Source organism: Astatotilapia calliptera, chromosome 3 (genome assembly GCF_964374335.1).
Source record: "Astatotilapia calliptera chromosome 3, fAstCal68.1, whole genome shotgun sequence".
In the NCBI taxonomy this organism is placed as follows: Eukaryota; Metazoa; Chordata; class Actinopteri; order Cichliformes; family Cichlidae; genus Astatotilapia; species Astatotilapia calliptera.
The window spans coordinates 49,164,002-49,236,090 of NC_137424.1; the positions used below are offsets into that span (position 1 = coordinate 49,164,002).

Here is a 72,089-nt window from a genome sequence, read left to right on the forward strand (position 1 = left end):
CGTCAAACCCTGACATTATAAAAGCAATTGCTTGTGTATTTTTGGGTGGAGATCTATGCTGATTGTGTGCAGTATACATCTTCCCGCGTGTGTGTTCAAAGAAATCATTGTTTGACCAGACCCTTCGGGACCAGTGTTGTTTTGTCTTCCTCCTCAATATCTTCAAGTTCGGGACAACTGCCCTTTTATTGAGGTTACATGGATATACATAGGTTCATTCACATATGACGTATACATACACACAAAGAGTACCTTGCCTGTGCGTTGTGTAAGCGTGTGTGTGTGTGTGTGTGTGTGTGTGTGTGTGTGTGTGTGTGTGTGTGTGTGAGAGAGAGAGAGAGAGAGAGAGAGAGAGAGAGAGAGAGAGAGAGACCCCATAAACAACTTCCCTAAACCTGCTGGTCTGGAAGTCCAGCAGTTCATCTAAACAAAAGGCACTAGGAGTAAAACAGATATAGATGTGTTTGCTATACTATATATCAGCAAGAAAAGATACAACCTCTTCCCATGACCCTAAGATTGTGAGTGTGCATGCCAGAACACTCTGGAATGCACACGAAGTCTTTGCAGACTCCTAAGGATCACACATCCTATCACTACACAATCGATTATACACCTCTAAGCATATATGGTTAAATATTTCTAAGCATAAATGACAATCAACAATATAAACCTGACAGATGCATTATCTGGATAAACTGTGCTTTAAGCAAAGGGAATTAAATGATGGAATAATTTACCAAAGACAGTGGAGAAGCAGCTGATCATGAAAAATACAGTGATCATGTGCATATAGTATGTGGGGCTGCAAATTTACTAACTGATTCAACAAGCTGTATTAAAAATGAAACTGTGTGAATATTTCATTTTCATTTCATTTAGAAATACTATGTATTTTGAAATCATGAAGTTTACAGGGAAACAAAAAAAATGAGTAGCAGGTTGGCGTGGTTTATGGCAACGGTAACCTAATGGATCATAATCTTTATATCTTGTAAGTGATAGAAGATTGATTCATTTATGTTTCTTGGCTCACCAACTCATTGTGAAATTTGACACACCCTGCTCTTGTAGATGTGAATATAACTGTGATATAAAAATTAGAGTATAAAAGTTAATCTCACTTTCAGTTCGTGTGTGTGGTACGTACAGCATACTTCTGCAGGATTGAGTTACCAACTGATTTTATGCAACAGCAGTGGGAGTCATATTTTTTTAATATGTTCAGCTCAGTTCAATTTAATTTAATTTAAAAAGCAAAGAGATTAAAAGATTTACATCGAAACTTGGGGGGTTCAACTAATAGTTTGTTGGCTTTGCTTAGGATAACATTTGACACAAACTTTCCTATATAGCCCATGTTTATTTTTTTATATGTTAATTTGTTTGTTTTTGTGTTTTACATACAAGAGTATGAACGATTATCTGTCCCCCTGCAACCCAGATGAGGATAAGTGTAAGAGGATGGGTGGAGAAGTATATTTTGGCATCAGTTTTTTCTGGTTTCCAAAAGATCCTGTCAGACCACTTCCAGGTGTCTTGAACAGCTTGATCGATACATTGTGGCTGTTGCATTCTTTATAACCTCTTTATTCTCCTCGATAGTTTTAACACTGACAAAGTCTGTGTGATATTGCCTGCAGTGGCTCTAAGAATTATTTCACCATGATGTAGCGTAGGGCTTAGCATACAGGGTTTAGTGTTTTCTCCCATAGTTGTTAATTGGAAGAACATTTTTTTAGATTTTGCATGCGAGTCACATTTTAAGCATGTAAAAGCCTAAAGCTGCTACAAATGTCAGAGTACCAATTCTCAAACCCTTCTTATTCCATCCACACAGTCGCTAACCCCTTGGTTGTTACTGCAGCTGTAAATGGCAATTTCTCCAATGTCCTCATACCACATCCACCAGTCAGTCGTTAATTTCTCTCAGCTATTACCCACATAGCAAAATTCATATCGTCCAGATTTGGCCCACACGATGTGCTTACACATGGCCCACATACCGCAAAGAATGACCTCTTGTTTGCCAGAGGTGCACAAGCACAAGACCAGTTACAAACACACTGGTGGTCCTGTGCTGGCCCATGTGTGGATTACCTCTGAAAACCAATCATCATGTGTTCTAAAATGCACTTATAAGACTTGTCAAAATATTGAAAGATTTTAAAAGTGGTTGAAAATAAAGCAAAAGGTTTACAGTTTTATAATCCATGAATGCAACCGCCAAAGAAAGAGTGGGTAATGTGATATTATTCTGTTATTATATGTTACCTTATAGATGTAATCAAAATGGTTGAATTAGGATATTGTTGTAGATCATATTATACCCTTTAAAATAGAGTGTGTGATCTGTATGTAGTTTAGTTCTCATTATACTTTTGAGTTAACAGAACATATTCACATATTAGTTTATTAGATAAAGGTGCATCACTCTGTATCCTTGATCTGCTGGGAATGTGTTACACTGTTTTCTTGACATGCTTAATTGTTGAATCATGAAGAGAAGGTTGTAAGCAGGAGACTCTGTGTCTAAAGACAGGGGAGATAGACAGACCACATTCCACACCCCCACCTTACAGAAAGCAGAGAAACAACTGCCGAGGTCATAACTTAGGCGCTGTAACAGAGAAAAAATGTGATGTTTTGGCTTTTACGACTAGCTGGGGGCCACTAGAGACTATAAAAAGCTGAGCAACCCGTCACCATTTTGAGACATGTGCCTGACCCTCTGGTAGCATCTCTCCCGTCCGGACGTTGTAATGCTCTAACTGTTGAATTGTATGGAAATAAATGATTGTTGATTGAGCATTTATACACCGAGTAGTGTCCTTCCTTCAGCCCAAAGATTCAAAGAACTGCGTGATTTCAACAGTAAATAGCATCAGCTTCTCTATATAAACACTGAGCAATGTGTTGCACCATAATTATAAAATTAAGTATGTTTTATTGAATTAAAAACAAAAAAAGAGGATAACATTTCAATTATGTGTAAAGATTTTTTTAATATTAAGCAAGTTATTTCAAGTGCCTTATGTTTGGCATGTGGAAGTATCACCATCATCAGGGAAGTCTAAGAAACACTTCTGAGATAAAAAAAATAAATAAATAAATTTAAATAGTGCTATTTCTTTTTAGAAGACAATAGCGAGTGTAGGGGATCAGATAGGGAATCAGAATCAAAAATCAATACCAAATCAAAACAAATGTGAATCACAAGTTGAAAATTCAGAAAAAATACTTTATTGTGGACATACAAGTGGCTGCCTGTAGCATTATAGAGGCCACATGTTTTTGTTTCTCTCCAGTGATAGGAATGGAGAGAGAAAGCTAATTTTCCTGCATTTTTAAAGCTCATCCTTATTCAATATTATGTTGTATAAGTACTATTCCCACCTATAGTTCCCACCTAGATTCAATGAGGTGAGACACGATCTTTAACCTCCTAAGACCTGAACTCTTCCACTGCATGCATTTTTAATTTCTCTTTGATATTTGGGCTGATTGGGACCCGATGAATGTAAAAACAAATAATCACCAGATTTTCTTTGTTTTTTTTACCCAATTTTTGTTTCTAAGAAAAATGAGAGCCACATATGAGGATATTCGTTTAAAATTTTGATAGAACAGTAGCAGTATAATGTCCTCGTAAGTGGATATCAGGCCCTTGTAGAGCAAAATTGAGTATTTTGGTTTAAAGAACCCAAAATGTGATGTCCACATAGAAGGTTAAACAATCCATCCATCAGCACTACAGTAAAACAACATGGGTACTTCTGCAGTCAGCATCCTGGAAAGAGAAAAACATATTTAACTTGTTTTTGCTTTTAAACTATATTTCTTTCCACAAAATGACTTGTATGTTTCAAATGAAAACTAGTTGAATTGATGCATGATATATACAGTCTGCAGTGAGCATCTCATCCCCGTCTTCTCCGTGGTTTGTAGCTAACGCTGAAAGACACTGCCATTTTTATCACTTTGCCAGCTGAGTTTGAAATCAGCTACCCCTTGATCTCTCAGGATGGTCTCCAACTTAAAAATAAAAGACATTATAGAAGAAAATAGCTGTTTGTGTAACAAACAGGTAATAATCACGACTAAATGTTTTTAAATCATGTTAAATGTGAAATTTCTTTTTGTTTTAGAACAAAATAAAGAACTTTTGCTTACTTTTATAATTTTTTTGTACCTAATTCTTAGTAAAGAGACCAGGAACCTTGAATCTACATTTGTACCTTCATTAGGAGTTGACTGGAGGCAGTGGAGTCAATGAGATCCACATCAGACTTCACCTTCATCCTTATGACCATCTTTTTTACTTTGGCATCTGTAGAAGACAAATACAGAACTACATCAGTTATTATTGTGATTTTTATTATTTTTTTAACCCATGGTCTGAAGCTTGAATGAAAACAACAGTTGTATCACATTTCTAGGAACTGATTTATTACTTGTGTATTTCAGGAACTTACCTCCTTGACAGATAAATGTTGCTTTCTTGTTACAGTCAGCTGGTATCCAGCGTCCCGTCTGTGATCCTTCCACAGAAACACAGTTTCCACTATAATTTCCGCCTCTTTGCCAGTACCTGAAGGAGGTCTTTGTTCCATCTGACCAAACCCAGGAGTCTTTAAACAGACCGAACCACACTCTGTTGGTAACTGCAGCAATCGCTGCATTTTCCTGTGCTGTATGCACACATGCCAGATCAGTGTGTTTCTGCCTGCACAGATCTTGACTGTTCTGCCAGGTTTGTTCCTGTGTGTAAACCACATACTTCTTGCTGCCATCTCGCTGAACTAGAGACACACATAGAGAAATGAATAAAAGAGAGTTAGTCTTGTATCTTCAGCCAAGAAAAATAGTCAGGAGATTTAGAGCCAAATTACTAACAGCAGAGCCATGATGTTTCTGGTCATAAACACTTACACAATTTTAAGGTAAACACTTTACCTTAAAATTTAAAGCGGCTTTAAACAGCCAACTGTTTTTATGATATGTCACTATATAAACAAAACTGAATGTAACTGCAGTATGACGTCAGCTTGAACTGTGTTATCTTGGTCACTAAATCACTTGCTCCTTCATTTAGTCTGTTTATGATCCATTATTTGCTCAGCCATCGTTGGATCATGTTGGTCATTACTGTAATGACCAACATCATGCAACAATGCTTTATCTTTGGTACTTTAAAAAAAAGTTCTCAACCTCATTGTATCATTAAAAATACCAGAAATGTGGTCAGGGAGCTAATAACTGGATCTTTAGAAATGTCAACATTTTTAAATAACCAACATTTTATTTATTTTTATTTTTTCTACTGGAATTCATCCTAAAGTTCAGTGAAAGGAGCTGTGATGAGCCTGAGGAGAAAATACAAACCTACCCAGAGAATAACCAAAGTTGGTGGCATATATTACATCCTTTTGGTAACATAGTTGTTGTACAAATGTTTATTCAAGCCAAAATATTGAGTTCTCATAATCTCATCACTAAAATGACTATAAATGATCATTGTGTGTGCTACTCACCTGATTACTGTTTGTTTTTGTTTTTAGATAGAACTAATAATAATAATTACTAATAAAACTAATATAGATTAAATTTATCATCATCAATAAATATTTCATATTAAAATTATTAGACAGATCAAAAGTAGCAAAAGTAGCATGCACTCTTAAGTCCAGAAAGTTAATTTTAATCACTCTCAAAAGTGTGATTGCAATTTACTCACTTTCATAACACACATAAGCTTTGGTTTCGTCACATGAATCATCATTCCAGAAGCTGTTATCATACATCTCTGCACACGACTCTATGCCGCCATAGTTGTCTGGCTGACCAGAGCTCCATTTGGTGAAGCTCGCCATGCCGCTCCCATCAGACCACAGCCACCTGTTGTTCTTTCCGTTGTAAAGTCCGATCCATGTGGCGGTCGCTTGACTGTCCAGTGTACTGACCAGCTGATTTTCTTCATCCATGTTGTTTATGGTTGCCAGGTCAGTGTATTTTATTTTGCAGAACCTCTGAGCCTCATACCAAGTCAGGGTTTCATTGATGAAGTGATACTGCACTAAAACACAAGATTATCCAGTCTTACACACAGACGCCAAGAAATAATTCTCAGTTTGTTCCAATGTTGTTTAAAAATTTTAGAGAGACAATGGTGTGCCAATGCAGCTTTAAGAGATGACGATAATTATTGAGTAAATGTTTGCCACGATCATAACTAAAGTCTGTGTGTGTGTGTGTGTGTGTGTGTGTGTGTGTGTGTGTGTGTGTGTGTGTGTGTGTGTGTATGCATACTGACCAGTGTGCTTATTTACCTGTTTTACTGGACCCTGTCGAAACCAGTGCCATCCTGGTGGTAGTCATGAAAAGCATTACAAAAATTCCTGCAGCCAAAACATGCAGAATAATAACAAGCAGTCATCCATTGAATGTTGTGATCATTTATAGTATGTTGTACTATAACGTTACAGAAGCAGTAGAAGCTGGCTAAATTATTTTAAAAGAAAAATCTGTAAACTTTCATCCCAATTTTAATGACACCAATTAAATGGAAAACTTTAACATTTCCATAGAAATTATAGAAGCAGAGATTATATTTATCTATTTCTATAGTTATGGTGTTAAGGCTTTAAAAACCTTGGTATTATCCTTATTGTCCTATTATTCTGTTGTCTACTCATGTCTGTTTGTTTGTTTCCCAGGTTGTTTCTCAAGATCATATTTTGACAGGATACTTTTATCAGTCAAAAAATATATACAAATGGCAATTGATTCATTTATTGATTCTTGAATATTGCAGTGTACTTTTTGCTTGCATCAGAAAACAAAGCTTAATCATTCTTATTCAGTTTCTTTGACACGTTGGGCCCACTTTGCAAATTAGCCAGTGCTAAAAGAACAGCTTTTTTAAATACACCCATTGACAATTTGAAATAAAGATATAGATTTTGCCTTTACTAATTTATATTTAAAAGAATTATACACAGAGTTAAACAAGTGTCTGATATTGTCCACTACATCTGATATATTTTATCTATGCACCTTCTGTAGATCTGAAGGTGCATTTACTTGTACAGTGTGCAAAGCAGTTTTGGAGAAATTGAAATGTATTTGGTTAAAGATGCATCACAAAAGATTTAAAGAACCACTGACAGTCATCAGGTAAGTGGAGTATAAGAAATTAAGAAAATAAATTAAGATTAAATGTTACTATTTGGCTGAGGGTAATTATACACTAAAATCACACTAACAAAAATTTGTTAAGTCATTCAGAAAGAAAAGCAAATCAGTGTCATATAATCACAGGATTCCTAAAACTGCTATAAAAAGTTTACAGAAACGATGCTTAGACTACCTATAATGCAACAAAAGTCAGCTCATGTAAAATGCTTTTAAAATGTATATATGTGTATATATACACATTCATAACTTGTATGTAAGTCCTTTGACAAACTAAGTACACCCCATGATTTAATAACATTGTCTGGCACTAATACAGCATCGTTCTAATTGATTTACATCTTTTCTACAAAACAACAAAAAAAAAAACCAAGAATATTTAAAGAGAAAATGTTTGTGCACTCTGCCGTGGGAATCTGTAGCTCCCTAAATTCAGCTATTTTGCACTCAGCTGTTGTTGATGTGCTGATTGTCTCAAGGGCACATCTGCCCATACACACCTGCTGTACTCTGCCGGGTGTGATAGACCAAAGTATCCATCTATCTATCATGTGCTTAGAGCTCATTTTAAGCACTATTTTTAGGATTTTTCAATATCAGCCACTTATTTCCATCAGCGGTACATGCCGTGTCAGGGCTTGTCCTTTCATGACAGTTCTTCTGCTTGTGCCTCTTCCTCTGTGGTCAGTTGTGATCATAACATTTCCTCCTGGATAGTGGTTCTGACACTCACTAGTCCTAGGCCTCCTTCCTTCAGCTTAGCATAAAGTCTCAGGATGACAGATTTAGAATAAAACCATTCAAGGACTTTTCTTGCCTTGATGGACTCTAATGTTTTGTTGTTGTTGTTTTTTTTACCACATTCCCATGGAATTCCTGATGAAGTCTCAAAGGCTCAGGTCTTAATGCTCAATTCCAATTTTTTGATCAAATCCGATTTTTTTTTTTTTGTCTGGTTGTTCACACTACAAATAAAATGTGACAGCAAACGCGCTCTAGTGGGAATGGTTCATGGCCCTCAAAGCAGCCCACATGTGCAAAAGAAGACGTCACACACAACGTGCTCTGTTTATCGAAGTAAAAATGGCGGCTAAGATGGTACATTGCTCCCATCCTGGGTTTGTTTTTGCGCTTGTTGACCGTTATAGCGCTGGTGGAGCTGGTTAGTTGTACTGAACATGTGTCGTGCGTGTGCGTGAATGATAAGTGCCTTGTATTTGTTCTATGGTTATAACTCATCCTATACTCGCCCATGTATGCCGTGTGATACTTATATAGAGTTTGCCAGTGGTTTGTGTCGCCACGAGACACTGTGGTTACTCATGTTGATTTGACCAAAATGGCGCCACCCTTGTGGACTGAGCTGCTCAAAGTAAAGATGGAGTCCATCCCTGTGCAGCAGCCCATTTGTGTCCACCAGGGGTGGTGTTTAGTCATTTCTGAATTAGATTTTTCTGTTCAACCCTTTCTGTATTATTTAGACCAGTTTGGTTGACTTTAATTGTTTGCTAATTGTAATTTCCGTTATTTTACAGAACCACACATGCATATACTCACACAAATTCACTTCTGAAGATGTTTTGGATTAAAGGAACCCAAATTATCATTGCTGTGAACCCTCTCTTTCATCATATAAGTCACCTGTGCCTTCTGACCGAGGATAGGAATATCCTGCTGTAATTTGCCAGTTTATTAAGCACACACATGTCCAGTTCACTGCTCTTTAGGAAAACTTTTGCACATACTTGCATAGATACTTTGAATAAAAACTCATATTTTATTGATTATGTATAAAACATTATAATTCTTTTTAATTATAAAATATGATATATAAATCTTTATAAGGTGTTTGTTTTGTTAAGTGTGGACACACACTGAAAGGTTATGAGGAGGACGTGGCTTATCAGCAGCTGGGTATGATAAGGGCTGTCAATTGCTAATTAAAAGGGCTTCTTTTTTGCTGCTGGTAGAAGCTGGTAGAGTGCTCTTGAGCTGGCATTTTATATCAATAAAATAAAATTTTGATCAATAAAAAATAACAAACTTGGGCTGTACAGAATCCAGTCACTAGCTGTAGTTATTGGATCCTTGGTACTCAAATGGCGATTCGTTCCACTCCCTCAGAAACCTGTCATTCTTAATTTGCCCAGCTTGGTTTCATTAAACTTGAGTGTCTGCTGCCGTGTGATATCCAGTAGAGTCATCAACACATTATACTTTTGAAAGACTCAGTCTTAGAGGCCCATCGGGGTGTCCTCAGTTACCTGTTGAATGTGACACAGTCATCACCTCTGCAGTCCTCGTCTTAGTCGTCAAAAGCACAAAGAACATTCCTGCAATTCACAGAAAGAATTTGAATGAAGTCAACTGTGGGAATTTGTTTGAATGGAAAATTATCCTTATTTGTTTAGTCTCAAAGCCTACCAGGCAGAGAAATGTTGTGTCATATATTGCACCTAATATATTTACAAAAAATATTAACTATGAATGAATTCACAAAATACATGGTAATTTATTATTTGGTAATCAAATGTTTACAAAAGCACCATAAAAATAATGAAGCCATTGAGCTTCAGTAAATTTCATTTTACGCCAACAGTTTACTATATACAAAGACAGAATATCTAAACTCAGCTATAGTATCTTTGTGTTACTTAAATGTTGCGTGAAACTACTCGGTAGTTTGCACAGCTAAAAGAAAGAGTGGTGCGCTCGGCCATGCAGCATTCGCTCTGAACTTCCCGACCTGCTGTCTGTCTACACTAAGTGGTACAAGACTAAAGCCAGAAAGATTATGATGGACCTCTCCCATCTCAACAATGGACTCTACTCACTGTTGAGGTCTGGGATGCACTTCTGCTCTCTTAAGGCCAAAACAGGAAGAATGAGGAGGAGTTTCTGCCCTCAGGCTAATCAGGCCCTGAACCAGGTGTAGTCTCGACTCTCATACATCACATCAACGAATGCACACTGTTTATTTTCACATTCTCTTTTTATCTTATAATTTACCTTTAATCCTTAGTTTAGTCTTTACGTCTTAGGTTAAATTCTTAATTTATTGTTTATCTGTTAGACCTTTTTTTTTTAATGTATTATGCAACTCTTATTACCTCTTTCTCTGTAATTTTTTCTAACTGTAAATTTATCTATTTAATTTTTCTGTAAACTTTTTAAATGTTAAATTTGTAAATTATGTAAATTTCTTTACTGTAGTTTAATGGTCGGGCATTGCACAGCAATAAGAATTTCACTACATGTTGTACTGTGTATGATTGTGTGTGTGATGAATAAAATTTGAATTTGAATTTGATTTGAATATGTAATCAGTTCATGTCAATTCAATTTTATTTATACAGCGCTAAATCACAACAATAGTTGCCTCAAATAGCTTTATATTGTAAGGTAGAGACGACAATAACACATACAGAGAAGAATCCAACAATCAAAATGATGACAAAACTTATAAGCTTTAAATTTGCATTTTATCATGTGTCACTGAGCTGTCCTTTCTACAACCTTTTTAAATAACCTTTATTAATAAATGTAACCTCTCTTCTTGCTTTCCTTTCCTGTCTTTTCTTAAATCTCCCAGTGCACAGCAGCTTGACCTGAAGCTATCAACACACTGTGCAACACAACTGCACACAAACAGTTTGTGTGTTTGCTGATGAATTTTTTTGGAAATGTTGATTACCTGACACTTATAGTGTATAAGTGTCACTCCATTTATAGATTTTAAATTTACAGATACCAGCACTCCTTCCAGCCTACTTTGAGTCGCAAGTATAAACGTTATAAAAGAACCTAAAGTAACGACTTGAAAACACAGGAAGTAAAAAATACAGATATTTGTTTAAAAATGTAGCGAGTAAAAGTAAAAAGTTGTCAGAAAAATGAATACTCAAATAAAGTATAGGTACCTGAAAATTCTACAGTTTTAAATAATAACAATAATAATGGATTGGATTTATATAGCGCTTTTCAAGGCACCCAAAGCGCTTTACAATGCCACTATTCATTCACTTTCGCATTCACACACCGGTGGAGGCAAGCTACGGTTGTAGCCACAGCTGCCCTGCGGCAGACTGACAGAAGCGAGGCTGCCATATCGCGCAATCGGCCCCTCTGGCCAACACCAGAGGGGCCGATTGCGCGGCCCCTCTGTACAAAGTACTTGTACTTCTGAGTATAATTATAATTGCAGGTTTATATTCTAAAAATCCTATAAGGATACTATCAAATTTTGAAAGCGAAAAATCAAAGCAAAAGTTTTTTTACCTCCACAATTTAAGAGTTTACGATTGCAAAAAGAGCAGAAAGTACATCAAATTATGTAACACAAAATCAAACTTTATAAGTTACAAGGAATTCAGACATTAGAACTAAAAACAACTGTTGTAACTACCAGTAAAGCAACTAATAGAAATAAATAAATGTTTGTACATGTAAATAATTATTTAGAATCAAAGTTTAGAAAGTACCTGATCTGATGCACTGTGTATCCTGTGGCTTCCTTGTAATGTCTGTGGTTGTTTTAAGTGTGCAACGTGCCAAGACATTCACACTGTATGGAAATCCATCACAGTGAGATGGATTTGCATGTTCTGATGAGGTGATGTTGTTGGTAGGTGCACTGACAGGTAATCTCTAAACTAAAGGTTAACACACGTCATTTTACTGTAGGCAGTAATTTCAATGTTAAATTTATACATGCAGTCACAGTATCTATCAATTTTAAATACATTTACAAATAGAACTTAATGTATAGAAATAGACTTGGGAGTTCTGCAAGAGCAGACAGTAAGAGTCTCAGAGACAAGTTTGAACAAGGTTTTGGTCATTAATAACAGGCGGTCCGGCCCAGGACTAATGGAAGTTAATCTTCAAGTTGCTGTTTTAAGAAATGTGTGTAAGGGACAAAAACGCTCTTTTATTCTTAGTGCTTCTGACATGCATGCATGCCATGTCAGTGTGCTTCTGTCTGCACAGAGCTTGACCTCTCTCCCAGCTTTGTTCCGGAGAGTAATGCATATACTGATGTTCACTACAAATCTGCATTAGGTTTGTGTGCTAGCAAGCTTCAGATCTTTCTCACTTTTTTTTTGTTTTGCTTTTAAATATGACTAATATATTCATTTATAAACATTTGTCTTCTTCGTTGGTTGGTGGGAGGGAAGGAAGCATGAAATACTAAGATTTGAAAGTTGCTGTTTATTGTAATTACGGTTTTTAAAGTGTATTGGCATTGGTGCATTTGGTGCAAAAATCACATAGTCATTTACTCACCTTCACAACATACAGGGAGTGCAGAATTATTAGGCAAGTTGTATTTTTGAGGAATAATTTTATTATTGAACAACAACCATGTTCTCAATGAACCCAAAAAACTCATTAATATCAAAGCTGAATGTTTTTGGAAGTAGTTTTTAGTTTGTTTTTAGTTTTAGCTATTTTAGGGGGATATCTGTGTGTGCAGGTGACTATTACTGTGCATAATTATTAGGCAACTTAACAAAAAACAAATATATACCCATTTCAATTATTTATTTTTACCAGTGACACCAATATAACATCTCCACATTCACAAATATACATTTCTGACATTCAAAAACAAAACAAAAACAAATCAGCGACCAATATAGCCACCTTTCTTTGCAAGGACACTCAAAAGCCTGCCATCCATGGATTCTGTCAGTGTTTTGATCTGTTCACCATCAACATTGCGTGCAGCAGCAACCACAGCCTCCCAGACACTGTTCAGAGAGGTGTACTGTTTTCCCTCCTTGTAAATCTCACATTTGATGATGGACCACAGGTTCTCAATGGGGTTCAGATCAGGTGAACAAGGTGGCCATGTCATTAGTTTTTCTTCTTTTATACCCTTTCTTGCCAGCCACGCTGTGGAGTACTTGGACGCGTGTGATGGAGCATTGTCCTGCATGAAAATCATGTTTTTCTTGAAGGATGCAGACTTCTTCCTGTACCACTGCTTGAAGAAGGTGTCTTCCAGAAACTGCCAGTAGGACTGGGAGTTGAGCTTGACTCCATCCTCAACCCGAAAAGGCCCCACAAGCTCATCTTTGATGATACCAGCCCAAACCAGTACTCCACCTCCACCTTGCTGGCGTCTGAGTCGGACTGGAGCTCTCTGCCCTTTACCAATCCAGCCACGGGCCCATCCATCTGGCCCATCAAGACTCACTCTCATTGCATCAGTCCATAAAACCTTAGAAAAATCCATCTTGAGATATTTCTTGGCCCAGTCTTGACGTTTCAGCTTGTGTGTCTTGTTCAGTGGTGGTCGTCTTTCAGCCTTTCTTACCTTGGCCATGTCTCTGAGTATTGCACACCTTGTGCTTTTGGGCACTCCAGTGATGTTGCAGCTCTGAAATATGGCCAAACTGGTGGCAAGTGGCATCTTGGCAGCTGCACGCTTGACTTTTCTCAGTTCATGGGCAGTTATTTTGCGCCTTGGTTTTTCCACACGCTACTTGCGACCCTGTTGATTATTTTGAATGAAACACTTGATTGTTCGATGATCACGCTTCAGAAGCTTTGCAATTTTGAGACTGCTGCATCCCTCTGCAAGATATCTCACTATTTTTTACTTTTCTGAGCCTGTCAAGTCCTTCTTTTGACCCATTTTGCCAAAGGAAAGGACGTTGCCTAATAATTATGCACACCTGATATAGGGTGTTGATGTCATTAGACCACACCCCTTCTTATTACAGAGATGCACATCACCTAATATGCTTAATTGGTAGGAGGCTTTCGAGCCTATACAGCTTGGAGTAAGACAACATGCATGAAGAGGATGATGTGGACAAAATACTCATTTGCCTAATAATTCTGCACTCCCTGTACATCTGTTTTGGTTATTCCACACCACTCATTGCCTGCAGAATTGCTTGGTTTCAACAAGGCTCCATTTGGTGAAGTCCACATTGCCACTGCCATCAGCCCACAGCCATACTGCTCATTGGAAAGTTCAGTGTGTTGCCCAGTTCGTTTTCATTGTCCACGTTTTCTATGGTCCGTATACTTTACTCTGCAGAAGCTCTGGTCCGCACACCCATCAGGAATTCATTGAGGACTAACGGGGGTAGTGAACAGGGGTAGTGAACGTTAGTCCTCAAGAGCCGGTGTCCTGGAGGTTTTAGATCTCACCCTGGGTCACCACTCCTGACTGAAATGATTAGTTCATTAACAGGCCTCTGGAGAACTTCAAGAAATGTTGAGGAGGTAATTAAGCCTTTTAAATCAGTTGGATCAAGGACACATCTAAAACCTGCAGGACGCCGGCTCTCGAGTACTAACATTCCCTACCCCTGGATTAGGTGATACTGCTGAAGCATTCTGACTAAAAATAAATAAATAACAAAACATAATTAGCCTGTCTTCTTTTAATTAGGCATCACAAAGGGGAATGATTGTTGTCATGCATGATTGCGGAGCTGATTATCTTTAAACCACAACGGCTTTATTCTTTCCTGCTAACTTTTTCAGTCAATTTGTTTTTAGTTACTTTCTAAAATTAGTTTTTAATTTAAGTTGTGCTTTTTAAAAAATATTATCTAGTGTCCTGACAACGAAAGTAAAAACACACAGTCTGCAGAAAATAATTATTGAGAGAGAGAGAGATAGCCTTTATTTGTCAGTTGCAGGTCTTTTGCCCACAACCGAGATGACAGACCTTGCCGACCGTACATAAAATACAAAAATCATCACATTGGGGAGACAGGTCAGGCTAGGTAGCGAGGAAAAAAAAAACATCGAAGGATAATACAGGAATCCACAGGTATCAACACACCATAACACAATAAACACAGCATGGGATAGTGTTCCAGTGTGTACATCTGATCTGGGACCGCTGCAATCTTCGACTGCGCCTCCAACTGACCCGATGTCCACATCAGAGGGGAGGTAAGCGTTGGAGGTGGCGTTGGATCCGGGGTAGGGAGGGTGATGCGTCAGTGAGTGCTTATCAGTATATATATGTGTGTGCGTGTCCAAAGTCCCCGCCAGGCTAAGTGAACAGTCTTCCAGCCAACCCAGGTGGCCTTGTAGGGAATGGGAAGGAACAGACTCAACACAGTCGTTATCAGGGAGTTTTTGTTCAGCTCCAGCCTTGAGCCCACAGCTGGCGCTGAAGGGGTAGCCGCATTATGATGGTGATTTTTCTTTTGCAAACAACTCATGAGAAGTTCAAGCTGTTTTTAACACTCCGACACTGGTCTGTCAATCTCCCGTTAATAGCTGGGAGTTTCTCCGTGATGTTATTAGCCGTCTGTGGTGGGGCGTGGTTTGCGGGGCCGTGCGGACGCACCTGCACGGCATCCGCAATCACGCCCGCCGTGTTAAAACACGGGGACTCAGGGGTTGATGTGTGTGTGGTGTGACGTGAATTAAATAAAGTTGGCTCTGAACATTGCTCCGTGGTCCCGCCTCCTGGGGTTCGGCACCAATGTGGCGTGAATAAGGCACGGCGGGACCACGGAGCAACGTTCAGAGCCAACTTTATTTAATTCACGTCACACCACACACACATCAACCCCTGAGTCCCCGTGTTTTAACACGGCGGGCGTGATTGCGGATGCCGTGCAGGTGCGTCCGCACGGCCCCGCAAACCACGCCCCACCACACCGTCGATTCTGTGGTCTTGTCACTCTTTTTGCTCACATAGCAGATTCTGAGACCTCGCGACCGCAGCCAACTGATCCGAGATGTAATCCAGCTTCCGCCCAGAGTTGATTCTTTCCTGATGTAATCCAACATACATACGCTCAGAGGTCTTATTCTGAGCATTCACTGCAGTCGTAAGCGCCTCAAAGCTCTTAACCATGCTGCCTTCAGTGAGCCCTTTCTGAGAAGTCGCACCTGTCGTTCCAATCCCAGCGGGCAGCCTTTGAACAGCTGGTTCCGCTCTCTTAATTCTCCGATAATCCAGGGCCAAGCCAGCTCCGATCAGCAAGAACCCTGTTATCGTGGTTCCGAATAGGTAGCTATCTTCAGCGTCCTCGATCGACAGTCCCGCCAGGCACACGATCCTCTGCCACCCATCCATCATGTATCCGGCAGGGAAAGTCCCTCCAGGGCATTCGGGTTCTCCCGAGCCCAGACTTCTCGTTAAAGGGTGTCAGTAGCATTCAGCATGATTGCCAAGATTAAAATTCAAAGCATGTGAAGGGCACACTAAATTAGCTAATGCTAAATAACCTACTTGGATCAACAAAAATTTTCCAATTTACACTAATAACTGTTATTCCACTAAAATAACTTTCTTTTCCTCGTCCACTTTGCCGGTGGTGGGTTGGAGCCTATCCAAGCTGACAAAGGAACACATGCAGATCTCCAGCTCATCACACTCACGTTCACCCCTGCAGCCTAACGTGCATGTCTATGGCACTGGGGGAACATGCAAACTCAACGCAGGAAAGCCACAGTCAACTGATTCAAACCCAGTGACAGTGCTAACCACTGCACCATCAAGCCATTCAACAGAAAACTAAATATGTTTTGAGAAGAAATAGATTTAGATTTTGATGGCTGTTTCTAAATGCAGTTCTAAGTTCCAAAGACTAAAGTTTATGGTCTTTCCAATTATATTTATGTTAACAGGATTAGGGTTACAATCCCTTGATATAATGACCACAAAAAAATACGTTTCTGACTCCAGCTTGTCGGTTTGGTGAGCCCCCATACAGCCACCCCAGCATCCACCATACAACAGCATGCTATCCCTCATGAAACCACCCAGAGAGGTATACAGGCCAGACCCATAGCTGGGCTGGCCATCGGGCATACCGGGCATTTGCCCAGTGGGCCGATGGTGATTTTTCGTTTTTATGGGCCGATGGGTTTTTTGTTTTTTTTGTTTTTTTCCTTAACGGTATAAACACTGAAAGGTGGTGGATTGGCCAGATGCTGGGAGATATGTAAAAATAACTCAGTTGTTTGGTGGTGGCTATTGCAGAGCTTCCACAGATTCAGTAACATTAGCAAGTGGTGGAGGCCAGCAGATGCAACACGCTGGCGGGTGGATGACGGAAAGGCAGGAGGAGCAGAGACCCGAGGCGGTGAACTGAACTTCAGGTAAGAAGTTATGACCTACAGTCTATCTGGGTCAGATATAAACCAAGTTTGGGTGGAGTTTATTTTCGTTATGCTGACTTCTTATAGTCAGTTACAATAACTCGTACTAGCATACTAGCATGACGGAGTTTATATACTGCTGGGCGGGTGCTATGATATTATTGATGTTGAACTCGTTTTATCTTATTTTTGTCACGGACCCGGTTCCGGGGACTCGGGGTTCGTGAACAGTGTGGACCATTATTGTTATTGTTGTTATTGTTATTATTATTGTTATTAGTGTATTAGATGTATGTTTGCTGCACTGTGCTCTTGTGTTCCATGCTGGTGTGTGGGTGTGGGTGTCTGCGGGTGTGACTGAAGGATGAAGGACAGCCACCTGCAGGCCTGATGGGCGTGGCCCTGCCGGCTGCCAGTCACGTCTAGGTTCTCACACACCTGCTTCTGATCGGGCTCGTCGGGGGAGCTACGTAACAGAGCGATGGAGCTTCCTCCGGCGCAGGATCGTTGAGTTAGACTCCATGTCAGTGTTTATAGTGCTGGTCAGTGTATGCCTGCTGGAGTTGGTGCCATAACGGCTGTGTCTGTCGTTTTTCCTCAGGAGGACCGCGGAACACAGGACTGCAAGACACAAGGCACAGGGCAGAGAGCACGAGATACCAGCACTTAGGGGAAGACACGTCACGGGAGTCGAGGGAGCACTTTGGAGATTTATTGTATGGTGTACATTTACCTCACTGTAAATAAACCCACTGCTCATTCCACTAAGTCCAGCGTTTGGGTCCTTTCTCCAAAATCCCCCCACGGTCTGCCACCCAGACCGTGACAGAACGATCCTGCCAGATGGACCCAGCGGACTTTTCAGAGAGGTTCAGGAGGGAGGTGACAGACAAAGTAAATCGTCTGTGTGACCTGTGGCTGGAAACACATGCGGAGGTTTTACGTTGCGCTGTGGAGAAGCGGTTGCAGGAAACACTGACTTGTTTTCCCTGGGTGTTGGACAATCTTTTTCCGATTGTGGCGGATTTCCTGCTCAACACCCTTCACCTCCAATCTCCGATCCAGGCTGCCCCCCCCCACTCGGCCAGCCTGAAGTTCTTCAGCCTGACACGCCGGCCCCGACGTCTACCCGGAAACGACGTTCGCGCCGCCAGCGTTCCTCACCGCAGCCGACCTCCCGGACATCTCAAGAGCCGGCTGTGGTGAGTAAAAAGGACACTTTTTCATTTCTCACCCCATCTGCTTTTTTGTTTACAGTGGATGGTGACACCGCTGACACTGCTGCAAGCCGGCCAACAGTACAACTAGCGTCGCCTCATTCAGCGGTCTCCACACCACTCGCTGCTTCACCATCTGCGGTTGTAGCGCCGCCGTCATCTCATCCGCCTGCAGTCACCCCTCAGCCGTCTTCTTCACCGGCTGCTACTTCGCCACCCGCACCTGCCCTGCCCGGCGAGCGGGAGGAGCCCGGCGAGCGGGAGGAGCCCGGCGAGCGGGAGGAGCCCGCGCCGCCTGCAGAGGAGCCTGCAGAGGAGCTCGGCGAGCGGGAGGAGCCCGCGCCGCCTGCAGAGGAGCCTGCAGAGGAGCTCGGTGAGCAGGAGCCCAGTGAGCAGGAGCCAGCGGTAACATTGTTCTCCTCGCCACCCTTCATGTTGGACATATCACCCTCTCTGTCTGCCGCCCAGCTAGTCGCTCAACTGTCATCCGTTCCATCGTCCGCATCCACTGCTCTACCTCCACCTCCACCGCCTGCTGCTGCCGTGTCGCTGTCATCACCGCCTGGTGAGGAGCTCAGCAAGCGGGAGGAGCTCGCGCTGCCCGAGCAGGAGCTCAGCGAGCGGGAGGAGCTCGCGCTGCCCGAGCAGGAGCTCAGCGAGCGGGAGGAGCTCGCGCTGCAGCTCAGCGAGCAGGGCCCGGAGCTGGAGCAGCTCGTGCTACAGCTCAGCGAGCAGGGGCTGGAGCTGGAGCTCAGCGAGCCACCAGCTGAGGAGTTCAACGAACCGGAGGGACCGGCGTTGCCAGCGAAAAACCTCGGCAAGCGGGAGGAGCCCGTGCTGCCAGCGGAAGACCTCGGCGAGCCGGAGGGACCCGCTCAGCCGAAGCCGGAGGTCAGCGAGCCGGAGGGAGCTCCACGCCATCCACGCCACCCACGTCTAGCGCGCCCTCCACGCCATCCACGTCCAGTGCGTCCACCTCAGCGACCAGCGCGTCATAGGCCATGTGCCACACCTAGCTGTTGCTCACCGGAGCAGCGACGTTGCCGTCGGACCCTTGGCAGGCCGCCGGAGGAGCAGCGCTGCCACCACCACCGCCACCGGACCCGTGGCAGGCCGCCGGAGGAGCAGCGCCGCCGCCGCCACCGGACCCGTGGCAGGCCACCAGAACTGTTCCGCCGCTGCGGCCGGACCCGTGGCCGCCCGCCGGAGCTGCTGCGTTTCCATCAAGGGGTTAGAGGTAGGCCACCTGAACCGTTTTGCCGCCACTGCCTAACCCACAGCAGGTCCCGCTTGTTTTGCCGTCCTGCGGGTCGGCCGCCAGAACTGTGTTTGCTGCCACTGGACCGGGGGATTGGACTGTTGAACTGTGTTTTTTCTTTTGTTGCTTTGTGGTGGCTGTTTAGCGGAGAGGTTTTGGGGCCCTCCGTCCTGGACCCCCCGCCACCCGCCCTGGGTTGGTTGTACTGTGGTTTTTGTGGTTTTGTTTTAGGGTCGTCGGGAGTCGACCCTTCGAGGGACCCGGTTCCGGGGACTCGGGGTTCGTGAACAGTGTGGACCATTATTGTTATTGTTGTTATTGTTATTATTATTGTTATTAGTGTATTGGATGTATGTTTGCTGCACTGTGCTCTTGTGTTCCATGCTGGTGTGTGGGTGTGGGTGTCTGCGGGTGTGACTGAAGGATGAAGGACAGCCACCTGCAGGCCTGATGGGCGTGGCCCTGCCGGCTGCCAGTCACGCCTAGGTTCTCACACACCTGCTTTTGATCGGGCTCGTCGGGGAAGCTACTTAACAGAGCGATGGAGCTTCCTCCGGCGCAGGATCGTTGAGTTAGACTCCATGTCAGTGTTTATAGTGCTGGTCAGTGTATGCCTGCTGGAGTTGGTGCCATAACGGCTGTGTCTGTCGTTTTTCCTCAGGAGGACCGCGGAACACAGGACTGCAAGACACATGGGGTGTGCGAAGGCACAGGGCAGAGAGCACGAGATACCAACACTTAGGGGAAGACACGTCACGGGAGTCGAGGGAGCACTTTGGAGATTTATTGTATGGTGTACATTTACCTCACTGTAAATAAACCCACTGCTCATTCCACTAAGTCCAGCGTTTGGGTCCTTTCTCCAAAATCCCCCCACGGTCTGCCACCCAGACCGTGACAATTTTATTAATAAGGTTAGTTAGTAGAGTTGCCAACCGTCCCGTAAAAAACGGAATCGTCTCGTATTCAGAGAAAATATTGCGCGTTTCGTGTTGAGGTGAAAAGGAACACAGTTTGTCCCGGACTTCAGCTACAATGAAAAAGACACAAAGCTGGAGTTATTCTGTGTCTTTGCTGCACAGCTGTCTCTTCTTCTCTCATTCTCTCCCCCTCCCTCTCCTGTTTCTACTTCAATCATGAAACTGATCAATGATCAGCTGATCGGCTTTTCTCTCTTGTTTGTTTATCGCCCACTTTGCGCCAGAAAGAGAAAACCAGCGGATGTCGCACTAAACAACAGCAGCACGTTTAAATTTGATCAGCTGTTGTTAGAATTTATTTAATATTAATTTCTAGTATCAGCTGATGTTTGCTGGAGCCACAGCTGTAAAAGCTGCTGGTCATGATATCGGTTTGGTTATCTGGTGAGAGGGAAACATGAAGATGAAACCAGGAGATGTCCTTACTGAATCATCAGAGCTGAACAGGTGATGGAGAAACAGGTTTACCTTTTAGGTCACATGAATGACTTGAAGGGAAGTTATGAACTGTTTCTGAGAGACAAATAACACCAGGATCCTTTTCTAAGCAGCTGACAGCTGGTAACTGTGCAGGGGTGGGTCTAGCAAAGTTTTGCCAGGGGCCCAGGTAGGGTATTAAAAGGGAAAGGGGGGCACAAAGACATACTTTCTTATTTTCATTTAAAATGTCTCGCTTTTAACAAATAATTATCTGAATCTTACAACAAACGTTTTCATCTGATGTAAAATGTATAGAAATCGATTATTGTACATAGTAATTTTTTTTTAGGGTCCCATCATAATTTCTTCAGAAGTAGCTAAGTACTGTCTATGATGCCAGTATTTTCCCACATTTTCTAGATACTGTACCAGTACTGTGTGTAAAATGCCATCAAAAAGTCAGTTTTATTCTTTCTCACCTGTCTTTCTATCTCCTTTCACTTTTTAAAGGTTGCCATGTTAGAAAAAATATTTTGCCCTGCCATGCTGTTTATTGATGTGGCAAATGAATGGTTTATGAAAATATATCTAAATCTGTCATCAGTAATAAGTAATGATCATGTCTCACCTCTAGTCTTCTCTGTCTCAATTTCAGGTTTTCACCATGTGTTGTAGATAGTTCATGAGGTTAACTCGACCAAGCAGTCTACTTTCGGGTACTGTTTAGAATACCAGAATAGGAAGGATGGTGTAGGTTTCAGTTTAAGGCTTTATGGTTTTTCCTATAATACCTGGTGGGCTGGTCTCTAGTCAAAATGCCCGGCCCGATTTTTTGTCCCAGTCCAGCCCTGGCCAGACCCCACTCCTGAGAACCACAGAGGACCAGACCCCATGAGCACCAGGACAAGGAGAAACAGTAAGAGTTAAAGAGAGCATTCCCAGTGTTCTGAGTATTGGTCAGTCCAAAATTGCTGTCAAACTAACCTTTTTTATGGGAAAAATGGCAACAAGAAACTACTGATAGTAGTCAATCATAACAACTAATGAGGAGTTAGACCTTGGTCTTGTCATGTTAAAAGGTATTTACATAGAACACTGAGCAACACTTATTAAAAGATTTTGAGTGAGTGTGTGTATATATTTGCAACTGCATGTATATCCAAAATTGGATTTACCTGCACAACAGTTTTATTATCCATGGCTTCAAAATATAGAATAAACAGTCTGAGCACAGCACAACACAAAACAGCATCATTTAAGTCGTGTAAAATTGGCTACACTACAGTGTAACTATTTAAAACAAAACCAGATACTTCATTTTTATTAATATTCTTTTAATGAGCTGTCAATATTTATGATTTATAATCACAGTTATAAAAGTACCTGATATGGTGCCATACATCTGTGGTGTTTTAATTGTGAATCCTTCTGTGGAACTGAAGGTCAATGTATTTGTGCGCAATGCAAAACAATTACGGAGAAGAGTTAAGGGAATTTGGTTACCACATCCTGGCCGAGTTGTTGTCATTCCTAATTGCTTCCACTTTATTTTAATACTACTAACTACATGGGTTTTACCTTAAAATGTAAAGCAGCTTTAGGTGGCTGTTGGTGGTATATAAATACATACTTTTGAATATTTATCAGGGACTAAATTTGACAAGTACCACACTGGAATCCACTGGGCTCCTGAGAACGAGCCATTCTGAAACAAGGGCTTCATTTTAAACACCTGTGGCTATAGAAGTGACTCGGACACCTAAATAAAAGGATTTGCATGGGTGAGTGAAGCCTTTTGGCGATATAGTGTATCATCAACCCCTCATAGTACCATATCAACCCAGTGGAGCACTTTGCTTTCAGACTGCAGGATTGCTTGTGGTTCTGGGGTATTTAAAGGTAGAATGGGAGACAAAACCAGTTCGCAGTTTAGATTTGGGAAACAGACATCCTCTTCAGTTTTAAGATTTGGTTTAAAACATTTTTTCAATGCATATCGTTTGAGCTGGATCAGATAACCTCACTTAATTAAGCTGCGTTAGACCTTCCCATGATGTGCATGATTGTTTCTTCTTCACTGACCTTTTCTCACTCTATATGTGTTTATACAACACTCTGCATTTAATCATTGTTATTTTCTTGCACTGTGTGCCTTTTGGCCTTACTCCCTCCCCTCACCCCAACCAGTCGCTGCTCCTGCCTGCTTCTGCCTGAGGCTTCTTCCTGTTAAAAGGGACTTTTTGTCATGATCCTGGGTCTTTTGACCCAGCGTTTTAAGTTTGAGTTTATTTTGTTCATTAGGTTATCTAAGTTCATTTGGTTATTAGACTCCTTGTGTTTTCTTCCCCTGTATTTAAGCTTCCCCTCACCCTTCGTGTTTCATGCTGCGTGTCTTATGTTATCAAGTTTGTATTATCATGCCTAAGTGTTTCTAGTTCTTATTATTTCCCCCTCGTGTTTCCAACCATGTTAAATCTCCCCTGCTCTTCATGCGTTTCATGTCTGTGTCTTACGTTGTCAAGTTCTGGTTGTCGTGTCTAAGTCGGCATGTTTCCTGTTTTATTTTGAAAAGGGGTCTTGTGTTCTGTGCTCATGCGGTTGGTTTTACTCTTGCCTGTGCATCATTATGTTTATCCTAGTCAGCTGTTTCCTCATGTGTCTCCACTTCCCCTAATCACCTCCTGTGTATTTAAGTCCTCTGTTTTCAGTGTGTGATTGTCAGGTCGTCTGTTGTCCATGCCATGCCATGCTTCCAAGTTTCTTGTCTAGGTTTTTCTTATTGTTTGTTTAGATTCCCCAGTTGAGGTTTGTGTTAATGTTGCTTCAGTTTGCCTTGCCCTTTGTTTGTACCTTTTCTACCAGCCATATTAAACGGCTCACCTTTTGTTAACATTCAAGTTTTGTTCCCTGTTCCTTGGAGTCTGCATTTTGGGTCCTTTTTTCAATTCATACAGTCTGCCCTCGCCAGACTGTGACAGAACGACCTGACCATGCTGGACCCAGCGGACATTTATTTCAGTGACTTTTTTGAATTCAAGATTCGTGTTACACAGCTTCGTGGACTTTGGATTATCTCCTGTGCAGGGAAGCAGGGGGAGGAGAAGGAGGCTATTTTGGCTCAGTTGACCCGGATAGCCACGGCTAACCCAGGTTTTATGGACTGCCTGCCTGCAGATTTAAAGAAGTTTGCTACAGCCACGATCTCCTCTGCCTCACCATCATCGTCTGAGCAGGTGCCCAGTGTGCAGGCTGAATCACACCAGCCCTGCGGTGATGCAGCTCTTCCTTCACCGGCTACAGGAGTAAGAGTCGGCTTATTCAGTCTCTCACCTGTTTCCATGTCCATGTCACCACTGCAGCAGACAAGTGCTGCGTTTCCCTCACCTCAACCGGTGGCTGCTTCCAGTGCTACATTCATCTCAGCTGTAGCGGCGCCAGCCTCCACAACCACTGCTTCCAGGAGGAGGCGGCGTCCAGGTCGTCACCACGGCTCACAGCAACATGAGGTGGGTGATTATATTCTGAATCCACGCGTTTTTTCTAAGGACAATATTGGAACAAACACTGCCTTAAAGGTTCATTTGCATGTTTATGAAACGACTAAGACTGAAAACTCACCAGCCAAGTCTTCCACGGAACATCTTATCCCTCTGCACAATTACCTAGCATCCCTGTGTATTGATCATGCTACGAACTTTGCTTCCAAGAAGCCAAATTATAAGACATTTTGCACTGGAAGTGCTAGCCATGAGGCTCAGCTAAGCCACTGTGGGACCGAGATCCAGGCCAGGTTGGAGCCAGGGGCTGAGTTGGAGTTTGTGCAGCCTTTTCCTGTGTCTGCTGGAGGGCCCGAGGAGCCCGTTCAGCCTCACGCCACGTCAGCTGGAGGGCCCGAGGAGCCCGTTCAGCCTCACGCCACGTCAGCTGGAGGGCCCGAGGAGCCCGTTCAGCCTCACGCCACGTCAGCTGGAGGGCCCGAGGAGCCCGTTCAGCCTCACGCCACATCAGCTGGAGGGCCTGAGGAGCCCGTCTGGCCACCTTCTGCTTCACCACCTGTGGCTGCAGCACCACCTCCTGCGGCTCCCGTGCCGCCGCCTGCAGGACCACCACCTGCTGCGCTACTGCTTGCTGCTTCTACACCTAAGTCTGAGAACTCATACAAACTCATTTCACCCACTATAGACTGTGTGTTGCTGCAACTTGAAAAGCAACCTGCCTCGTCAGCTGGAGGGCCCGAGGAGCCCGTCCAGCCTCCTGCCACGTCAGCTGGGGGGCCCGAGGAGCCCATCCAGTCCCACGCCACGTCAGCTGGAGGGCCCGAGGAGCCCGTCCAACCACCATCAGCCTCTGCCTCTGCTTCTGCCTCGCCTGGTCCTGTTGCGCCAGCTGGAGGTGCAGCCAAGCCCATCCAGCATCCTTCCACGCCGTCGCCTGCAGCGCCATTATCTGGTCCTGCCTCGCCTGGTCCTGCCACGACCCAGCCAGTGGTCGACGCCACGCCTCTGCTCGTCTCGCCTCCCACGACCCAGCCAGCATGGCTGTTTCCAGGGCCTGTCAAAACAGCCTGTTCACGGAAACCCACCAAACCACCCGAGGGGTCACGTCCACATCCACACTACCGTCGACCGCCAGCCAAGCCACCCGACAGGTCTTGTCCACGTCGCCGCCGGCCGCCAGCCAAGCCACCCGACAGGTCTTGTCCACGTCGCCGCCGGCCACGAGCCAAACCGCCCGAGTGTGGCCAGCCATACCTGCTTCGCCACTGCCACCTTCCTCATGGCCGGCCCCCTGAACCTTTGAACTATGAACTGCTATGCTGTCGACCTCCTGGACGGCCCGCTGATCTGCCTGACTTTAGATTCTTGTGCCATCGGCCTCCGGGTCGGCCACCTGAACTACTTCGCCATGGACTCCTTTTCTGCCGAGATCATGGTCGCCCTCCTGAAACAGGGTCTCGGACTCTTAAGCCCTTGTGTTTGGACTGAGTGCTTCGGATTCTTTGTTTTTTGTGGTTTTGTTTCGGGTATTGTTGCTTCAGTTTGCCTTGCCCTTTGTTTGTACCTTTTCTACCAGCCATATTAAACGGCTCACCTTTTGTTAACATTCAAGTTTTGTTCCCTGTTCCTTGGAGTCTGCATTTTGGGTCCTTTTTTCAATTCATACAGTCTGCCCTCGCCAGACTGTGACACTTTTTCCTTCCTACTGTCGTGAAGTGCTTGCTCATAGGAGGTTGTTTGTTTGTTGGGGTTTTCTCTCTATTATTGAAGGGTCCATTAGATGCATTGAGGCCAATACTGCAGTGCTGGTGTGATTTGACACTATAGAAATAAAATGGAATGTAGTTGAATTTACTTTAATCTCCTGTTTTAACTTTAAATAAGAGAATGATCAAGCATAAGAAAATGCACTTATTTACATGTAAGTCCTTATTTGCAAATGCAAATTTGAAAATGCTTATTACATGGCTCTCAAAAGTGTTTCTATTGTGTTGTTAAAGACCACACTGAGTTTATGAACCCTTCTTAAACTAGAGGCTCATGCTGAATTTTAACTTCATCTCCTGATTTAACATTCACCAAGAGGCTGGTCAAGCTTAAGAAAATGGTTTTATTTACATCCAGGTCTTTATTTGCAAATGCAAACATTTCATATTTAGATTTATTGCAAGATTACTTGATTGTCAGAAGTGTTTTGTTATTTTGTCTTTCTTTCCCATGTTGTTACCCTGCAAAGTCAAGTTGAGATCTTGAAACCAGTATAAAGTAGAAGCTCGTGTTTAACCACACCTGTTTAACCACGCACACCATTTTCATACATGTAAAAAGGACTGCGCACGCGCGCGCACGCACACACACACACACACACACACACACACACACACACACACACACACACACACACACACACACACACACGACTGTCTCCATCTAGTGGTGAAGAATGTAATGCTGGTGTAGAAAATCTTAATAGTCTGTTTTTCACTTCTGTACAACGATTATTACTGTCACAAAAACCTACAAGTTAATTATATTTCAGTATGACACAATATTAATTTATTTCCAAGCCAAAATCATGCAACAGCCCAGATCAGGCTCCATAATATTTTCTACTTCATTTTTGTTGTTAGGTTCATCAACACATGCATCACAGACTGTGAGAAGAATTCAGGTTTCAGTCAGATGTGAGAAAAGCCAACAATCCATGAGATTAATAAGTACAGTGATGAGTTTAATGTTAAGTGGAAGCGAGTTGACAAATGTACAAATGAATCCCTTTCAGTCTATTGTAGACTGAATTCATTATAACCCCATAGAACAGAATCTGTAGTATGTATCAGTTTAAATGCAGAATGAAAATTTTGCATCCATTTTTCTTTCCTGTGAAAGGTTTTTACCCCTCAGCTGTAAAAGGCCATGCAGGTGGATGGGGTGGCTGGTAGCGTGGACACCCAGGTTTCTGAACATGATAACTTGAAAATGATGCCGCATCCGATTTTCAAACTGATATCATAGGTGCATGTACGAAACGTTTCTGACGAGTTTGAAACCTAGTGAGCTTGAAGTAAAAGTCAAGCACAAAGTTTTCGGAAAATTATGTAAACACGATAACTTGAGAATGAGTATTTTTAAATTCACGACATAGGTGCAGCTACTAAAAATCAGGAATTAAATCAAATCAAATCAAATCACTTTTTATTGTCACATCACATGTGCAGGCACACTGGCACAGCACATGCGAGTGAAATTCTTGTGTGCGAGCCCCACAAGCAACAGAGATGTGCAAACACAACAACACAAACGAGCAAAATACAAGAATGGCCAACCTGAAACTAATAAATATATGTACAATATATAATAGTGTATGCATTTCTGGATGTGTATACTAAATATTTTCCTACGTGTGTGTGTGTGTGTGTGTGTGTGTGTGTGTGTGTATACACATTTTTACAAATTAAATAGTAAAAAAATAAAATAATAATAATAATAATAATAATAATAATAATAATAATAAAATATATAAAATATACAGAGTTGAATATGTGCAAAACAAGTGGCATTTATATACAGTGTGGAGTGCATAATGTTGAAGTTCCAGTAGTGAAGCTGAGGTGTCTATGACGTGTTCAGCAGTCTGATGGCCTGATGGAAAAAGCTGTCTCTCAGTCTGCTGGTACGGGACCGGATGCTGCAGAACCTCCTTCCTGATGGAAGCAGTCTGAACAGTTTATGGCTGGGGTGACTGGAGTCCTTGATGATCCTCCCCGCTTTCCTCAGGCACCGCTTCCTGTAGATGTCTTGGAGGGAGGGAAGCTCACCTCCAATTATCCGTTCAGAGCACCGCACTACTCGCTGGAGAGCTTTGCAGTTGTAGGCGGTGCTGTTGCCATACCAGGTGGTGATGCATCCAGTGAGGATGCTCTCAATGGCACAGCGATAGAAGGTCCTGAGGATGCGGGGGCTCATGCCGAATCTTTTCAGTCTCCTGAGAAAGAAGAGGCGCTGCTGCGCCTTCTTCACTGTTTTGTTTGTGTGTACTGACCACGTAAGATCCTCAGCCAGGTGTACGCCAAGGAACCGGAAGCTGCTCACTCTCTCCACAGCAGCGCCGTTGATGGTGATGGGGGTGTGTACTTCTCTGCACCTCCGGAAGTCCACTATCAACTCCTTTGTCTTTGCGACGTTGAGGGTGAGATGGTTGTCTTGACACCAGTGGGTCAGGGCAACCTGACCTCCTCCCTGTAAGCCGTCTCATCACCGTTGGTGATAAGACCCACCACTGTAGTGTCGTCCGCAAACTTCACAATGATGTTGGAGCTGTTAGTGGCTGTGCAGTCGTAGGTGTAGAGTGAGTACAGGAGAGGGCTCAGTACACACCCCTGTGGAGCACCAGTGTTCAGTGTGATGGGGGATGAGGTGATGCTGCCCAGTCTGACCACCTGGCGTCTGTCAGACAGGAAGCTAAGGATCCAGCTGCAGAGGGAGCTGCTCAGTCCTAGATCTTGCAGTTTCCTGTCCAGCTTCGAGGGAACGATGGTATTGAATGCTGAGCTGTCATCTACAAACAGCATCCTCACATACGTGTCTCTCTTCTCCAGGTGTGACAGGGCATTGTGTAGTGTCAGGGCTATGGCATCATCAGTGGACCTGTTGTGGCGGTATGCAAACTGTAGAGGGTCCAGTGAGTCGGGTAGTGCAGAGCAGATGAAGTCCCTGACCAGCTTCTCGAAGCATTTGCTTACGATGGGGGTCAGGGCTACAGGTCGCCAGTCGTTCAATGAGGAGATGGTGGAGGATTTGGGTACAGGGACGATGGTGGCCATTTTGAAGCAGGCTGGGACTACAGACAGAGAGAGGGAAAGGTTGAAGATGTGCGTGAACACTCCAGCCAGCTGAGCCGCGCATGACCTGAGGACGCCGCCGGGAATCCCGTCCGGACCAGTAGCTTTGCGTGCGTTCACCTTCCTGAAGCACTTCCGCACATCCTCCTCAGACACAGTATGCGCACTGACGTCATCATCAGAATTAGTTCAAATCCCAGTGACATTGAACTTATCATCTAACTGTCAAAGAAGGTGGTGAAAGCTTACTGATTTGGGCTTGTTTTTTTCAGTTATTGAGTCATCTATACACCCCTCAAGGCCAGGTTGTATAAGGGTAAAGTTGCACACAAGTAATACATCATAAAGGAATTATGTCTCAACTTGATCCTTAAACTTCATCCTTGAAATGTACTTTTTCCTACTCAGTTTGAAATTCTGGACATGTGAAAGCATGCAGGTGTAAAACACGTCATTTGCTTTGCTTTTCATTTATATTCATGCTGATGCAATGTTCTTATTTAAATTCAGTCTATGGTTCTTGCACAAGTCTTTTAAGTCACAACTCATCTGCATCTCATATCACTGAACTGCAGGTTTGTTGTGCTGGTGTGGTGACTGGTTCCTGTGGGAAAGTCTGTGAAAGTCAAATGAAGTGATATATAACTTTCATAAACATAAATATCAACACTAAAATCTTCCAAAACAACTTTTCATTTCTGGTTATAGTATTGCATTAACAGTTTAGAGAAACAGCAAATCAATCAAAGTAAAACATAAAATATAGCCACTGTAGTAATTAAACATTTGTATCTAAATCCACTCAAAATAATTAAGAATGCAAGCTAAAGGTTTGCAAACATCATCATAGCTTTCCTGCTCCTGATGTCATATCTTCTCTGCAGTCCTCTTTTAGAGTAAATCGATGTCCTCCACACACGTATCTGCCGCTGGAAAACAAGATTGGTGAACCTGATATTATGAAATTATTTATGTTTTTTCTCTGAAAACAGGTGATGTAAAACCTAAAAAAGTCCCTCATCCTGGCCTCAAGGATTATCCACCACTTGTTAATATCAGATAGGACATTAGTGAATTCTAAACAGATCTGTAGCTCAATTTAGATTAGACGCTGAATTAATCAAAACATAAAACAAGCCATGAAATTTTGCTTCTTCTACTTACAGAAAACTTCTTTATTTAGCATATGGATAAAATAAAACATAACCATATATGGGTCACTTATGACATGGTGTAAATATGTTATTTAGGATCCGTACCTTCCTTTTGTTGCTTTTAACAGCTGATGTGCCTCCAACGCAGACTAACAACACCAGAGACCTGACTTTGAAGAGAGGCCTCCAGCTGAATACACAACATATAAAAAAGAGAAAATGGCGTCATTTGTTGCTTGAGTTGCTGAGAGCTGATAAGAAAATGGAGTAGAGGTGTTTAAAAGCAGAGCAAACACATCTGTTTCCTGTACCTGCTGCAGCCCTTGATCCCTGATGTTTGGATCTGTCAGATCAGCACTGCTTTTCATTCTCAGCCTCACTACAGTCCTCTTCTGCACATCTGGAAATGGCAAATGAAATAATAATAATTATTTTCATCTTAAAAAAAATTCTTTAGTTTTGTATCAAACAGAAATGAAATGTATTGATGGACTTGATAAGAATAAGACTTATATAAGACCAGAAGCTGCTTCTGGCCTGCTACCGCTCCTCAGTGGAGAGTGTACTCTCCTGCTGCCCAGGTGTTTGGGAAGCAGGCGCCACAACTGAGAACAGGAAAGCTACGCAGAGGGTATTAACACTGCCCAAGAAAATCATTGGCTGCCTTCTGCCGCCCCTGGAAGCGATGACGATAAAGGCTACTCTGTTCTAATTTCTTTCATTGTATCAAGCTATGTAAATTACAACAGATTGTACCTTTCATAGGAAGTCTGATGTCAGTTGGTGGAGTTGTAGTAAGAGGAGTAGCAATGGTATTATCTGTTATAGTTGTAGTTGTAGCAATAGGAGTAGCAATGGTAGTATCTGTTGTAGTTGTAGCAACAGGAGTAGCAATGGTAGTATCTGTTGTAGTTGTAGCAACAGGAGTAGCAATGGTGGTATCTGTTGGAGTTGTAGCAACAGGAGTAGCAATGGTGGTATCTGTTGGAGCTGTAGTTGTAGATATAGGAGTAGCAATGGTGGTATCTGTTGGAGTTGTAGTTGTAGCAATAGGAGTAGCAATGGTAGTATCTGTTGTAGTAGTAGTAACAGGAGTAGCAATGGTAGTATCTGTTTGAGTTGTAGCAACAGGAGTAGCAATGGTAGTATCTGTTGTAGTTGTAGCAACAGGAGTAACAATGGTGGTATCTGTTGGAGTTGTAGTTGGAGCAACAGGAGTAGCAATGGTAGTATCTGTTGTAGTTGTAGCAATAGGAGTAGCAATGGTGGTATCTGTTGTAGTTGTAGTTGTAGCAACAGGAGTAACAATGGTGGTATCTGTTGGAGTTGTAGTTGGAGCAACAGGAGTAGCAATTGTAGTATCTGTTGTAGTTGTAGCAACAGGAGTAGCAATGGTAGTATCTGTTGTAGTTGTAGCAATAGGAGTAGCAATGGTGGTATCTGTTGGAATTGTAGTTGTAACAATAGGAGTAGCAATGGTGGTATATGCTGGAGTTGTAGTTGTAGTAATAGGAGTAGCAATGGTAGTATCTGTTGTAGTAGTAGTAACAGGAGTAGCAATGGTAGTATCTGTTTGAGTTGTAGCAACAGGAGTAGCAATGGTGGTATCTGTTGGAGTTGTAGTTGTAGCAATAGGAGTAGCAATTGTAGTATCTGTTGTAGTTGTAGCAACAGGAGTAGCAATGGTGGTATCTGTTGGAATTGTAGTTGTAGCAATAGGAGTAGCAATGGTGGTATGTGTTGTAGTTGTAGTTGTAGCAACAGGAGTAACAATGGTGGTATCTGTTGGAGTTGTATTTGGAGCAACAGGAGTAGCAATGGTAGTATCTGTTGTAGTTGTAGCAACAGGAGTAGCAATGGTAGTATCTGTTGTAGTTGTAGCAATAGGAGTAGCAATGGTGGTATCTGTTGGAATTGTAGTTGTAGCAACAGGAGTAGCAATGGTGGTATCTGTTGGAGTTGTAGTTGTAGCAATAGGAGTAGCAATGGTAGTATCTGTTGTCGTAGTAGTAACAGGAGTAGCAATGGTAGTATCTGTTTGAGTTGTAGCAACAGGAGTAGCAATGGTGGTATCTGTTGTAGTTGTAGCAACAGGAGTAACAATGGTGGTATCTGTTGGAGTTGTAGTTGGAGCAACAGGAGTAGCAATGGTAGTATCTGTTGTAGTTGTAGCAATAGGAGTAGCAATGGTGGTATCTGTTGGAATTGTAGTTGTAGCAGTAGGAGTAGCAATGGTGGTATCTGTTGTAGTTCTAGTTGTAGCAACAGGAGTAACAATGGTGGTATCTGTTGGAGTTGTAGTTGGAGCAACAGGAGTAGCAATGGTAGTATCTGTTGGAGTTGTAGCAACAGGAGTAGCAATGGTAGTATCTGTTGTAGTTGTAGCAATAGGAGTAGCAATGGTGGTATCTGTTGGAATTGTAGTTGTAGCAATAGGAGTAGCAATGGTGGTATCTGTTGTAGTTGTAGTTGTAGCAATAGGAGTAGCAATGGTGGTATCTGTTGGAGTTGTAGTTGTAGCAATAGGAGTAGCAATGGTAGTATCTGTTGGAGTTGTAATAAGAGGAGTAGCAATGGTAGTATCTGTTGTAGTTGTAGCAATAGGAGTAGCAATGGTGGTATCTGTTGTAGTTGTAGCAACAGGAGTAGCTATGGTAGTATCTGTTGTAGTTGTAGCAACAGGAGTGGCAATGGTAGTATCTATTGTAGTTGTAGTTGTAGCAATAGGAGTAGCAATAGTAGTATCTGTTGTAGTTGTAGCAATAGGAGTAGCAATGGTGGTATCTGTTGTAGTTGTAGTTGTAGCAACAGGAGTAGCAATAGTAGTATCTGTTGTAGTTGTAGCAACAGGAGTAGCTATGGTAGTATCTGTTGTAGTTGGAGCAACAGGAGTAGCAATGGTAGTATCTGTTGTAGTTGTAGCAATAGGAGTAGCAATGGTGGTATCTGTTGGAGTTGTAGTTGTAGCAATAGGAGTAGCAATGGTAGTATCTGTTGTAGTTGTAGCAACAGGAGTAGCTATGGTAGTATCTGTTGTAGTTGTAGCAATAGGAGTAGCAATGGTAGTATCTGTTGTAATTGTAGCAACAGGAGTAGCAATGGTAGTATCTATTGTAGTTGTAGCAATAGGAGTAGCAATGGTGGTATCTGTTGGAGTTGTAATAAGAGGAGTAGCAATGGTAGTATCTGTTGTAGTTGTAGCAATAGGAGTAGCAATGGTAGTATCTGTTGTAATTGTAGCAACAGGAGTGGCAATGGTAGTATCTATTGTAGTTGTAGCAATAGGAGTAGCAATGGTGGTATCTGTTGTAGTTGTAGTCGTAGCAACAGGAGTAGCAATGGTAGTATCTGTTGGAGTTGTAGCAACAGGAGTAGCAATGGTAGTATCTGTTGGAGTTGTAGTTGTAGCAACAGGAGTAGCAATGGTAGTATCTGTTGGAGTTGTAGTTGTAGCAACAGGAGTAGCAATGGTAGTATCTGTTGGAGTTGTAATAAGAGGAGTAGCAATGGTAGTATCTGTTGTAGTTGTAGCAATAGGAGTAGCAATGGTGGTATCTGTTGTAGTTGTAGCAACAGGAGTAGCTATGGTAGTATCTGTTGTAATTGTAGCAACAGGAGTAGCAATGGTAGTATCTGTTGGAGTTGTAATAAGAGGAGTAGCAATGGTAGTATCTGTTGTAGTTGTAGTTGTAGCAACAGGAGTAGCAATGGTAGTATCTGTTGGAGTTCTAGTTGTAGCAATAGGAGTAGCAATGGTGGTATCTGTTGGAGTTGTAGTTGTAGCAATAGGAGTAGCAATGGTAGTATCTGTTGGAGTTGTAATAAGAGGAGTAGCAATGGTAGTATCTGTTGTAGTTGTAGCAATAGGAGTAGCAATGGTGGTATCTGTTGTAGTTGTAGCAACAGGAGTAGCTATGGTAGTATCTGTTGTAATTGTAGCAATAGGAGTAGCAATGGTGGTATCTGTTGTAGTTTTAGTTGTAGCAATAGGAGTAGCAATAGTAGTAGCTGTTGTAGTTGTAGCTATATTAAAGAAGTTTGGCCATGAAGAGTCTGAAAAACAGGATGACAGATTTAAGGAGAAAATTAGAAAGAAATTAGAAAAAAATATAAGTATAAAACTATATATATAAAAAAATAGGTTGTATGATAAAACATGAAAAATGGTCACAGTAATTTCCATTAAAGACATCTTTTAGGCACATGGATGATTTCGTGTTGAGTTATTTAGTTGCTGTCATCATTACTATTGTTATTATTAGTTATTGCAGTACACCCCTGCTGCTATCACCATGTTCTTATTTCGGACAGTCAGTTATACTAGAGAGATATAAATTCACATTTTCTTACCTGTCAGCTGTGTTATCTGCACATTGAAGAAAGAAAAAAGAAAAACTCCTGTAAAAACAAAAGAAATCAAAATTCATCCCAAACAATTCAGTTCAGTTTTATTTATAAAGCACCAAATCACAAGATCAGTCACCTAAGGGCACTTTATATTGTAAGGTAGAACCTACAATAAAACATAAGCAAACCAAAACATATATACTGTATATATGTACTATTTCTCAACTAGAAATATAAGAAAAGAGTACAAACCAAAGATGAGCAGTTTCATTAATCTTCCCTCCATGATCTGCAATTCAACGCCCTGAATAAAATGGTTTTGTTTTTTTTTTTAAAATCTCCATTTATAAATACATAATGTATAATGTATTTCTATGAGTGTAGTCTTACCTCTTGGCTTTGTTTCCTCACTATGACAAAATTGTACCAGTGTATCTCCTTCCCCTTCTCCATTAACTTTTTATAATAAATAGTCCATAGCTTGGAGTTGTGTTTTTTGATTGTGCACTGAGCCAAAACATCACGTCTATGAACCGTGGCAAAGTGAGCAAATTCCTAGAGATGAATGTTAGCAGGGCACTTTGTCACGCTTGAAAACACATGTACGTCTGCATGTGTGAGTAAAAGAGACGTCTCAGATATTCAGATATATTTGGTTTGCAACTCACCGCAATTTGAATGATCTATGGTCAAGGCATTTGCTTAGTCTAGATTAAGTTTTCTTAGTATTGCAGGATCATTCAAAACTTTGTTTGTTTAAAAACGAATCCATACCAGGTCAGCTTCTTGTTTGTTTGCAATTTTCATTAAGAAAATTTTTTATATCATCCTGACCACCATATGTACTGTATATTTGACAAGAGTAGAAAGAAGTAAAGCAACAATAAATATATTACATTTATCATTCCTTCTGGCACAGATTATGGCTTTTTAGTGTTACACTCACAGAGCACTAAGAGAAGCTAAAGGGAAGAGAGCCACACAGAAACAAAGGTCAAAGATGTTTTAGTTGTTGTAATGGTTTGCTTTTATTGATGGGAGAGGCGTGAGTTTCTCGAAATGGGCTCATTGAGTGCAGCACGGATAAGATCTTGGAAAGGCTACGGCTGCTGTGAATACTCAGAATAAGATCTCTGACTGCAGGCTGGATACATCTCGGAAGGGCTAGCCCGGAATAACATCTCTGGGCGCAAATTGGATGACATCTCGGGGAGGCACACTGCCGTGAGTTCTCAGAATCGGCTCCTTGAGCACAAGAAATGACAACATCACAGAACGCAAGTATGGCGAAGCTTGCGGCTCTCCAACAGGAGATTGAGAGACCAGTGTTGGACTGTAGAACTGCTTTGAAATTCATATGAGCTGTTCGCACTAAAGTAAAAAGCACCATCACTTCATGCGGATACCCCTTCGGCGCCAGCTACAGTCGAAAGGCTGGAGCTGAACAAAACACCCTGATAATGACTGTGTTTAGACTGTTCCTTCCCATTCCATGCAAGGCCACCTGGGTTGGCTGGAAGACTGTTTATTTAGCCTAGCAGGGCGAAGGACACTGTCTCAGCTGAACTCTGGACACGCACACACATACATATACACTGATATGCACACACTCATCCCCCCTCCCTTTCCAAACACCTTCGACGCTTATTCCCTTCCGATGCTGACGGGGATCAAGGAGACCAGCGCACAGGCTGCAGGCCCGGATGTACTGTCTAAATTGGCGGTCTCTCACCCTTTACCCACCCCTGTTGCTTGTCATGTGTTTCTTTGGTGTATTAAGAGTTTTTTTTCATGTGCTATGTGCAGAGATGTTTTTTTCTGTTCTCAAACTGATCTCCCTGTTGGAGCTCAGTCTGGGGGGAGTTATTTTTTTCTCCTTATCTTTCTTCGTGTGGTGCATTTTCCATTGTTACTGTATACCTCTCTGACCTGTCTTCCCCATGTGATGTTTTGTGTAATGTATGTATGGTCGGAGGGTAAGATGGTGCCACCATTGCGTGCAATAGGTCGGCAGCCTTATGAAATTTCCCCTTGTGGGACTAATAAAGGTATATCAATTATTAATGAAAGTTTATTGGCTGTTTGAAATGATTGGCAGTAGTTATTGCACTGATGTAATATTGGCTCTCATTCCAGATTTTATTGTTTGTATGGGAACAAAAAGAAATCATACACATTCAGTAGCTGTCATGCAAATTGGAGGAATAAATGAAAGGGAAACTAATGAGTCCAGTCGGCTCTTGTATCTTGGAAACTGAAAAATAAATGTTGCAGAACCTCTTAGTCAGTTAGTTCAGTGCAATATAAAAATGCCATATAGTGCTGAGTGCAAGGGAGGCGGCTCCCAAGACTTAAAGGTTAAACGGGCCTTATCCATGTTTCGTTTATGGTAGGGAACGGAACTAGGAGACATATTAACTGCATGTGTAGGTTATATGTGATGTTTTCACATATAACTTCTTTCATTCTGGAAGGACAAACGCAAATGCAATACTTTGCTCTGGACTCATCAATGCAGGAACTGAAATATCTGGTCACATGTTGATCTGAAGAATCTACATTATAATGAAAATAATTTTTGTAATTATTTTTAATTATTTTTCGAAATCATGGATACTGCATCCTTCAGAATAGAAGAAGAGGGAACTGACTTGCTATCAGCACAGTTCAAAAGTCTGTATCTGTAATGGTACATTAGTGCCTATGATTTGCACTTTGCATATCTGGAAAGGCAGCACCAATGCTGATAGGTATATACAGGTTTTAGAGCACCCTATGCTTCCATTCAGATGACTTCTCTCAGGAAAACATTGTATATTTCAACAAATAAGGATCTAGTACAGCAGCATGGCTTCATAGTATTGTGCTGAACTGGTATTTCACACCCTTCCCCATCAAATTCAAATAAAAAATTTGACTGGTGGTTTCTCTCATTTTAAACATTCAATATTTTTTCTGTGTTTATGCAATTTGCAAACCATTTCACATGGGTTGGACTTGTATATGGGTTAGTAAAAGGGACATTTCTGTATATTTGGTTTGCAGCTCACCACAGCACTGCACAATCAGGACATTTGCTTACTGCGTGCTTTCTGTGGCAGGTCTATTCAAAACCGTGTGCTTGTTTTGAAAAGGCCAGGCAAGCAGCTTGTCACATGTACCTCCCCTACCACTGCGTATCCCTGTTTTCTTGATACATAAAAAAGAGCAGATTCATTTAATGTTCATTAAATAAATGTGTATATCACTTTAATTTATTCAAATCAAATCACTTTTATTGTCACATCACATGTGCAGGTACATTGGTACAGCACATGTGAGTGAAATTCTTGTGTGCGAGCTTCACAAGCAACAGAGTTGTGCAAAATACAATAATGTAAACAAGCAAAATACAAGAATGGCTACATCTGAAACTAATAAATATATATACAATATATAATAGTATATGCATTTCTGGATGTGTATACTAAATATTTTCCTACGTGTGTGTGTGTGTGTACACATATTTTACAAATTAAATAGAGTAAACAATAATAAATATATAAAAATAAAAATATACGGAGTTGATACATACATTGTATGTAAAAAGAGTAAAAGTAAAACTGAAGAAGTTATATTAACCCTCTCGAGGCAGGCATTGCCAATTTGCAACAGTTAAAAACTAACAACCTGGTCAAAGGAGCTTGCAAAGAAAAGCGTCTGGACTTCTTTAAGTTGCTTGAAGACGTTTCACCTCTCATCCGAGAAGCTTCTTCAGTTCTAAGGTCAAATGGTGGAGAGTCCCAGATATAAACCTAGTGGGAGTGACCCCCCACAGAGGGACAAAAGGACCCCCTGATGATCCTCTAATCACCTGAGCCAAGGTGTGAAATTGGGTGTGGGACCCAATCAGCCAGAGTTTCGGGTGTGTTCATTGTGAAACCTGGCCGCACCTTGTCATGCGAATTCCTGAGGTCAGATGGCCCAGGATGTGAGTGGGCGTTAAGGCGTCTGGGAAGGGATCTCAAAACTGGATTATAGATGGCAGAGAGTTGGTGTCGTAAACCCCCGCCTCTGTTCAAAGATGGTCGCTCACAGTGGACATAGATGGCTTCTTTCACTCCTCTTTCAAACCATCTGTCCTCTCTGTCCAAAATGTGAACATTGGCATCCTCGAAAGAGTGTCCTTTATCCTTAAGATGCAGATGGACTGCTGAGTCTTGTCCTGTGGAGGTGGCTCTTCTGTGTTGTGCCATGCGCTTGTGAAGTGGCTGTTTGGTCTCTCCAATGTAGAGGTCTGAGCATTCCTCGCTGCACTGTACAGCATACACCACGTTGTTAAGTTTGTGTTTTGGCGTTTTGTCTTTCGGGTGAACCAGTTTCTGTCTGAGCGTGTTGCTGGGTCTGAAATGCACCGGGATGTCATGCTTGGAGAAAACTCTCCTGAGTTTTTCTGATACACCGGCTACATAGGGGATGACAATGTTGTTGCGTCTGTCCTTCTTATCCTCCCTCGCTGGTGTCTGGTCTTCTTTTCTGTGCCTCTTTGCTGACTTTAAAAACGCCCATTTAGGATAGCCGCACGTTTTGAGTGCTTCCTTTACATGTGTGTGTTCCTTCTTTTTTCCTTCAGGTTGAGAGGGAACATGTTCTGCCCGGTGGTGTAGGGTCCTAATTACTCCAAGTTTGTGTTCCAGAGGGTGATAGGAGTCAAAGAGGAGGTACTGGTCCGTGTGTGTGGGCTTCCGGTAAATTTCGATGTTGAGTTTGCCGTTCTCTTCAATGTGCACGGCGCAGTCCAGGAAAGGCAAACAGTTGTCCTTTGTGTCTTCCCTGGTGAACTTGATGTTTTTATCCACAGCGTTAATGTGCGCAGTGAAGGATTCCACTTCTTGTGTCTTGATTTTGACCCAGGTGTCGTCTACATATCTGTACCAGTGGCTGGGTACTCTTCCTTTGAAAGAGCCAAGAGCCTTCCTTCCCACTTCCTCCATGTAAAGGTTGGCTACAATAGGTGACACGGATCATCTGGATCCAGGGTAAGTTTCTGAACCTTTTCGGTGAAGTCGGTGGAGTTCTTGATGTGGTGTGGGGTGTTCCCCACGAGAGGCGCAAGGATGGTAGCAAGGTGTTTTGCAATGTTATACGTGGCTGAGTTTATGCTACTGACTATGGGTCTGAGTGGGACAGCTTCCTTGTGGATCTTCGGAAGTCCATAGATGCAGGGTATGGCATCCCCTGGGTAAAGGCGGTGATATGTAAGGCGGTCAATAATTTTGTCCTTTTCAAAGTCTTGAAGGCAAGCTATAACTTTCTTTTTGTAGCTGCTTGTGGGGTCTCGCTTTAGGGCTTCGTAGGTATTGTTGTCACTGAGGAGAGTAGTGATCTTTGTATGGTAATCTGTAGTGTTTAGGACCATGGTGCATCTTCCCTTATCAGCTGGTAAAACAGTGATGTTGTGAAACATGGAGGAAGTGGAAAGGAAGGCTCTTGGCTCTTTCAAAGGAAGAGTACCCAGCCACTGGTACAGATATGTGGACGACACCTGGGTCAAAATCAAGACACAAGAAGTGGAATCCTTCACTGCGCACATTAACGCTGTGGATAAAAACATCAAGTTCACCAGGGAAGACACAAAGGACAACTGTTTGCCTTTCCTGGACTGCGCCGTGCACATTGAAGAGAACGGCAAACTCAACATCGAAATTTACCGGAAGCCCACACACACGGACCAGTACCTCCTCTTTGACTCCCATCACCCTCTGGAACACAAACTTGGAGTAATTAGGACCCTACACCACCGGGCAGAACATGTTCCCTCTCAACCTGAAGGAAAAAAGAAGGAACACACACATGTAAAGGAAGCACTCAAAACGTGCGGCTATCCTAAATGGGCGTTTTTAAAGTCAGCAAAGAGGCACAGAAAAGAAGACCAGACACCAGCGAGGGAGGATAAGAAGGACAGACGCAACAACATTGTCATCCCCTATGTAGCTGGTGTATCAGAGAAACTCAGGAGAGTTTTCTCCAAGCATGACATCCCGGTGCATTTCAGACCCAGCAACACACTCAGACAGAAACTGGTTCACCCGAAAGACAAAACGCCAAAACACAAACTTAACAACGTGGTGTATGCTGTACAGTGCAGCGAGGAATGCTCAGACCTCTACATTGGAGAGACCAAACAGCCACTTCACAAGCGCATGGCACAACACAGAAGAGCCACCTCCACAGGACAAGACTCAGCAGTCCATCTGCATCTTAAGGATAAAGGACACTCTTTCGAGGATGCCAATGTTCACATTTTGGACAGAGAGGACAGATGGTTTGAAAGAGGAGTGAAAGAAGCCATCTATGTCCACTGTGAGCGACCATCTTTGAACAGAGGCGGGGTTTACGACACCAACTCTCTGCCATCTATAATCCAGTTTTGAGATCCCTTCCCAGACGCCTTAACGCCCACTCACATCCTGGGCCATCTGACCTCAGGAATTCGCATGACAAGGTGCGGCCAGGTTTCACAATGAACACACCCGAAACTCTGGCTGATTGGGTCCCACACCCAATTTCACACCTTGGCTCAGGTGATTAGAGGATCATCAGGGGGTCCTTTTGTCCCTCTGTGGGGGGTTACTCCCACTAGGTTTATATCTGGGACTCCACCATTTGACCTTAGAACTGAAGAAGCTTCTCGGATGAGAGGTGAAACGTCTTCAAGCAACTTAAAGAAGTCCAGACGCTTTTCTTTGCAAGCTCCTTTGACTACGATGACCTGGATGACTGAGAACCTTCACAGATAACTAACAACCTGATTACCCCACATACATATTTTATGAGTTTTTTTTATTCAGAAGTACCATTGCAGGACTTGGTTGTGCATTAGCAACAAAAAGTTTAATTTGAGCCTGAGAGGGTTAATCAGAATCACATTAAATTCAAGGACATCAACATGACAATAGCCATTTGAGCAGCAAAGTCCAGCCAAAGGTGTGTCCTTCCATGAAGCACATACTTCAATTTATATGGCTAGTGATTGTGGTTATTGCTCTGAGGTAGTATTAGTTTTCATTCAAGGTTTGTTGTACTGTATGCATAAAGAAATAGAAACAAAGATGTGTAACCATAGCTGATTTCTTAAGTAGTGAAACTTAACTCATGATTGTCCTGTCTTGTGCTTTGAAGGAAACAAAAACACTTTTAATTATTTCAATTATTAATTATGTAAATCAGTCTTTTTCTTTCTCTTGTAATTTCATTCTGGCCAAGTGAAACAGAGTTCACATAAATAACAAAAATGTTTGCAAAAAAAGACAAATCTATTTATTTATTTATGTATGTATTTATTTATTTATTCATTCATTTATTTATTTATTTATAGGGAACCTGAATGGCTGTGCATGACAAGTCACCTGGAGATAAGTTATCTGAAGTTTTAGAGCTGGGTCACACCCAAAACACTCCCTTGTCAGTCATACATCTATAAATGCCTACGTGCACCACACATTTAGCCCATCCGTACCCTTTTACTCTGGTGCAGTGGCGGGCGGGGGGGGGGGGTGGCTTACTGGGCTTAAGCCTGGGTTGTTTTGTCAGAAGTCCGGGTTCTTTGGAGTGTAATTTTTTCATAGTTAGATGCCTGGCTGACAACTGTATAAAACAAAAACTACACACAATATTCGAAGCACATAGTGCACACTGTGGGAATTTACGACTGTGCGTAAATCCCCCCTAATATTGGTATGATATGAGCTCAGGCACTAAGCGGGGCGGGGCAGCTGCTGTCTGCCAGTGCGCTGTTGGAGAAACGGAGCCAGGCAAACAGAGGAGAACTGAAGTTTGACCAGGTACCAAAGCAAATCATTCGTACTGTACAAATAATGTAAATATGACGGTGTATCATGAAAGATTGATGTCAAACTGATCACTTGACCCATATTACGTTACTTGCTCTTCGAGTGAATCAACAAATGGCGAAATGAAAAGCCGAGAAAATCAAAGAGACATCAACCAAAACACGTGGAAAAGAATTGTGGAGCTCCATAAGTGTGGCTCAGTTTGAATACTTGGTGCCATTTGCAATTAAGAAATACAGATAGTTTCTCTCTTTACTCTTAAAGTTAACAAATATGTTTTTTATATTTATTAATCTAAAAAAAATAAACATTTAGTTTGATTTGATGTGTAGAATAAGGAGGGGATGTTTTTCTCATTATCATTCATTATTTTAATATGGCATTATTAGTTCATCAGAAGTATATAACCAGCTTTGCATTAAACATAAATTGAAGTTTTTGACCTTATATTATCCTTTGTATTACAGTGATGGTTATAACTTTAGTTTGATCTTTTCCTTACAGGTACCAGAATAATAACATGATTTTTCATTGCCGATGTAACCATGATCATTTATACACATTGCAGTTTGTTGCTTATTCTAGAGTTGTGCTCAAGTTAATTAAAGGTTAAAAGCTACAGCCAGCGTGATGTCTGGCTGATCTATGGAGGGCAAAGGCTTTGAGCTTGGAAGGCCACACGCGCTTACACAGCACTTATACGATGTTATTCTTGGTGATTTTGTGCTTAGTCATGTTTTAATATGTTTTAAATAGAAGTAGCTGATCCAGCAATATTCATTTAATATTATATACTTGATTTAGAGCAATACACACTGATGGTCTTAATAAATGAAAGAGTCCTTGTAGCTGCCATGTTGTGTCTTAGCAGGGGTACAGACGGTTCCAGGAGACGGGGGCAGTCAGCGTCTGCCCTCGGGAAGGAGACAATGTTATTATTTGTGTTAAATAAAATTGTCAACATTGATTGTATTACAACTGTCACTACGCATGAGGGGGCGTTCTAATACCCTGATTTCATAAAACTATGGTGATGTGTTTTTTGAGCTGAGATCTGAGGCTGTCTGCATACAGTGTCCATCTCCCACGTGTGACCATTAAAATCATCGTTTGACTCAACCCGACCGGACCAGTGTTGTTATTGTGGGTTTTTCCTCTGGTGTCCATCCCCAATATTTTGAACTCGTAACAGATGTTACAATTAAAAAAGTGTTTGTGTTTTCTGAAGAGTACATAAATATCTGGTTTCAACTGTATATTTGATGATAGTCAGCACAAAGAGGGAGAGAGAGGAGAACGAGGACAGAACAGAGATGAACAAGAGCAGGTGAGACACACATGTTAGTCAAATGGTTGTTTACCAAAAGTATCACCGTATCATAGGTCCTCATGTATCTCGTACCTAGTGTTTCTTTTTAGGTTTGCTATTTTTCAAGTTATATATTTATTAAGTTATGCAGGCTTGTTTGCACAACAAGGCTAAATAATTATATAAACTTTTCTCAATCTAAATATTGTACTTTGGTAGAATTAAAAAATAATTGTAGTGCAGGTCTATGATGATTTTTAGTGCTACTATCATCTAGTTCTGATTCTGGTTCTGTCTTGGTTACTGTTGTAGTCCTGTTTTAATTCTGGATCAGTTCTGGGTCTGGTTGAATTGGGGTTTAGTCCCTGTGTCTTGATACAGCCCTGATTTTGTTCTGCCTTGCTGCTTAATTAAAAACCTAGTTTAAGGTGTCCTGCATATGTGATATATTTTTTTTTTCATATATGAAGTCATTCTTTTTTGAAGAAAACTCAAAACAGAGCCTATTAATCTTTCAGTCTGCAAACTAATCTGACACTGTGTATGTTTGCAATGTTATACACAGCGCAAAGGGCTGTGTATTCCAGCAGCATTCAAAACATGGTGTGATTAATGAGGAAGGTGATTAATGGAGTCATAGTTCCTAAAGTAGAGTGGTCCCTCATTATAACGCAGATCACCTTTCGCAGCCTTGCTGTTTCGCAGGTTTTTTAAATGCAATTTTTCATGGTTTCTTTTTTACAGCGCATTGTGTTCTGCATCCTGACTGGCTGTAGACCATCAATCAATCTCCTCCTTGCTGTGTCTCCTGTACAGTACAGAATGTGTTCAGCTTGTCAAATTTACATAAATCTTCGATCGCTGGCTGTGTGACTCTGAAGTGCTGCACTTGTAAGTTTTCCCCCCAACAAACACAACAATGTCGACAAAACGTTTTGTTTGCACCATCAAAGACACCTGCGGTAGCACGCAAAAGGCAGAGGAAGATGCTAACTATCGCACAAAAAGTTGGACTTCTGGACATGCTAAAGGAAGGTAGAAGTTACCGTGTTCTTCGGACCATAAAGCTCACCGAAACAAAACAGTCAGAGAAGTCAAACGTTACTCAAGTCATTCTTCTTGCTTTCTCTACTGTCATACGATTGATTTATTAATGTTGAATTCTCTTGCAGCTGCTCTACTCCCATGTTCTGGATCTAAAAACAGGGTTTGGTCTTTGGTTTCATTCTATAATACTGGACTTATTTTTCTAGGAAGGTTTGGACTTTGAGAGAGTTTAAACAAGAGAGAAAAGTGTGAAATGTTCATGCTTGTATGAGAAAAGTGTATAAAGTGTGTAGTGAGTGGTTTTACAGTCTTAAAACATTTATAATAATTGTAAAAAATAAAGCTGGCTACTTGCTTCACCTATCGCGGGTTATTTTTAGAACATAACTCCCGCGATAAAGGAGGGACCACTGTACACACAAAAGCGTGGCCAGTGTTTATCTTCTTCCATTTTCTTCCATTATTCTGTCAGCACAGAAGGACACGCTAGAACTTCACTCATTTTCAGAGAGGCCTGTTAATATCTGCACTTCACTATTAATGAATGGTAGAATATTCTGGAAGTAAAAGGAACATCTCTTATAAAGTCCAAGATTTATCATGACCAAAAGTTTTCTTCATCTTGAATGCATAATTGACCTGTGAAACAAGAGTACTGTATAAGTTTAATGATTACAATATTGTTCTATAAATTGCATCCCTTCTATAGCATCCACAAACATAAAATGTCCCAAACAGGCATTTAAATCAAGTGTCTTTTTGCAGTTCTCACTCCTGGACACTAAATTTAGCAAGTGAGCACAGTAAACAATACACCTGCAAACCAAGAGCAAATTTACACCACAGCAGAATTGTTAGTGCTAGCATTAAGGTGAAAGGGCTGCTTGTTCTCACAAAGCTACGGTCTAAAGTCTAAAGATAACTATAGTTTAATGCTATCTTGTCTTGTTGTATATCATAAATGACTCTGTATACAATCACAATCATATCATACAATAAAGATTAAGCACTTGTCAAATTTCTAATGATGTTACGTGAGTAGTAAATGATCCCCAGGTGCTGCCTGCATGTGTCCTTGTCCCAGAATGCAGTAAAAAGCTTCCAGACCATTGCTGTAAACTGCATGACAAGCTATCTCAAGCTATCTCCTGAGATGTTCTCAAAACTGTTTACAGCCTGTGCTGAAGGAAGCAGAAATGATACTGAAAAAGCTTCTGACAAAAGTAGTTTTGGTTATTGTTTACTTAATAAATACTAAATAAAACATAAGATATTTAAAAGCAATAAGTTATTGTAAAGGGTAAAGGGTAAAATTCCAAAGTTTAGATGAACCAGTTGAAAGAGCTTTGGCTTGTTCACTCTGGCTACAGAGGCTTATTCGTACGTTTTTTTCTCACTTCCAGGGTGAAATAAACGGGAAAATGGTTAAACATCCAAGGACAAGAGCACGTGTCAGATAAAAGTATTTCTATGTAACTGTAATGCTACCGAACTCGTGATTTACTATTCTCTATGAAGGAGTCAAATGCTTGAGGTGTCAGCTTTGTGTGGATAATCAAAAACGGTCTAAAATCAATCAGGGCAGAAAAGAACATTATTTATTAAAGTTGAGTTAAAATCTGTTGCGCAGATTTGTATAATAGTTTTAAAATATAATTTAAAATGAAGTGAAATGAAAAAAAAGTTTAAAAATTGTCATTAAATAGTTTCATGTGATATTATTTACAATATTATTTATATTACAATGTGTACATAATCACTGATATTTCTCACAAAATCCATTTAATTTATAGACCACTATGTGAATATAGAGATGTTTACATATTTCTTCTTGCTCTTTTTATACTCAATGTTTTATACTGGTTATGATTTATATCACAGTGACAATGTGATGCTGATCTTCATCTTTGATTTCATCCTAATTACATGCAGTTTTAGGAAGTACAACCATCTACTAAAAACTGTTACAAATCAACCTGTAGCAAATCCCATTTTCATTCATCAAAATCAAATCATTTTTAAAAAAAATGTCCACAGTTCTAAACGACTGAAAGACAAATATCAAAGGTCAGAACTGTGATCAGGTCATGCTTATTATTGATGATAAATCACATCAACCTTCATGATGCAGAGACTTAATTCCAGCTTTGCCTGTTATAAGGGTTAACTGCATTTGTATTAACATGAACCCTTGGATAGTCTAAACCATGTTGAAGTGGCCGTGGCTGCTGCTGCCGCCATGGTGGTTGTAGTTCCAGTTGCTGTAGTTCATCTTCTTTTTCTCCATCAGAAAATTTCAGGATTAAGCAACACAGGAGTCCATCGAGAAAGACGTTAAAATTTGTGAAATAATAAACATTTACAAAAATTGTATTATAGTCAGCTCCTGGCTGCCCAGAGGTGGGCCTGCTGTATGCTAGGTACTTAAGAACAAAACTGGGGAAGTAGACAGCAAAGAACGTGACCATTGAGATAACTGTGATGCCTATCTTTACTATTTTTCCCCCTGTGGCAGCAAAGCTTAAAATAGCTGTTGAAACAATGGCCACAGCCAATCCACAAATGAGGATTTCTAGTAGGTAATCTGCCTCAATGGTGTAGAGCACAGAACTGTAGTGTAAAACACAAATCAGTAAAGACACCACAGAGAAAACACAGCGTAGTGTGGCTCCCAGGTGTGGGCGATACAGGTATAGGAGTGATATGAGGGCAGTCAGGAGATGTATCATCACTAAATACCGTCTTGAAAACATCCACAGGTATTCGGTGTACACACATGGGTTTCCAGGACAGGTAGTTGCAGCCAGTTGACTTCCGAAGGTCATTGCTCCGATGACATTTAGAACATCGATGAAAATCAGAACGAAAAGAGAGATGTGGGTGTTCTGAGCACCTCTGAGGTTCATGTGCTCACATGAAAAGGACATGATGAAGCTATTTTTAAGGAGGCTTAGGGCACCTCGTTGGAACCAGAAGGCACCGATGTAGGTAACCAGGCCCAGCAGAGAGGTGGACAGGAGAATTCCTGCAGCCAAGTTAGTGTTTACCACAACACCCCAATTTTTTGGGCCAATTGCCAATTTTGGGCCATAGGGCGATTTGCTGATCACATCTGTGATGTTCTCCATGACGTGGTGATCTTACCCAGCTTTGTGAACCTGCTGGAGGAGAGAGAAGACCAATATCTGTATTAGTATTTTGCCCTGCAAATTACATTACTATACATTATATATTTTCATGTATAATTGTTGTAAAATTTATAGTGTAATGAGAAACATGTTGCTGCCTGTTCACATAAAGGGCACAGGGGCTTAAAATGTGCTAACTGACTGAAGTCTTTCTTGTTTCTCTTAAACTGTCACGGTTCTGGGTCAGTTTGACCCAGTATTTTGAGTTATGTTTTGATTTATTTTTGAATGATGGATTGTTCTTTATGTTTCTCTGGTGCTTTGTTGGGTTTTATGATGAATCTGCATTTCAAGTTACTTTGGTGTGTTGGATTGTTTTCTTATTCTCTTAGTGCTTGTGATGATGATGATGATGTTCTATGTTCCAGCTTATTCTGGTTTATTTTTAGTTCTGCCCGTGTTTCTTAGTCTGTGTCTTTGTGTCTTATTTCCTGTTTTATTGTGAAAGTCTTTGTCTTATGTTAGTGTGTGCAGCTTGGTTCCCCCCATCTCGTTAAGCCTGATCTCTCCCAGCTGTGTCTCCCTCCTGTTGCCCATTCCCTGATTACCACCCTGTGTATATTAGCCCTGTGTTTTCCTGTGCTCAGTGTTGCGTCGTACCCTCAGAATTATGCCTGTGTGTTCAGTTCTCAGTGTCATTGTTCAGTTCATGTTTTCATTCATCACCAGCAATAAAGCTAAGGTTCTAAGTTTCAATTCAGTCTCAGAGTCTTGCATTTGGATCCTCCTCTCCATCCGCCTGCACACAGAGCCCTGACATAAGCTCTCATTGTGAAGGCAGACATTTGAAAATTAAAGGCTGGAATTTACACTTTTCTACAATAATCAACAGGAAGAAATATATACCCTCTGCTCAACAAACAGGAAAAACAACAACAAAAAACATTTAAAACATTTTGTTCTGTCAGAGAATCAGAGAACATGTAAAAATCATTTAGTCTTTTAATTTTTACATATACAACATGAGAATTTGAGAATAGAAAGGCATAATTTAATCTTACCTTATTTACGAAGTGATCTCCTGTCTCTGGGGTAAAATTCACCAACTGACAAACACTGCCACACTGAGCTGCATATATATGGATGTAATTATGTCGTAAAAACAATTAGTCAAGCACATGTCTTATTGGGGTGTGTTCTTCTATTGCTTATAAACCATTTATTTACAGCGTGTGAAACAGACTGCTGCAAGAGTATTCACAGTATGTTTTTGTCAAAACATGCCACGTAATTCAAAATAAAAAGGATTTTTGCTGTTAAGAAAAAAGTCATGAAAAAGATTATAGGACATCTTTAGTGCATAGACTGAGGTGTTTTCATAGATATAATTCCATGTGAAGCAACCCCCCTCCAGTAACAGAAAATATAATGATGTTTATAATTTATACTTAACATTTTATAAAACATTAAAAGCTTTATTAGAATGTTTTAGTAACATCAAAACCTGGATAGTAATTTTTTAAAACTTTTATTTTTATTAAGAACAAAACTGAAGACATTCCTTGGCTTCCTATGTGTTTTAGTCAAGATATTATTGTTTTTAAATCCCTTAATGGGTTGAACACCTGTCCAGATCACAAAGGGCATCAATGCGCTTTATGCAGTATGTTGCTTCAATGTCACTGGTCTGCTGACCAGCTGCTCCATATTCTAGAGACCGAACATAATAACAAGGGGTCAACCTTTCTCTGCCATAGGAACTGTGGAATGAGGTAAAACATGAGGTTCTTTTTCAACCTGAAAGCTTGTGTGTGTGTGTGTGTGTGTGTGTGTGTGTGTGTGTGTGTGTGTGTGTGTGTGTGTGTGTGTGTGTGTGTGTGTGTGTGTGTGTGTGTGTGTGTGGTATTAGGGTATTGGATGCGTAGGATCTTTGGGCCCTCAGGCGGCACTGGATTAAAAACAGGAACAATTCTATCATGGAAATCATTTCATGGATTCAGGAAGACTTTTCAAAAACAGTTAACTGTCATTGTAAACATGGCTTACTGTACCATTCACAGCTGAAGCTTATATGTTTTGAAACTGTGTTTGTAACATGTAACTTAAGTGCACAGATTCATAATTTGTATTAGTTTTTACACATTAAAATCTGTTGTGGAGATTTGGATGATGTTTTACAAAAAAGAGAAAATGTGTTTGTAATGTGTCTCCAGGCTGTCTGTTTTCTTCCCTCTCATTTTACTTGCCATTTCCCTGGGTACGAAGACTGCAGCCTGTTGCCCATTTGTGAATCTAAAGCTAACTGGAGGAAGGAGGCTTTGAATGGACCAACCAGGAATAAGGAGAGGCTCATAAAAGGAAACTCGCCTATGGTTAGAGGCGGCTTTCTCGTCCTCCTCGCTAAGGATCGTTTGGCACATGTGTTGAGCTGCCCTGCAGCATTCAATTTGTTTGTGAGAGGTTTGTGGTGGTAGTAAGAGGGCTGGGTAACTCTGGGGGAACCTGTACATTTTCACACATGTTTTCTGTTAAAAAACACTAGGTAAGTAGGTTGGTGCCACCCATAATGTTTTGAGCTTATTTTGTGAGATGAGGATTAGGATCGTCTTTCTTTGCTGTTTCCCTCTTAGAGTAAATCTCAGCTAGGTTCTGGTTTTGTCTCTTTGGCACAACCTAGCGCTCCCTTTCTCCCCCACATTGTTGTATAAGCTGTTGTTATGTGTGGTTGGGGTTTACTTTTGTTGTTTGTTTGTTTTTGTTTTTTTGAGAAGTTGATCTGTCAAAACCAGGCATAACAGTGTTAAAAAAAGAAACAACTTTAATTAAAAAGGATATTTTTTTATTACAGTATTTGTGTAGTTGCTGTAATTTGTCACATAATCACATTTATAGTGCATTCTGCGTGTACTTATTCTTCTGTGTTATACATTGGCTTTAAAATCACAGTAGGGGTACAATAATCATCTTAATCTCTGATTTAAAATTCCTTTCATCCAATTTTAAATTAAATTAATAGAACATAAAGTACAGCCATCTGAATAATAGTGCTATCAACTTTTAACTTGGCCCTCATCCATCTAGTCAGTTTTTTAAGTGATTTTAGTGTCCACAGTTGCAAATACTTGGGGAATAAATACTACATGTAGCTGATTTCAGAGTTATGATCGAGTCAAACTTCATAGCACAGAGACTTAATTCCAGTTTTGCCTGTTATATGCAGTAATTGCATTTGTATTAACATGAACCCTTGGACAAATTAAGCCCTGTTGTTGCTGCTGCTGCCATTGCTGTGGTGGTGGTTGTTGCTGCCATGGTTGTGGTGGTTGTGGTGATTGTTGCTGCGATTGTTGTAGTGGTGGTTGTTGCTGCCATGGTCGTGGTGGTTGTGGTAATTGTTGCTGTGATTGTTGTGGCAGTTGCTGCAGCCCTTGTTCTTGTAGCTCCCATTGTTGTGGTTGTTGTTCTTCTTCTGCTGCAGACATCTTCAAAATTGAATAGCACAAGAGTCCATCGAGAAAGACTTGAAAGTTTGTGAAATAATACACATTTACATAAATTATAAAATAGTCTTCTATTGGCAGCCCAGAGATGGTCCGACTATAGATCAGGTAATCAAGAACAAAAACCGGAAGGTAGACAACTAAGAAGGTGCACAATGCAACAGTTACAATTCGTAGCTTGTCTTTTTTCCTCCCTGTGAGTTTAGATTTTGCAGTTATTGCCAAAGCCAGTCCGCAGGTGAGAACTTCTTGCATGTATAGTACTTCAATGGTGTAGAGCACAGAACTATAGTATAAAACACAAATCAATAAAGACACCACAGAGAAAACACAACGTAGTTTGGAACCCAGGTGTGGGTGGCAGAGGTAAAGGATTGAAATGAGGGCAGTCAGGAGATGTATCATCACTAAATACCGTCTTGAAAACATCCACAGGTTTTCGGTGTACAAACATGTGTTTCCAGGACAGGTAGCTGCAACCAGGTGACTTCCTAAGGTCATTGCTCCGATGACATTTAGAACATCGATGAAAATCAGAGCAAAAAGAGAGACATGGGTGTTCTGAACACCTTTGAGGTTCCCATGGTCACATGAGAAGGACGTGATGAAGCTTCTCTTAAAAAGACTGAGTGCACCTCTTTGGTCCCAGAAGGCACCAATATAGGTAGCCAGGCCCAGCAGAGAGGTGGACAGGAGAATTCCTCCAGCCAAGTTGGTGTTTACCACAACACCCCAGTTGAATTCCATTTTTGGGCCATAGGGCGATTTGCTCATCACATGTGTGATGTTCTCCATGATGTGGTGGTCTTAACCAGCTTTGTGAACCTGCTGGAGGAGAGAGAAAAACAACATATTTTCAATTGAATATTTTGTTGTTCTGACCTTATTTGTTTCAAGGAAGACACTGTTTACAATGCGATAAGTCATATATGTTTTTTAAATCAGAACTGTGCAGTAGCTCTTTGCAAGACTTTCCTATGGCTTATTTTTGTGAAAAGGTAACCGAACATTGAAGTATAATAAAATTGAATGAATACACAGGCAAACACAGCTTTATTTCAAGCCAAATTCAAATTTTTAATGAATTCATGTTTATTATGTAGAACACAAGGAGAAAAAAAAGAGATTTGCTTTAAAGGTTATAACCTATGTTGTAGCTGTGTGACTTTTACTCGACTGAAAAAAACTGAAAAATGTATTGAGCATAGGGAACAGAATCACTCGGAAATAAGTTTAGACTCCAATTTCTCAAGATGTAATACTGTGAAGCATCACAGTCGTCATCATCAACTTAAAATAAAATGCTCTGCAACAGTCCAACACTTCACCACAGTATTGCAAATTAACTACTGTAGTATTTTCATGGAACATAGTTAGTAACAAGACTGTTTTGAAAATGTAAGTGATACAAAGTACAGATATTTGCCTTAAAATACAGAGAGTAAAAGTTAAATGTTGTCAGAAAAATAAAAATTCAACCATAACTCAAGACCAGATTTAACTATACAATTTTTTTGGTTTCAATCTAAATGTTTAGATTTTTTGCCAGGAAATGAAGATTTAATAGAATTTCCTAGAAACCCACATTTGTTCATATTTAAAAAATAATCAGTTAGAGTAGAGCAGTCCTAAAGTGCTGATCACCTCAGAAACAAATATTAAATACATAGAGAACAACAAAGTTTTACACGATGGTTGTGCAGTGCAGACAGGTTTGCTTCCCTTTAAGTTTTTCTTTAAATACAGAAACTTTGAACATGTTTTTAAAAAATAAACATATAAAAAAATAGACACTGAACCAACCCCTTTTCAGAAAGAATACAATACTACAAAACTATTAGTATCAGATAGATCATATATAACAAGACTTCGGGGGTGAAATGAAAAAATATCCAATCTTACCTGACAGACAGTCTATGCTGATGAGTTGTGCCCAGGAGAAAACTACAAACTGCTGTGAGTTGCATATTTATAGTAGTAAAGTATGTTGTAAAACTCATTATTCAAGCCCATGACTCGTTATCTTTACTTTTATTATCAGAAACACTCAAAACAGGATTCTTTGCCCTCATAAACTTGACACAATCATTTAGAGAGAAATGCAACCGAAGCATGAAACCAAAGGTTTAGTTGTTCAAATAATCAGGAACATTAAGGAAAATGTGTTTTGTATAATCTAAAAGTATACAAATCAAGTCAATTTAATGTGATTACATTAAAAGGCAGCTTTTGGGAGCATGAATATTCTGATGAGTGCATGGCAGAGCCCACCCTGGTATTTTCTGATATTGAGGATGAGTCGGATAAAATAGAGATTAAAATTGTGATGTGGATGATTTAAATTTATCAGGGGAAAAGGGGGAATATCTGTGAATGTTTTACCCTTTAAAACCTGAACCATGAAATAACTGCCAGAAACGTTTTTGATTATGGAGTGTCTGTTGAACATTCAGACAAAATATATAAAAAATATATCAAATTTTAATCTGCATCTGAGTTTTAATTTGTATCACATTTGCTACATTAGCCACATTTTTCCAATGTAGTCATTAAACATGTGCTTGCAATAAATTGCAATTAAACATGCAATTTATATCATTTTTTGAGGTCACACTGATCATGTAGAAGTGTCAAAAACTCACAGAAACACACATCAAGTATGATACGCTTGGCTTTAAAGGGTTAAGAGAAAAAAACTAGAGAAAGATTTTATGGAATGCTGACCTGTTAACGCTGTAGGGTCAAACCACCAGAGTACTTCAACACTTTATTTTTCCTCTATCAAACAAAAAAAAGTACTTAGTAACTAGTTTTTGTTGTTGGGTTTTCTTTGTACTTTTCCATGCATCAATAAAACAAAAACACTCAGACACTCAATCAGTCACTGAATATTTTGGGGAAAGTGTTCACACGTCAATAATTTAAAGGTATTTGCAACAATTTGTTTTTCAAAGTACTGCTTTTGCATTTCTATATTTATTTAAAACATAGTCTTTAAAAGATTTAAAAATCACTGCACTCTGTTTTAATGACATTATGGATGTGCAATAAGTTGTCATAAAGCTTATGACCATGTTACTCAAGTTCATGTAGTATGTAAGTATAGTAGCCAAAGCTTATTAGTATAGTATACAGTATATAGTAGTATAGAGATACCTCTGTTTTTTTTTTTATCGGGGCAATCGTGGCTCAAGAGTTGGGAGTTCACCTTGTAATGGGAAGGTTGCCGGTTCGAGCCCCGGCTTGGACAGTCTCGGTCGTTGTGTCCTTGGGCAAGACACTTCACCCGTTGCCTACTGGTGGTGGTCAGAGGGCCCGGTGGCGCAAGCGTCCGGCAGCCTCGCCTCTGTCAGTGCGCCCCAGGGCAGCTGTGGCTACAGTGTAGCTTGCTATCACCAGTGGGTGAATGACTGGATGTGTGAAGCACTTTTGGGGTCCATAGGGATTAGTAAAGCGCTATACAACTACATGCCATTTACCATCTTGTACAAGTGTTCTAAATCTTGCAAAGAGGTTGCACTATGCCTGCATGTATCTGTCACTTAGATGAGCATGAGATGACCTTCTTTTATGGAATTTCCCTGTTCAGCAAAAAGTGAGAAAAACAGACTATTGTGCAACTTTAGTGCACAGACTGAGGTCAAGATGGAGGGTGTGTCTCTGTGTGTGACACAGAGACACACCACCTGTGGTGGTGCTGAAGCCATGCACTTTACCCACTTTATATGCATGTATGTGTTGGAAATTTTAGGGTAGACGCAGGAAACCCTTCATGAAGAATTATGATTTGTTTTATCCAGATATTGTGGCTCAAATGGTGCATTCAGTCTGGCTACTCTTTGTCTTTTCTTTCCTTCCAAGGTGAAATAAAAATGAGTTACATATATAGTCCATTTTATTAGTACTGGGACAGTTACACATTTCTTGTTGTTCATGTTGGAATAGATTTTTTTTTTTTAAATCACAGTAAGAGTGTAATGATTGTCATGTCTTATTTTATCTGTACTCCATCCATATATAAGATATATAACCATCCACTAAAAAAACTGCTAAAAATTAGCTTTTACAAAAGTTTTTCTTCAACAAACAAAATCAAATCAAATGACATGAAGCTGATTTTACTGTTCACAAATATTAATAGTAGATCAGTCCAAAATTGTGAATCAGTCACTGTGACCTTGTGATGATGTCTCATAGCAAACTTCATGGTGCAGAGACTTGATTCCTGTTATGCAGTAACTGCAATTGTGTTACTTGAATAATTTAAGCCTGTTGTTGGTGGTTGCTGCTGCTCTTCTTCTTGTTGTTATTCCCATTGCTGTGGTTCGTCTTCTACTACACCTTCTTCAGCAGACAATTTCAGAATTAAGCAGCACAGGAGTCCATCGAGACAGACTTTATAATTTATAATATTGCTCTGATGTAATATTTACAGTATAATGAGAAAAGTACAGGATTTTTAAAATATATTCAACCACCTTTACCCGTAAACAGCTGCTGGCAGTGGTTTACACAAAGCATAATAGAGTTTTCCTAAGAAGAGTACAGGTTTTCTTTGTTTGTCCACATTTAGTGTCCACTCTCTTTGTCAATATCTGCAGTAGCAGATCATGAGGAGCAGAGGGAGAACCCAAATGCATGGAGACGGGAATTAACAGAAGGTGAGTCATTTACTAAGGCTGTTTGGTGAATAATCCAAGAAGGAGAAAACCAAACTGAAACAAGGACATAAACAGGAAACCTAAACTAGGAAACAAAACACTAGAAACCTGAAACTCTTGGACAAGATGACCTGATGTTAAACCTTACAAGTGAGGAGGGGAGGGTGCACTTTCTTTTAACCACGACTGCAGAATGACTCTCTCTGACAATACAAATAATATCAATCACTGTTTAAGTCAAAGCCTGAGTCTTGTTCTGAATTATGTCAAAGAAAGTCAACATCTTGATTTCTTCTTCTTTTTTCTGTCTATTTATTTTTACAATTTAAATTACTACTTTATATTTTTACAATTAAAATCTACTTTGTAATGGAATAAATATCAGTTACAGCCAATGCCTATCTGAAAGTTGCTTGAGCTGCATACAGTGAAAAACAAAGAAGTAACCAAAGAAAACTCCCTCACAAACTACAGGAGCTAGTTGGTTAGGGACAAGTTTGTTTCCTTTAAACTTTTCATCAGGAAAATAGACCTCAAACAGCTACATTTTTTGACTGAACCCTTTTAACAACGAATGGGAAAGATTATACAACCTCTGGTCAAACAGGAAAAAACAATAAGAGATTTAAATGTTTTCTTCTTCTGTATCCCATAATTTGAGAACACATATTTATATTTTAATGTGCTTGTTACGGTCTGGCTGGCAGACCGTGGGGAGATGGGGAAATAGGACCCAAACGCCGGACTTCTTCAGTGCAACAGTGTTTATTTACAAGGTGGTGAAGTAAACAACAATAAATCCCCAGTTTCCCAGACTCCCGTGTAGTGTCTTCTTCCCAAAAGTCCCCGTGTAGTGCTCTCTGCCCCAGCGTCCCTGCACTCCCGGAGCTCACTGCTCTATCTCGTCCCACACTCCTCCTGAGGGGAAAACAATAGAGGCAGCCGTTACACACTTGTCCCAGCAGGCATACACTCACACTTGACTGTGCTTGAAGACTGCCGTGTAGTCAAACGCAATAATCCCACATCGGTGGAAGCTCCATTGCTCATCTAAATAGCTCCCCTGACGAGACCAGATGAGGAGCAGGTGTGCGGCAAGGACTTCGGGTGTGGCCAGCCCTCAAGTCAGGCCACGCCCCCAGGGTTGAAGGTGCCTGTAACTTGGCCACAGAAGAAAGGCAACACACACACCTGCCTACATACAGATGTGCACAGGGGCAGTGCAGACAACACACCAAATAATAATAACAACAATAATAACAAAAGCAGTCATAGTCCCCACTGCTCACGGACCCCGAGTCCCCAGAGCCGGGTCCGTGACAGTGCTAGTCATGAAATATAGAAAATTAGGGGTGAAAACAAAAGAAAAAGATGAATATTACCTGATCTGTAGAGGGTAGCAATCACTTGTCTCTAGGAGCAAACTACTCAGTGGCAAATCCTCAGTGTTTGAATTGCATATTTAGGGTAATAAAGTACCTTGTAAACTCAAGGATTCAGCATATGACGTGTTTTTTTTCCCTCTTATCATAAAACCCACACAGGTGCTTGTATCTAGTGCATGAAAAGCATTCATTTCCATTATTCCCCATTAAAAGCATAAACCTTAGCTTACCACACAGTTTGTTTGTTTGTTTTTACCGTGTTAATAGTACAGCAGCCTCTGAAAAAGCATCCATTTATAGCATGATTCATTTCCCATAAATTCATCCATTTCTCCATTTCTAAATTCATCCATATCCCATCATCAGTTTGTTACCTGTTGAAATTCAGAGCTTCAGATGGAGCCTGAGCAGTCAGGCTTTATAGCATCATGTTTTTGATGTTTTTTGATGTTTTTAAGGGCTTTGTCTTACTGAAAGCACAGATTTGCCATCATTTAACTGGATACGAACATATTTATTAATATTGTGACTTGAGTGTACTGTTTTTGCTGTATGGCATGAGGCAAAGCTGATGTTATTTTCAGAGCACCTGCATATGGATCTCTGTCAGTGTGTAAGATGGACATAGATTCAAGGTCTGAAGAGAGACAGTAGTTCTCTACACCTGCATTCTTTCCAGTGACTACCAATCAGAAATACTTTCAGACTGTATATAATGTCATTATAATAAAGTCTTTGGGACAACAACCCTTAGTTCCCATCCTCTGATCTTAGTATGCAGTTTCCTGATGTGGATAAACAATTTTTAGGATATGCTTGTTGGTTGATATTTTGTAACACACAAGTCATTAACCAATGGACATTTCCTGTCCTCAGTTCTAGAGTCTCGTACTCCTCTCAGTCTGGTTTCAATAGAACAACTTCACTTCATTAACCAGTGGGTGGCATCATTGTGCTACAGGAATCTTTTACATAGTCTATTGTGTAGTCACTGAGGAGTACGTGCACACACATGAAACAATAGCTGGATAGACTCACTCATAGAGTCAAAGGGCACTGAAGCATCTGGATTTACTTTTTTTATAGTCCATAAAAAGATTACTGCTTCATTGCTGTATGATTGTGGACTTCGTGTTCACTGCTTGAATTGTACGAACCAAAAAGACCTTAAACTGGACTGGAAGTAACAATAATATTGTGTTGGATTACAATACTGCTTGCTACTATGTTCCAACATTATGCTATGTTCTTATTTCGGTCAATTTTGATGGTGCTCTAACTTAAAGGACCGATACAGCCAAAAGAGATTTGGATCCCTTTTACTTACTCATTCAAGATTTAGAGGAAAATTGATGAGTAACTGGGCTGTGTTGTGGACATTACAGCTTTTATCCAGGGCCAAAGAGAAAAAATATATAAATTGCTTTCTTGGTTTTTCAGCTGAACCTCGATATTTTCCTCAAGGTCCTGAAACCATCTTGTTATAGGTCACTTGGAGAGTGCGTCTTTTTTCCCTCCGGGCATAATGCCACAGGAGAGCCCACCAAACACTCTTCGATAAACTAGATTTTGATAAAATCAGAAAATGGGTTACTGTTTCTTGGGCTTTTGTGGAAAATCACAAAGCTGGTCTTGACTGCTCTATTCCTGAATGTGGAAAGCTTAGTAAAAACTCCCTGTTACTTGTGCAGCTTTGCTAGCGCATGTCTGGTCCCATATTTCTCTGCATCTCACGTAATGGAAATTCTGAACTGAAATACAATACACGTTAAATACACCAACCTGCTTTCCACAATCTAAGTGCACACCTTTGCCTCTAACTCCAGTAAATAAATACTTAGAAGTCTATGTTTTCAAAGTTGTATTTTGAATTTCCACAAAACTGAAAAAAAAACTTATAAGTCATTCTCTAATTGGGAGTTTATCAAAGAATATGTTGGTTGAAATAGGAAAAACTGAATGACGTATACTTATTTATGTCTCTATCTTTATTTCCCATTCACTCTATTGGACCAGGTGTCAGTAGCTCACCAGGCTGAGTAGATGACCAGTATATCACCATTCTGCCCCAGTGGTTTGATGTTGTCTTTCTCCTTGCCGGTCTGCCTTACTGTCCTATATAACAATGAAGGTATAAATGCCTAGAAATAAATCTAACAATGCTGCAAATCAAACTTTAGCCAAGCCCTCACCCAAAAGGAAATTGATCTCAACGTCCACAGATACTTGATGAATGGACAGCAAAGGCCAATGAGATGAGAACTGTGAGACAATTTGCCTGCTATAGGCAATATCAAATATCAAAAACATCAACTCTTGGACAGTGTGTCTGTTGCTGAGATTAAGGGAGTTGAGTCCTGGTTTAATATTATCCATTTTACTGGCAACATTGAACTGTTTCTTATGGCTTATATGGCTTAGAGGTGGTTTGCACAATGACTGAAGTTATGTCCTGGGTTAATGATCTTCTTGAAAGCACTGCGTTAGTAACTTATTCAAATGCCTAATATAACAGCACCCTCTGGTGGCTGTGTAGTCCATTAAGTGTAGGGGTTGTAGTGAGACTCAGGAGCGTACTTCTATGTGAAGAAAGGAATGCAGTTAGTTAGTGTGACAGAAGAGGATGCTTTGGATAGAGTGAGATGGAGGCAGCTGATCTGTGTGGCAAATGGAGCAGCTGAAGGAATGAGAAGGCATTATTTACTTTTCCAGAAGCATCAAATCTTGCACATTCAAAACCCTAATGTTGTTGGGGGTGGTGTAGTTGTAAAATGTTTTAAAAAAACATTGCAGTTGTGAGGCCACTACTTTTTTCCAAAATTTTAGTAACAAAAGAAGCTTTGACATCCAGGCCAAGGAGTTTCAGCAAGCACTGTATCAATGCCTGTTTAAAAGTTACAAGAACGTCTACTAAAGTAGCCATATACGATCTGTTTTCCTATTCACAGTGTGAGGATAAACATCTTTTTGCTCACGTAAAGTACATGAGAAACAAAAATACTTGCATTTGGTTTTGTGCATTGTCATCAAGCAAGCATTTTAAATGTTTTAATAGAAGCAGCAGTGGCTGACTTTAACTTTCATGTAAACATTGAGGATTCAATGTCTGGAATTCAGGCATGAAATCAAAAGAAAAACACTGAAAACTTATTTCCAAGGGCTGCTAATGATTTGTCCCCAAGATTAGGGGTGGGTATCATCATTGATTTCTATAACTCATTTGAATCTGGTTCACAAGGTCCAGATTGGATTCAGTTTTGATCACATCATTCAAACTAAAATCTATTAGAAATTGATTTTTTTAAATCCACCCCTACCCAAGGTGATTACAACTGATAATCATTGCCTTTTAGAGCTATTTAGAACTATAAAGTAGATTGTAATACTTGTAAAACTTTAAGCATATGCCCTTTTTTAGTTCCTTCTAGTATTGTAACCTGTTAAGGTGCTTGCATTGACTCCTGAAAGAGCATTCACTTAATTCCCATGAAGTTGAATCAGATTAATGATTCAGCTATTTTGCCACAGTGACAAGAGCTGTGTTTGGAGTAAAGTTGATGCTTTCCAACCTAAGAAAATTGAACCAACTGTTAAGCATGGTGGTGGTAGTATCATGCTCTGTGGTTGTTTTGCTACCATTGCAATTGCTGATACATCAGATGGCATAATGAAAGAGGCCTACCCACAAATTCTTAAGCTTCACCTCAAATTCACAAATAGATGGTTAAAACTTTGAGACAGTTGGGTGTTACAACAGGAAAATGATCCCAAAAACATGGATTTAAATGCTATGTAATGTTATGTTATTTATTTTAAAACAGTATTTAAAATCAAATAATGTCAGAGAGATTACAATGGTGATGACCATTTCTGATTTCATCTTTATTACATTCATGTTAAGATGAATAAGACAGGAAGTACAGCCAACTACAAAATACTGATACAAATCAACCTTTGCTTAAGCCCTTGCCTCCTATTTAACAAATAATGTCAAATACGTTTAAAGAAGAAATGAACAATGTCCACAGACATAGATAGTTAAAGCCTGAATAGCAAAGATACATGAGTTAAGAGTTGCGAGCCAATTACTAATTACATTTGCAAAAACAGCAAACCATTGACCTTCAAAATCCTGGTGTTGCTGCTCCTGCTACACTTGTTACTGTTGTAGTTGTAGCTCCCATTGCTGTTGTTGTTCTTCTTCAGCAGCTGACAACTTCAGGATTAAGCAACACAGAAGTCCATTCATAATCAGGTGACAGTTTGTGAAAAACAAAACATTCACGTAAATTGCATCGTACTCGTCTGTCACCTTCCTGTTGTCAGTGCTGTAAATTAAGCATTCAAGAATAAAACTGGGTAAGAAAACAACTAAGAAAGTGCACATTGCAAGAATCCCAATCAGGTCCTTCACTGTGGCAGCAGAAGGTAATTCAGGTGGCACTCTAAATTTTGCAGCGATACCCAGAACCAATCCAAAAGTAAAAATTGCCATCATGTATGCTGCCCACTGGATGAAGAAAGTATAAAATGGGATCAGAGCACACATGATTAAGTAAATAATTGCAAAGGTACAGCGTATTTTAGTTTCCTGTTGTGGGTTGCAGAGGTAAACAAGCGAAAAATAGGCAGTTAGGAGATGGAAAATCACTCCGAACCATCGCGAAATAAAACATATCAGAACAGTGTAGATACAGGTATATTTCAAGTTGCAGGCAGAAGTAGCCATCTGACTTCCCAAGATTATTGCTGCGATTACGTTTACAATATCCATGGAAATCACAGAGATAAGAGGTCCGTGGATGTTGTGAACACCTCTGGAGCTGAATTGGTGGCATGAGTAGGGCATCCACCAGCTTCTTTTAAGAAGAACAAGTCCATCACGTTGATACCAGAAGGCCCAGATATAGGTGGCAACTCCGAGGAGGGTGTAACCGAGAAGAATTCCTGCACCCAAGTCAGGATTTCTCACAACACCCACAGTATTGTTGGATGATGTGTCTTGTCCATAGGACCAATCACTGATAAGACTTGTGATGTTCTCCATAGCTTTGTAGTCTTAATTAGCTTAATAAGCTTTGTGGGCATGCAGGAGGAGAAAGAAGAAAAAACATCTAGATCAACACTTTATCAAAGACATTAAATATTCACATGTAATACTGATCTGTTTTTCCAGTTACAGTGTGAGGATAAACATCTTTTTACTTGTTCTCATAAAGTGCACAAGAATGAATATTCAACAAACTTTACTTTAAGTAGCTGTTGCTACCAACAGTTTTGGGTGTTAAACCATATAATCACCATTATATAATCATTTTTATTATTTACAGTGTGGCACAAATAACATGCGGTAGAGTGCCAGTACTGTTTATTTTTGGTTCATCAACCACCTGCTTCATAGTCAACATTTGACCTGAAAGTCTAACTTAAGGAAGTGATTTTAATTCCGTTTCTTCAACGCCAGCGAGCAGCTACCTAATCTTTACTCTCACAGAGTTCAATTATCTTTTCTTAACAGTGCTGCAGACTGAAGCAAAAATGTAGTTTTCATTAGCAATATATAATTTGAACAGTGTATCTTTGTATCAAACACTTACATATAACTTTCATGATCGAAGGGAATAATAATGAGAAGGCACAACCTCGAACACAGAAAAGAACAACGTGTTTAAATCATTAAAAGCATTTTGTACTCATTGTGCCCATAAAAAAATAAAACTCGTGAAAAAAAGGTTAAAATCCATCTTACCTGATATACAGAGGTTACTGTCCACAAAGTAAAAGTAACAAGTGAGAAACATTGTCTCTTTCAGCTGCAACTTTAGGGATATAAAGCAGATCATAAAACTAAGAATTCAAGCACATGCCCTCTTTTATTTCATCTAACCATCAGACTAGTCATAATCTATGCAGGTGCTTGTATCTATTGCATAAAAACATTAGGTTAAGTCCCATTAAGTTAAATAGGATCAAACAAAATTTTTAACTGATATGGCTGATGTGATATCAGTAATTTAAAAAGTCAGAAGATTGGGAAATCTTCAGATATAAGAGGAATATTATCATAAGAGAAAAACAAGAGCAGCATTTTATGTAATCTTTTTCTGACCTTTGTCTGCAAGTTATGTATTAATCCACTAGTATGGTGGCAGTGTCCCAGACCGGCCCGCTTCACAATAAAAAGAGTAGTAGGTAGGTTGGTTGCTGAGTTTAAGGATTGCTGTTTGAATCACCTGTGCGAGAGTAAAGACGCAGAGAAATACAAGAACTTCACGGACTCAGTCGGAACGCACATCTGAAGTAATTTCCCACAAAATCCCCCAAAACCTTCAGTTTTCAGTTTAGTTCAGTTCAGTTTAGTCTCCGAAACTAATATGACCTGAGAATGTGCCCCTCTCCAGGTCTTTGTATGTTGTATGTTGGAGTGAGTTTGAAATCACAGAGGAGCTGGACTTTATTACACTTACTGAACATTATTACACTTATTTAACCTAATTTTTATTTCTCACTGAACAAGCATGACCATTCATTCATTTTAGGAATGGTGATCAGATAGTGATTAAATGTTGCTGTTTTTATTATGTCTAATTCCTGTGATACATTATGTCAATCCAGTTCTTCTTGGTCACTTAAAATATCTTGACTGGTGACTTCATTCATGACAAGTATGTTTGCAAACCCATTTACAGTAGTCTATTGAATTTTTTTTTACATGCTGCAACCTAGTGTTGCTTTGGGTGATGACATGGAGATAATTCCTCAACAACAAGAAAATAATTGAAAAAATATTGCACACATAAAAATCCACAGGCCAGTTACTCCTTCTCATTCCTGTGATCATGGTGCAAATGTCGCTCTGTGGAGGTATGTAAAAACGACAGATGTCTCAGTGTCTCACTCCAACTTTATTAGCTGACTCAGCAGAACTTCACATACAGTAAGCGCCAAAATCTCCACCCCAGCACTTCCCTTCAGCTTGGGTGTGAGTGGAGCCACCTTTAAGGAAGCGCGAAAAGCAGCCTTAAGCGACCTGTGGAACCGTTCACGCATCGCATTAGCTTGCGGGTTGTATGCAGTTGCGCGGTGGACCTTGGCCCTCAGTCCATCAGCCATAGCTGATCAAAACTCAGAAACAAACTGGGGGCCTCTGTCTGAGGTAATGTCCACAGGGGGTGCCGAAACGCAAGACCCAGGTTGGCAAAAGCGCCTTGGCCACCACTGCTGCGGTCCGCCAGGGGGACCGCCTCCAGCCATGGGGTGGTGCAGTCAACAATAGTCAAAAGGTGTGTAAAACCTTGTGACTGCGGCAGAGGACCCACCAGATCAACATGGACATGATCGAAACGTTTGCCGGGTATGAAGAACTGCTCCAGGGGTGCCTTGGTGTGTTTATGAACCTTTGCACACTGGCATGGAATGCACGCCACCGCCCATTCCTTCACCGATTTGTGAAGGCCCGGGCAAACAAACTTTAACAGAGGACCAGTTTAAAAGAGGCCCAAAAACTTGACGACGCCATTAAACAGGAACTACTGGACAAGGGCGGCCGATGGAAACGTCACAGACCAGGAGAGGGCCGCCGTCCTGTACGGGTATGTCTTCCAGTATGAGGCCCGTCTGCGTGGATTTAAGCGCGAGGATGTCTGGGTCACCGCTATGGCAGAGTAGTCTATGCCGACAAAGACGGGAGAAACCAGCGCACGGGACAAACAGTCCGCCACATGATTGGACTTACCAGCCACGTGCTGAATGTCCGTGGTAAACTCAAAAATGGCTGCCAACTGGCGCTGCTGGCACACACTCCATGGATCAGAAACCTTGGACAATGCAAACATCAAGGGTTTGTGGTCCACATACGAGGTAAAGTGATGACCCCCAAGAAAAAAACGGAAATGACGAGTCGCCAGGTGGAGAGCTAGTAGCTCCCTGTCAAAAACGCTGTAATTGCGCTCGCTGTCACGTAGTGTACGGCTGAAAAGGTGAGCGGTTGCCAGACACCCGAGATTCGCTGTTCCAGCACTGCACCCACCACTATGTCCGACGCATCGGTGGTCAACGCAATCTGCGCCGACGGGGATGGGTGAGCGAGAAGGGCAGCATTAGCTAACGCCGGCTTAGCATCAGAAAATGCTTGGATGATTTCCGGAAACCAGTCAACGGAGTCATTAGCCTTCTTACCTTTTTAACGCCCCATAAAGGGGCTGCAGCAGATGCACCGCTCTGGGGAGAAAACGGTTGTAAAAATTCACCATCCCCAAAAATTCCTGCAGTGCCTTAACAGACGTGGGACGCGGAAAATCTGAAACAGCTCTAACTTTGTCAGGCAACGGAACCGTGCCCTTGGCAGAAATACAGTGCCCGAGGAAGTCGAGAACTAGCAACCCAAACTGGCATATAGATGGATTAATGATCAGTCCATGTTCCGCCAAACGCCGAAAAACCTGACGCAGATGGAACATGTGTTGCTCCTCCGAACTACTGGCCACCAGTATATCATCAAGATATACAAAAACAAAGGGCAGCCCGTGCAAGACCGAGTCCATCAACCACTGGAAGGTTTGGGTGGAACCTTTCAGGCCAAAAAGCATGTGCAGAAACTCGAAAAGGCTGAAAGGTGTAATGACGGCGGTTTTGGGGACATCCTCAGCGCGCACGGGAACCTGGTGATATCCCCATACCAAATCGATGTTCGAAAAAACAGGTCCCCGCAAGATGGGCGGAAAAATATTTGATGTGGGGAATGGGATAACGATCGTTCTCTGTGACATTATTGAGACGGCGGGAATCCCCACAAGGTCGCCACTGACCATCAGATTTGGACACCATGTGTAACGGGGAAGCCCAGGCACTATTCGAACGCTGCACGATGCCCAGGCGCTCCATGGTGGCAAACTCCTCCCGAGCAACAGCCAGTTCGGCAGGGTCGAGGCGGCGCGCACGCGTGAATACCGGGGGCCCTACTGTGCTTCATCACAGTGCTCGAGAAAGTGGGGACAGTGAGTGAGGGAAACTCAGAAAGCAAACACTGAAAAGCGTCACCCGAAGCTACTGAGTTAGCATGCACCACGGGCTGAGCACCCCTAGTCAAACAGGTTAATGTGTCATGTGTCAATTAAACGTCTGTTTGTCTGCAACATCAACCAGCAGTCCGTGAGCACAAAGAAAATCAACGCCTATTATAGGCACAGAGCTAGCAGCAACAACAAAGTTCCACTGAAAGTCACCGTCATCTAAGCAAACAGTCACCAACCTTTCACCGAAGGTTTTGATGGGGGAGCCATTAGCCGCAGCTAGCAGTGGCCCGCAGCCCTCAGCTAGCCTGTCCGAGCCAGCCGGGGTAAGAAGGCTCTTCTGTGAGCCGGAGTCCACCAGGAAACGCCTTCCTGAGCGTGAATCCTCTGTGAAAAGCAGCCTCTCCTTGTTGCCAGCGGTCGCAGCTGCTACAGAGCGCTGGCAGGCCTGTTTCCCTGGGTCTGGAAACTGCAAGGCGACAGACAGTGCCGTGCCTTCGCTCCAAAACGCTGGTGATAAAAACAAAGCCCTTTTCCGCGGTGCCGCCGTGCACCGATTCTAGCCACCGTGGACGAGTCGGAGGGCCCCTGGAGCATCGGTGAACGGGCGGGGGAAACCGCTGGTGAGTCCGGGACAATCATCTGGACGCCGAAACTCCTGGTAGCCAGGAGGATCCGCCTCTTCCACAAGGGAGCGGTAATCCTTTGTGGCCAATAGCGGGGAGTTGGCAAGGCCAGTGCGCACCCGAGCCGGCAGCTGTCGGAGGAAGAGGTGGGTGAAGAGGAATTCTCCGTTATCTGCGCCCAGTAAGGACAGCATGCTCTCCATGAGCTCGGGAGTGGTAACATCGCCCAGGCCCGCGAGGGAAAGGAGTTTCTTGGTCCGCTCAGCATCAGAGAGGGAGTAACGCCGCAGCAGCAGCACCTTGAGGGCGGTGTATTTGCCTTGGGCTGGGGGGTCCCGGAGGAGAGTCATCACATGGCGGGTGGACAGCGGATCAAGTGAGGCCACCACATGGTGGTATTTGGTATCGTCGGCTGAAACTCCACGAAGAGAAAACTGAGCTTCTACATGCACGAACCAGGAAGGAGGGTCATGAAGCCAAATATCCGTCAATTTAACTGCCACAGCAAACACAGCCATCGGCGGAGGTGGAAGTCCGGTGCCAGCCGATGCTTCCAGGCCAGAGCTGGCTTCGTCTTCAAACCTTAGCATGTGTGCTACAGGGGTCACCAATGTGGAGGTATGTAAAAACGACAGGAGATGTCTCAGTGTCTCACTCCAACTTTATTAGCTGACTCAGCAGAACTTCACATACAGAAAGCGCCAAAATCTCCACCCCCAGCACTTCCCTTCAACTTGGGTGTGAGTGGAGCCACCTGGTGGTCCGCCACAGCTCATTGTTTTCTGTGCAACATTATTAGAGATGGAGAAAGATTTAAAAAAAAAAAAAAAAAAAAAGATAAGATAAGATAAGACAGGAGAGGAGAGGAGAGGAAGAAGAGAGGTCATTTTCAAGAAGTAGGAATTACTCAGCATGTGAAATTTAAACCTTTCATGTAATGTCTTCATTCATTTTAGAGCTTGAAAAACAATGCATTTCTCATGGGTTGCAGTAAAAGACCAGGCAGGTTAGTGCAGGCTAAGCTTGTTAACTCATTGCTTGTTGACACTTATTCATAGACACATTCAGGATTTGAATTTGTTTAACCCTTTAAAGCCGGTCGGAGCGGACACGCTCCATTTTGCTTAACTATTTTTAAATCCCGGTAGCACTGCAACCACGTGAGCTAGCGCAATCATTTTTTTTGCATATGAAACCGGAGGAGTTGTACTTACATCTTATGCCATCAGCTTGTCCTAGGTCACAGTTTCCTTCCACATATAGCTTTGCAAAAACTGCATAAAAAGCACTTGCAGCAACAAAAACATAATATTCTAGAAACACGCTTTGCCGATCCGATCAGCTGTTTGTAACACTTCCTACGTCCATCAGCGTGAACTATCACATGTCCGGCATGACCTGCCCGAAACCGGAAGTGATGTCATTTTGCAGAAATGTAGTTTTTTTACCATTGTGGCCTTATGAGCCTATACTTGTGTTTTTAAAAGTTATGTTTGACTTTTTGACTTTCTGTGTCGTTTCTGGGATGCTGAGGACTCATATTGCACTGCTGGAAATATTTTATTTTGATGCATATGCTATTTTTTTTTGCAAATTTGCACTATAATATATTTTTTCGTTTTTCCTGCAGTATATGAAAATTGGTGTATCTCAAAAATAAAACTATGAAGACACTTAAAATAAATTTCCTTTGGTGGGAAACTAGTTTGTGCAACTATTTTGTATTTACATTTTTGAGGGATAAGCCTCTTAAATTTCTCAAACTAGAAATATATGTTAAAAAATCAAAAACAATTTAAAATGTTTTTGTAGTTTATTGCACTTTTTTGCAATTTATGTAATTACTATGCACTTAATGCAGACGTATTATTAAAATGTGGGCTATAATGGCTCCTCCTTGAATCGCTACCTTATCGTGGTGGAGGGGTTTGTGTGTCCCAGGGATCCCAGGGGCTATGTTGTCTGGGGGCTTTTGCCCCCTGGTAGGGTCTCCCATGGCAAATTGGTCCTGGGTGAGGGACCAGACAAAGAGCGATTCAGAAGACCCTTATGAAAAGAATATCGAGGGAACAGTTTACCCTGCCCGGGGTAGGGTTACCGGTGCCCCGCCCTGGAGCCAGGCCCGGGGAGGGTGCCTGAGGGCGAGCGTCTGGTGGCCGGGCCTTAGTCCATGGGGCCCGGCCGGGCACAGCCCGAAGAGGAGACATGGGCCCATCCTCCCACAGGCCCACCACCCGCAGGAGGCGCCATAGGGGTCGGGTGCATTGTGTGCCGAGTGGCGGCCAGGAGCGGAGGCCCTGGCGGACTGACCCCCGGCTGCCAAGACTGGCAATAGGGACATGGAATGTCACCTCTCTGGTGGGGAAGGAGCCTGAGTTAGTGCGTGAGGTTGAGAGGTACCGGCTAGATATAGTCGGGCTCACCTCTACGCATGGCTTGGGCTCTGGAACCAGTCTCCTGGACTCCTGACTGTCATCTGTGCTTATGCGCCGAGTGGCAGTTTGGAGTACCCAGCCTTCTTAGAGTCCCTGGGAGGGGTGCTGGAAGGTGCTCCACCTGGAGACTCTGTTGTCCTGCTGGGAGACTTCAATGCTCATGTGGGTGACGACAGCGAGACCGTGCATAGTGCTGGCGGAGTGCTGCTGACGTCGACTGAGAAAATTGTCAGGCGGTGGAAGGAATACTTCGAGGACCTCCTTAATCCCACTGACACGTCTTCCGAGGAGGAAGCAGAGTCTGGGGATGAGGGGAATGACCCGCCAATTTCCGGGGGCGAGGTCACTGAGGCAGTTAAACAACTCCTTGGTGGCAGAGCCCCTGGTGTTGATGAGGTCCGCCCCGAGTTCCTGAAGGCTCTGGACGTTGTAGGGCTGTCCTGGTTGACACGCCTCTGCAATGTTGCATGGAGATCAGGGGCAGTACCTGTGGACTGGCAGACCGGGGTGGTGGTCCCCATCTTTAAGAAGGGGGACCGGAGGGTGTGTTCCAACTACAGGGGGATCACACTCCTCAGCCTCCCTGGGAAAGTCTATGCCAGGGTGCTGGAAAGGAGAGTTCGTTCACTAGTCGAACCTCGGATACAGGAGGAACAATGCGGTTTTCGTCCTGGTCACGGAACACTGGACCAGCTCTTTATCCTCTCCAGGATACTTGAGGGTGCATGGGAGTTTGCCCAACCAGTCTACATGTGTTTTGTGGACTTGGAGAAGGCATTCGACCGTGTCCCTCGGGGTGTCCTGTGGGAGGTGTTGCGGGAGTATGGGGTGTCTGGCCCATTGCTACGGGCCATTCGATCCCTATACAACCGTTGCAAGAGCTTGGTTCGCATTGCCGGCAATAAGTCGGACTCGTTCCCGGTGGGTGATGGGCTCCGCCAGGGCTGCCCTTTGTCTCCGGTTCTGTTCATAATTTTTATGGACAGGATTTCTAGGCGCAGCCAAGTGGAGGAGGGCTTTCACTTTGGTGGCCTCAGAATCTCATCTCTGATTTTTGCGGATGATGTGGTTCTGTTGACTTCATCGGGTGGGGGCCTCCAGCTCGCACTGGAACGGTTCGCAGCCGAGTGTGAAGCAGCGGGAATGAGGATCAGCACCTCCAAATCTGAGGCCATGGTTCTCAGCCGGAAAAGGGTGGAGTGCCCACTCCGGGTCGGGGATGAGTTCCTGCCCCAAGTGGAGGAGTTCAAGTATCTCGGGGTCTTGTTCGCGAGTGATGGGAGAAGGGAGCCGGAGATCGACAGACGGATTGAGGCTGCAGCTGCAGTAATGCAGACGCTGCACCGGTCCATCGTGGTGAAGAGGGAGCTGAGTGTAAAAGCGAAGCTCTCAATTTACTGGTCGATCTACGTCCCTACCCTCACCTATGGCCACGAGCTGTGGGTAGTGACCGAAAGAACGAGATCGCGGATACAAGCGGCAGAAATGAGGTTCCTCCGAAGGGTGGCTGGCCTCTCCCTTAGAGATAGGGTGAGAAGTTCGGCCATCCGGGAGGGGCTCAGAGTAGAGCCGCTACTGCTCCACATCAAAAGGAGCCAGCTGAGGTGGTTCGTGCATCTGACAAGGATGCCCCCTGGGCACCTCCTGGGTGAGGTGTTCCAGGCATGTCCCACCGGGAGGAGGTCCCGGGGCAGAACCAGGACACGCTGGAGAGATTATATCTCTCGGCTGGCCTGGGAACGCCTTGGTGTTCCCCCGGATAAGCTGGAGGAGGTGGTTGGGGAGAGGAAGGTCTGGGCCTCTTTACTTAGGATGCTGCCCCCGCGACCCGGCCTCGGATAAAGCGGATGAAGATGGATGGATGGATTGGCTATAATGGTTGTATTGCAAAATGCAAAATTTCACTTTCATATTATGAGTTACAGCACCCTCAAGTACACAGAATTTGTGGAATTTGGATTGAAATTTTTTCCAGTCACTTACCAAAAAGCTATATTGGAAAATAATTTTAACACAAAAGGAATCAGGTCGAAGCCTGGCATGTAAAATCGAGACGTTTTTTCCTGTATTGACCAACCACCTAACCCAGATGCTGAAATTATCAGTTGATTATCAGGTTTGTAAACATCCAGTAAACATCCAGTGGTCACAACCA

At 41.8% G+C, this 72,089-nt stretch overlaps 3 protein-coding genes across 3 annotated transcripts; all 3 read right to left on the reverse strand.

The window, feature by feature from the left end:
• Window positions 1-3,220: 3,220 nt before the first annotated feature.
• On the reverse strand, window positions 3,221-11,714 carry LOC145421393 (macrophage mannose receptor 1-like). Its single transcript, XM_080291664.1, has 7 exons — window positions 11,676-11,714; window positions 9,459-9,527; window positions 6,330-6,398; window positions 5,738-6,076; window positions 4,476-4,802; window positions 4,239-4,330; window positions 3,221-4,035 (listed from the first exon to the last, which is right to left on the reverse strand). The coding sequence occupies exons 2-7, from the start codon at window positions 9,523-9,525 to the stop codon at window positions 3,949-3,951; spliced, it is 981 nt and encodes a 326-aa protein (XP_080147790.1). The 5' UTR covers window positions 9,526-9,527; window positions 11,676-11,714; the 3' UTR covers window positions 3,221-3,948.
• Window positions 11,715-26,748: 15,034 nt separating this feature from the next.
• On the reverse strand, window positions 26,749-35,453 carry LOC113019131 (uncharacterized). The gene is made up of 6 exons (XM_080295642.1): window positions 35,391-35,453; window positions 35,004-35,019; window positions 31,410-34,706; window positions 30,965-31,053; window positions 30,759-30,843; window positions 26,749-30,428 (listed from the first exon to the last, which is right to left on the reverse strand). The coding sequence occupies exons 1-5, from the start codon at window positions 35,451-35,453 to the stop codon at window positions 30,775-30,777; spliced, it is 3,534 nt and encodes a 1,177-aa protein (XP_080151768.1). The 3' UTR covers window positions 26,749-30,428; window positions 30,759-30,774.
• A 3,311-nt stretch (window positions 35,454-38,764) lies between these two features.
• Window positions 38,765-39,973, reverse strand: LOC145423331 (uncharacterized). Its single transcript, XM_080295643.1, has one exon. It carries the CDS (start codon window positions 39,971-39,973, stop codon window positions 38,846-38,848), a length of 1,128 nt encoding a protein of 375 aa, XP_080151769.1. The 3' UTR covers window positions 38,765-38,845.
• Window positions 39,974-72,089: the final 32,116 nt, after the last annotated feature.

Excerpts from the sequence above, each read along its gene's own strand:
- LOC113019131 (XM_080295642.1), bottom strand. The coding sequence starts at position 35,453 with ATGGAGAAGGGGAAGGAGATACACTGGTACAATTTTGTCATAGTGAGG. Across the intron at positions 31,054-31,409 it reads CATCAGACTTCCTATGAAAG|ATGTGCAGAAGAGGACTGTA; the intron begins GTACAATCTGTT and ends TGCCATTTCCAG. Across the intron at positions 30,844-30,964 it reads GGGATCAAGGGCTGCAGCAG|CTGGAGGCCTCTCTTCAAAG; the intron begins GTACAGGAAACA and ends TTGTGTATTCAG.
- LOC145421393 (XM_080291664.1), bottom strand. The coding sequence starts at position 9,525 with ATGTTCTTTGTGCTTTTGACGACTAAGACGAGGACTGCAGAGGTGATG. Across the intron at positions 4,331-4,475 it reads AACATTTATCTGTCAAGGAG|ATGCCAAAGTAAAAAAGATG; the intron begins GTAAGTTCCTGA and ends TGTCTTCTACAG. Across the intron at positions 4,036-4,238 it reads CCAGTCAACTCCTAATGAAG|TTGGAGACCATCCTGAGAGA; the intron begins GTACAAATGTAG and ends TTTATTTTTAAG.
- LOC145423331 (XM_080295643.1), bottom strand. The coding sequence starts at position 39,973 with ATGGAGGAAGTGGGAAGGAAGGCTCTTGGCTCTTTCAAAGGAAGAGTA.